Consider the following 72089-nt stretch of genomic DNA (forward strand, 5'->3'; position numbering starts at 1 on the left):
TGGCTCCCTAGAGCATTTCAGGATTGATTGTTTAATATCTAACAATAATGTAAACACAATTCAATCCTTCCTGCACCTCGCCATCAGAGTAATCTTCCCCCATACTTCTTTTTTTTTGCCCTCCTTAAAACTTAGAATGGCTCCCAACTCTGAGCCAAGTCTGGCTTTCCATGATCTGGCCCGCACAAGCTATCTGGGATTATCTGCCCAACTCTGCCATCTGCCTTATTAATGGTGGCGTCCTTACTGTTCCCCAAATGTGTCAAGCTCTTATTTTCTCTGTTTCCAAACCCAATCTTGCCCTTCAAGGACAAGCTCCCCTATGATACCTCCTTGCTTCCCTTCCAGCCCAACCTGCTCTTTCTGGCTCAGAACCACTACTATGTGTATTACGTCTTCTACATTTTTCTTCCTTTTTTCAATGTTTTATTTATTTTTTTATGTCTTGCCTTATCAAGTAAATTGTAGCTCCTGTAGTATAGACAACATGTGGCTAGAGTACAAGATCCTGATTCAAAAAGACCTGGATTTGAATCCTATCTCAGAATTTCCTACCTATGAAACCCTAAGCATGCCACAAACTATCTAAACCTCAATGAACTAATCTCATTAGAATGTAAGCACTTCCTCTGGAGTAAGAATTGTATCATTCATTTTATTTGTATCCCCAGCAACTCATACAGTATCTAGAATACAGTAGGTTCTTAATAAATGCCGATAGATTAGCCTGCAAAATATGGATAATTATATTTAGAGTGCTTACCTCAAAGTTATAGTTAGGATTGAATGAGATAACATATGTAATAATAGCAGCATTTATATAGAGTGTAAAATTTGCCACATACCTCATAAATATTATTTCATTTGATCTTCATAACAGCCCCAGAAGATAAGAGCTATTATTATTATCATTATTATTCCCATTTTACATTTGAGGAAACTGAGGCAGACAGAGGTTAAGTGACTATCTATCTAAGAATAGCTAAGATCACATTTGAACTCAGCAATTCCTGACTCCAGACTCAGTACTCTATTAACAATTAAAATGAAGGTAGATTAAGGCATAAAATTCTGAGCATGATCAGTATATTAATAAAGTGCAAATTTACCAATAAATAGGATCCCAGTTTCCACAGCAAAGTTAAGACCCTGAATGATGGAAACATCTCTTTTATAGTTCTAGGGAGTACGGAAGAAAGAACTTCATAGGCAAGGAGCCAGTTGTTTGGTTAAAAGAGCACTCAACTTCACGAATAGTGAAATCAGTATGATTAAGAACTGAGGTAAGGGGAACAATATGATTGTTTGGAGTTTGGAAATGAGGGGTTAGCACTAAGCCTCTCCTTCCCTTCTATGAGTAAGAAATAATCATTGTTCGAATCCACCTATAAGGTTAGAGAGAATGGATCAGACTTCTTGAATAACAAACCAAACATTCTGAAGGATGGCTTAGGGATAAAGATACTAGACCAGACTTCCTGGTGTCCATCTGCATCCCTTAAAGATGACAGATTTCATTGCTACAAGAATAGAATAGTGATTAGCAGAAAGCCTGAATTTCTAAACTTAACTCATTATAGTCCAGATGAAGTTCTGAACTAAGTTCAGAGACAAAGAATGACAACTTAGGCAGTAACAGAATAGGATTAATTGATTGTAAATAGGATCAATTTTTAAAAAGAGAACAGAATCAATCTAATAATTTTAACTCTATCAACTGGGTCATTTATGAATCATTTATTCTTATTATTTTGCTTTATCAGGCTGCCTACCAAGATGCTACTTCTTTTCAATAGACATCTAGCAAATAGGGGCAGCTAGATAACACAGTATATATAGAGAGCATTAGTCTTGAAGTCAGGAGGACCTGAGTTCAAATGTGATCTCAGACACATAACAAGGCAAGTCACTTAACCCCAATTCCCTAAACAAATAAAGAAAGAAAAGAAAAACAAACATTTAACATATACAGTGGGAAAAGTTCTGTAAGTCTATGCCCTCAAAGAGCTTACGATGGAGTGTAGGTTGAGAAGAGATTGGTACAAATAAGTATGATGCAAGAGGAAAAGCAATAATTCTAGACAACGTACTATAAGAAATTTGAGCAATGTTAAACTTCTTTCAGCTAAAAATATCAGAAATGGGAAGTAGTATCTGATTTGTGCCTTAAATGAAGGAAGGAGCTTTAACAGTTTGAGGAGTGGAACATGTATTCCAAATATGGGGACAATGTGACAAAAATATAGAGAAGGGAAAAAGGGGGGCTTATAAATGAAGTTGAAGAGAGTAATACAACTTGCTGCAAAACAGAGTATGTGAGAGAGAAGAGCATTTAAAAAGGTCAGAAAATGAGGCTATAACAAGTTTGCTCTCACTCAAACACCAATAACAATAACTAGAGCCTCATAGTAGGAGTTCCAAGTAAGTCCCTCAATGCATGGTACAGTAGAGTAGATGCTAAAAAGATCGCTAGAGAGAATGTCTCCATGTGATGTGAAATGTATGTGGTTCCCGGTGGTTTACTCTATTTTTAAAAAAGAAAATATATTTCTTTATTATGAATTAAATTTTAATAGAACTCATATATATATAATATATTATGTATAATATATAATTATATATGTGTATGTATATCTTAGCAGTGTACAAAAATGATTATATATGAAACATTATATGTGAAAGTGGTATATTTAATGTCACTTGCAATAAAAAGCACATGATGAATTCCATGTTACATTCAAAACTATTCTGTTCATTTGAACTTTCTTTTAAACTTCCATTTTCTTCTGTGCATTTAAAATGTTTCAATGTCCTTATTTTTTATTTTGTGTTCAAAAATATATGACTAATTAAGCACCTTAACTCCATCACTTCTTTGTCAGGCAGTAGGTGAGAGTAGGGCCTCTGGAGACATGGTTGGGTCATTGTTCTCCTGGACGTCAGTGTAGTCTCCAGAAGCTCAGCTTCCCATAAGATCACATCAGCCCTAAAACATATCTCCTATGTTTCCACTGTCCCTGGAAACCTTCCTTCTCTTTGACAAAATGGAGGATAAATATCAGAAAGCATTTTCCAGATTCTATTTTTTAAAAGAACATACAACCCAGCTTTCTGATCCTTTCCTACCAGGTTCCACTCTTCTGGGCTTTCTCCTCCCACTCTTTTCAGAGTGTTCCCACATTTGACAGTGATCGCCTTGAGATTAGGAATTACCTTTTGCCTTTTCTTTTATCCTCAATGCTTAGCACAGTGCCTGGCATATGTTAAGTGCTTATTAAATGTTTACTAACTATTGACTAAAATTGTTTCTCTTTGCAATGAGGTACCTGTGCAGATTATTTTGTTTCTTCTCATTGTGCTCTGTCTCAATTCAGATTTCTCAGTGTTATTTGAAATTATCTCTTTTGTCATTTCTTAGGATATAACAAAAAATACCTGCTTTTTCATCCTTTCTGCCACATTGGTGTATTCTTTTTTAATTAACTTCAATTATGCAAAATAGCAAGTTCTACATTATTCTATTTCCTTTCTATAGTACTGTACTTTTTTTTATTCTTTCTTCTCTTCAAATCCACAGAATAAAATTAATCCACTACTAGGACCTCTGTTTTTCTTATTTAATTCCATCAATAACCTGAAGACAATTATTTCTTCCCTTCTACTAAAATGTTAGCACTATGATATCCTATATCTTCCTTATAAATTGCTCAAATATGTTTACATTTTCAGCTTACTTTTAATGTTTGTATTTGAATTTCTAGACTCCTACTCAGCTCTGGTCTTTTTTTCAGAAAATTTTTAAAGTTCTCTATTCCATTCCCCTCCCTTCCAAGACTTTTTTCAATTTCCCAAGTTACATTATTTTTGTTGATAAATCAAAAACTTTTTAACTTTTTGAATATTTTTATTCCTAGATCCCCTCTTCTTTATTAAGGAAGCTGCCAAGTCTTATGGGATTTTGATTCTGATTTCTTAGTATTTGAATTGTTTCTTACTGGATGTTTGCTATAATTTTTTTTACATGGAAGTTTTAGTCTTCAGCTACAGCTTTCCTAGAACTTTCCTATTTGAAGTTTCTTTCAGAAGATAATCAGCATTCTTTATATCTTAATTTTGTTCTGTGATTTTAATAAATCTGGGCAATTTTCATATGGTTCCTTGAAAAAATAGTATAAGAACTATTAAAAAAAATTTTAAGTCATGGTTTTCAGGGAGTCCAAATGACTCAGACAATCACAGCTTGACTTGTTTTTCAGGTCAATTGTTTCTGTTATCCTACATTTTACATTTAAATAATTTTTTTTGTTTTGTTCTAACATTTTTTGCTAGGTTTACTACTTTGTCTTCCTAGTATCTTTTTCTTCTTCCAATCTTTTCTTCAGAATTTTTATATTTTTTTTATCTCTTGCTAGTTTTCTCATAAATATGTAGTTCCTTGTGAAAAAATCAATATTGTTCTTTGAGCTTCTGCTCCATGTTATCATGGAGTTTCTCACCTCTTCTTTTAATCTTCTTCAGATTTGTAATAATTTTTAGTAATGGTAATTGTTTTATATTATTTACAAATTTCTTTAGTTCCTGAATTGGGATTATATGTCAGGTCAGGCCCATGCTGTGCTATTTGGTGGGGTGATGGGCCCTACTTGGTCTTGACTTGGATCACCTGGATACCTATATTTATCTCCTATTCCTGAAGTTACCATCCAGTTACTCCACATCTTTGGGGTTCAGTATGTTGGATCTTTATGATCATGTATGACATCTCAAGGGAAGTCCAAGGATCTCCCTGTCTTTCTTGTTCATCACACATATTGTTAGTGTCTTCTAATATCCCTGCTATAAGTTTCTACCATACTGGGAATTTTCTATTTTGCTGCATCTGAATACATAACCTGGGAGGTCAGAAATCTTTAGCATATCTTTTGATGGGGAGTTGCCCTTTTCCATTATTCTAGATGATTTTGGGGGGCTTCTAGATGCCTTTTGGTGAAGTTTTGGGGTAGAAACTATCACTTACTGTACCTTATCATTGACCTTATTAATCACTATTCACTTTACTGTGATTTTCAATTTTTTTCTGGAATAGGTAAATGGAAGCTCAGTGGTCTTCTTCTATTCAATCAGTGATCTTATCCAGTAGTTCCTCTTTGATACTCTGTTTTTCCCCTGCTCCACAGATGACTAAAGAGGAACACATTTCTACCAGGCACATATAACAGTTCTGTATTACTCTACAATCCTCCAGCATTTGTACAACTATTCTATTTGTTGATTTTCCATTCTGTTAATCCCTGGAAAATCTTGTTTTTAAGTTTGTTGACAGTTAACATCCCTTCTGTTTGAAAATTTGCTTTGGTAACACCTTGGACATTCACTATTGATAGTTTGCTTTGAATTGGCTTAATTCCATTTCACTGGTGTCAAGCCAGCTCTCTCTATTTGTTTTGCATTCCAATGAATTCTTTGAAACTCAAATATTTAACCAATTTCTTCCTTCTCTGTTTAGGAGAGCTTTTGAAAGAGAGAAAGCACAGCAGAAAGTCTATTCTCAACGTAAAAATAAGATAAGAGGAAAAATCTATCAAGAGACTGGTTTGGAAAATAGGAAGAAAATAGTTTCCTAGCTCCTAGTGAATCAGATCTTTCCTATCCTTTTTTGCTTAAAGAGAATTCCCAGACTTTTAGTCACATTTACTCAAATATGGAAACATTCAAAAACCAAATATAAATCAGATATTTGGAACTTTCCGTACCTCTGTTTTCTAATATCCCTCAGTGTGAATGACTGAATGTTAATTATTTATTATTTTGAAATCATATTTCTGTAATTTTATAAATGTCTTATTTTAGGAAAGTCCTTTAACCTCTTAGGGTCTCAATTTCCTCTATTGTAAAATGAATAGTCTAGACTTGGGTAATCACTGATGTTCTTTCTAAATCTAACAGTCTTTGATTCTACCTTATATCATATGTCCACCCTAAAAAGGATAAATTCCCTGAAGACAGATTTTGGGGTTCCCTCTACCTCCAAAACAAGTCTAAACCTCTTGCTGTGACAGGAGATAAGAGTGTGTATGTTGTGCTTTCACAAGAGCTCTTCACAGAGGCCTGTCAACTTGTCATCATTTTTTAATGTTTTGATAACTCTATTTCAATATAATTGTTTTCCTTTGTAGTCCAATTTATTTTAATTTATACATTTAAAAAGATTATTTGGAGAAGAAATGTATAGGCTTTGCTAAATTTCCAAAAGGGCTCATGACACAGGAAAGGTTTCGAAACTGTGTCCTCTTGGAGATATGTTAAACTGGCCTGGAAAAAAATCTCAAGTGGGACTGAACCATATTAAAATGGAATTGCAAAATATTTTATAAAATTACTAAAAATATATCATAACATAAATAATGCTAATTCATAATTTTCTAATTTAAAAATATAACCCTCAAAGATCTATTTCAATTTGAGTTTGATAACATTATTCTAGAGGATTTCTTAATTGTTAATATAATCAGAGAAATAAATAAAAGACAATGCTGTAAGAGAAACTTTCCTGGATTTGAAGTCAGAAAACCTCTTTTCAAAATCTTGGCTTTTCTCTTTGCTGATACTTGATCTTGGATAAACAATTAACTTTTTGGGCCTCAGTTTCTTACTGTAAGGGGCAGTTAGGTGGCTCAGTGTATAGAATTCCAGGCCTAAAATCAGGGTGACCTGAGTTCAGATATGACCTTAGCTATTTACTAGTTTGTATTCTTGGGTATTTGGCTTAATCCTGTTTGTCTCAGTTTCTTCATCTGTAAAATGAGCTAGAGAAGGGAATGTTAAACCATTCCAGTATCAAGAAACCCATAAATGAAATCACAAAGATTCAAACATGACCCAAATGACTGAGCAGCAATTTATATTGTCTATAAATTAAGGAGGTTAGGCCTCTAAAGTTCCTCCCAGCTCTATATTCTAAGGTCCTAGGATAGATGAACTTAGAAAACAAAAAAGTAAATGCTTTTTTTAGTAACCCTAAGAAAGCCATATTATGAGACTGTCTGCAGTCAATTAATGAATCAAATCAATTAAGTACCTATTAGATGCCAGACATTGTATGAGAACTAGGAATACAATGACAAAATGAAACATTCCTTGACCTGAAGGTGCATCCATCTTGATGGAGGAGAGAATGTGAATGATATATATCTATATCTATATTTACATATATATGTATATGTATGTATATATACACATATGTGTGTTGTCCATATATATGTGAATATATGTATAGATATATATAAATGCATATATGCACACATATACATATATCTATATGTATACATCTATATGTTTGTGTATATGTATACAGGTGTGTATGTACGTAGAGAGATAGGTATGTAGATGTAAAGAAAGAGTCTATGGGTAGTTAAATATTATCTGAGTTCTAACAAAGGGAGGTCCCAGTAAGGTCCAGGACCACCAAAGCTAGATGATTCTTTTAGTCTCCAAGAGAGGAATTAGACTAGAATAATTTCTATCTTTCATCTTTCAAATACCTCTAGGCATATGATTCTTAGGGGTTCAGAGTGAAAGTTGCTTTCCTGATTATTCCCAAGGGACAAGATAGTCCCTAATTTGTACTTATTCACTCAGTCCATTCCCACCAAATTCTAATAATATATAAAGCAGCATCAATAGCTAGTAAACGTCTTAATCAAAGAATGCAGAAAACAAGAACCAGAGAAGTTAAACAGATGGGAATAGAATAAAGAATACCTAAGAGTAAATGAGCTCCACACCTAAGAAAGAGAAAAGACCTTAATAGGAATGATCTCACCAATGGGAATCCATTCTCCTCTTTCTTCATAGTTGGAAGACTCAGAAATTAAGAGATGAATTTGGAACTAGAACAGAACTTAGTCTGCCAAAAGTTCCTACTTCAGCTCTCATAACCCTTCTCTATGCAGATCCTCTCTTGAAGTATCTGCAAACAATTCAATTATATAGGTACATAGTACTATGCTTATCATTCTCCAAGCCAGTTAGAAGTCATGTATCTTGCTGCATATATAGCACAATCAGTCAATCAATAAATATTTATTAAGTTACTGCCAAGGCAGTAAAGCAGAAGAGTGAAGAGGGATAGGAATAAATCTAGAAAGATAGTGAGGAAAATTAGGAAGGATGAAAATACAAAACAGGCAATTATAGCTTCAAATGTGAATGGGATGAATTTACCCATAAAATAGAAATTGATAGCAAATTAAAAATTTGAATTCAACTGTAGACAGGAAATGATGAGCTGGCTCATTTAGAAAAATATGGAAAGACTTGAACTTATGAAGGAAGATGCTCTCTACCTTCAGAGAAATGGATGACAAGTGGAAATAAACTGACAACAGTCATATATGTGTCCATGTATATGTATATATATGTATATTTATATCTATGTTTAATTGTAGCCTTCTTTGGGGAGGGAGGAAGAAAGAAGGAGAAAAAATAAAGTAAAAAGTACATTGCAAAGAACAAAAATTCTAGAAGGAAGCAAAGAAAATCAGGGCAACTTTAAAAACAATGTGTAGTATTTATATATAGATTTTCTTGAAATGAAAATTTATTGTTTTATGTTGAATCCTCCTTTATGTTCTGTGTACATGGCATTTTTTTCTTTTCTCATTTTGTATTTAAGCTTAAAATAAAATTTAAAAATACAACAACAATAATAATAATTTTTTAAAGTTCCTCCTAAGAACTACACACGGTTCTATGCATTGGGGGTACAAAAAGAGGCTAAGATAGCCTCTGCTCTCAAGGAACTCCCAGCCTAATGGGGGAGATAATAGCAAACTATATATAACCTATATATAGATAATTAAGAGAGGAAAAATTCTAAAATTAGGAGGGACTGGGAAAGTCTTCCTATAGAGAATGGGATTTTGATTGGGATCTAAAAGATGCCAGTAGGCAAAGATGAGGAGGGAGAACATTCTAGGTAAGAGGGACAGCCAAGGAAAATGCCCATTGTTGCTAGATCAGGATGCCAATGGATCAAAGGGTATGTGGTGGTCAGTAAGGTGTAAAAGGACTGGAAAGGTAGGAAGGAACTAGGTTGTAAAGTGCTTTGATTACCAGAGGGTTTTGTATTTAATCCTCAAAGCAATAGGGAATAATGGGAGGTTATTAAATAGAGGAGTGATGTGTTAGATTTGTGCTTTAAATGGCAGAGTGGGTGCTGGATTGCACTGAGGCAGGCAGATTCACCAGACCCAGAGGAAAGAAGGGATCATATTCAAGGTTGCAAAGGTAAAGTTGACAGACCTTGTTAACAAATTAGATATGAAAGGTAAGAGATAGCAGGAGTCAAGGATAACACCTAGGTTGTGAGCATGTGGGACTAAAAGAATGGTGGTGTCCTCTATGATAATTGGGAAGATATGATACATGTGAATGATTTAGGTGGAAAAATATCAAGTTCTATTTTAGACATGTTGAGTTTTATATGTTCACTGGCTATCCAGTGCAAGATGTCTTAAATGCAGTTGGAGATGTGAATTTGGAGGTCAGCAAAGAAGATGAGACAGAATAGGTAAATTAGAGAGACATTAGCATAGAGATGGAAATAATCCATGTATACATGCAGATAGTACAGGGCTATCTTTCAGAAAGACAGCCTTCCTTCCCCAAAGACTCTGCTAAAAAGCTATTAGAAATAATTCAGAATTTTAGCAAAGTCGCAGGATACAAAATAAATCCACATAAATCCTCAGGATTTTTATACATTACCAACACAATCCAACAGCAAGAGATACAAAGAGAAATTCCATTCAAAATAACAGTCGATAGTATCAAATATTTGGGAATATATCTACCAAAGGAGAGTCAGGAATTATATGAGCAAAATTACAAAACACTTGCCACAAAAATAAAGTCAGATTTAAATAATTGGAAAGACATTCAATGTTCTTGGATAGGCCGAGCGAATATAATAAAGATGACAATACTCCCCAAACTAATCTATTTATTTAGTGCTATACCAATCAGACTCCCAAGAAACTATTTTAATGACCTAGAAAAAATAACAACAAAATTCATATGGAAGAATAAAAGGTCGAGAATTGCAAGGGAACTAATGAAAAAAAAGTCAGAGGAAGGTGGTCTAAGTGTACCTGATTTAAAGCTATATTATAAAGCAACAGTCACCAAAACCATTTGGTATTGGCTAAGAAATAGACTAGTCGATCAGTGGCATAGGTTAGGTTCACAGGGCAAGATAGTGAATAAAAATAGCAATCTAATCTTTGACAAACCCAAAGATCCCAAATTTTGGGATAAGAATTCATTATTTGACAAAAACTGCTGGGAAAACTGGAAATTAGTATGGCAGAAACTAGGCATGGACCCACATTTAACACCACATACTAAGATTAGATCAAAATGGGTCCAAGATTTAGGCATAAAGAACGAAATCATAAATAAATTGGAGGAACATGGGATGGTTTACCTCTCAGACTTGTGGAGGAGGAAGGAGTTTGTGTCCAAGGGAGAACTAGAGACCATTATTGATCACAAAATAGAACATTTTGATTACACCAAATTAAAAAGTTTCTGCACAAACAAAACTAATGCAAACAAGATTAGAAGGGAAGTAACAAATTGGGAAAAAATTTTTACAGTTAAAGGTTCTGATAAAGGCCTCATCTCCAAAATATACAGAGAATTGACTTTAATCTATAAGAAATCAAGCCATTCTCCAATTGATAAATGGTCAAAGGATATGAACAGACAATTTTCAGATGATGAAATTAAAACTATTTCCACTCATATGAAAGAGTGTTCCAAATCACTATTGATCAGAGAAATGCAAATTAAGACAACTCTGAGGTATCATTACACACCTGTCAGATTGGCTAAGATGACAGGAACAAATAACGATGAATGTTGGAGGGGCTGTGGGAAAACTGGGACACTGATGCATTGTTGGTGGAGTTGTGAAAGAATCCAACCATTCTGGAGAGCAATCTGGAATTATGCCCAAAAAGTTATCAAAATGTGCATACCCTTTGACCCAGCCATACTACTACTGGGCTTATACCCCAAGGAACTACTAAAGAAGGGAAAGGGTCCTGTATGTGCCAAAATGTTTGTGGCAGCCCTTTTCATAGTGGCTAGAAGCTGGAAGATGAATGGATGTCCATCAATTGGAGAATGGTTGGGTAAACTATGGTATATGAATGTTATGGAATATTATTGTTCTATAAGAAATGACCAACAGGAGAAATATAGAGAGGCTTGGAGAGACTTACATCAACTGATGCTGAGTGAAACGAGCAGAACCAGAAGATCATTATACACTTCAACAATGATACTGTACGAGGATGTATGCTGATGGAAGTGGATTTCTTCAACATAGAGAAGAGCTAATCCAATTCCAATTGATTAATGATGGAAAGAACCAGCTACATCCAGAAAAGGAACAATGGGAAATGAATGTAAACTGTTATTTTTACCTTCTGAATCCAATTCTTCCTGTGCAACAAAAAATTCGGTTCTACACACATATATTGTATCTAAATTATACTGTAATATATTTAACATATATAAGACTGCTTGCCATCTGGGGGAGGGGTTTGGGGGAGGAAGGGAAAAAATCTGAATAGAAGTAAGTGCAAGGGATAATGTAAAAAATTACCCATGCATATGTACTGTCAAAAAATGTTATAATTATAAAATAAAATAAAAATAAATATTAAAAAAAAAAAAAAAAAAAAAAAAAAAAGACAGCCTTCCTTGCTTAGGTGGGGATGTATGTGTCATATACATAACAAAGAGCTTGTTTGGAGGGAATTTACTTGCAGTTAAGAGAAATCAGAAAAATCATCATGTAGAAGATAGAACTGGAGCTATCTGGAAGGCAGTCAAGAGGCAGAACTGGGGAGGGAATGCATTCCAGGGAGAGATAGTGCTAAGACATGGGGATGGGAGATGGAGCACTGTGTGGATAGAAAAGCCAATGGGGCAGTATAATTGGACTCCATAGTTTGAGGAGAGATGTAATATGTAAGAAGACTGAAAAGGTAGGTACAGCCTAGTTACAAAGAGATTAAATGCAAACAAAAGGAATTTATAATTGATTCCAGAGGTTATAGGGAACCATTGAGATTTATTGGATGGGGAGGTATGTGTGTGACATGGTCAGATTTGCATTTTAAGAAAATCACTTTCAGATCATTATTTGGCATCATTGAAGTTTGCTTGAAATAGGCAGACCAAAATCTGACTTCAGACACTTAACACTTCCCAGCTGTTGGTCTAGGAAAGCGGTGTTGAGGATATAAACTAGGATGATAGCTAGTGAACAGAGAGAAGGGAAGATGTTGTTATTGAAATCAAGACTTGTCAACTAATTGGATAGATGAGTTAATGAAAAAAGTATAAGGATAACAGTGCAGGCTGTGAACCTGAGTAACCTGAATGACAGTACTCTTGGCAGTGATATTTCAGAAAATTTCAGAAAAGTTTGGTAGGAAAGATGAGTTTGAGATGCTTTTGCAAAGTCTACTTCAAAAAACTGAATAAACTGTAATTTGGGAATGACACACAGGAAAAAGAGTAGGGATATACTTAGAATAATCAGCATTAAAAGTAATCATTAAAAACATAGCAACTAGTCAATCAATTGATAGTACTGATATGGTCACCAAGTGAGAGAATGTAGAGAGAAAAGAGAAGGGGGTCTGACAGAGCTTTAGGGAACACCCACAATTAGCAGGCATGAATTAAGTGATGAATGAGGACAGGAGACAAAGAAGGAGAATGCTATATAGGCAAAAGAAAAACCAAGAGGGAGCATTGTCACAAAAATCCAAAATGGAGAGAGCATCCAGGAAGGGATGAAGGTCAACAATGTCAGATGCAGTAGAGAAGCCAAGAGGCTTGAGAAGTAGCCATTAGATTTGGCAATTAAGAGATCATTGGTACCTGAAGAGAGAAGTGCAAGTTGAATTTAAGGGGGCTTAGAAGGCTGGAAGCTTAAGAAGAAAAGACACTGAATACAGAAGTGTTTTTAATGGAGTTAAGTGAGAAATCAAGCAATGATAAAGGATATTAGCCCACAGAGATTGTGGATTCTAGTGAAGATATTTTAAGGATAAAGGGACCTGTATATATTGTAAGCAGCAGAGAATGAGTAGATAGAATAAAATTGAAAATTTGGGAAAGAGAAGGGATAATAGTGGGGGCTACCTCTTCATCAAAAACAGGGGAGTAAAGGAAGAAATGATGTGGGATAATGTCAAGACATAATGAGATATGGAAGGAAGAGATGCAGGGAGAACAATAAGAAGAGAAAAAAGAGAGTTCTTAGCATATGGCCTCAATTTTTTCAGTCTAGTATGAGATAGTGCTCTCAACTAATAGGATAGATGAAAGGAGTATCCTGGAAGGCCTGCTGTTGTTCATCCATCTTTCTCAAAGGAAACTAATGACATCAGGAGGGCAAAGTCTTGACTTGCAAGTGAATTGGATTTAAGGGAGGCAGAACTGTGCAAAATCATCAGCCATGACTGGCCAGTGGCAAGACATAGGTCAGAATGACTGGTGAGGTTCCCTTTCCCACCCCCAGAAAACCTAAAGAGAGAAGGAAAGATTTGGAATAGTCACAGTGATGAATGGGATAGTGAAAGGAATGTGAATAGGGCCAGGGATGGTAGAAGGTGGGAGTAACTCAGGTTTAGGGAGTAACCTTGGACAGTTACAGGAGAAGGGAGCATGAGATTCAAGAATAGAGGGTAGTATTATATTTAACTGGTTCCCTTAAGCCATCGGGATTGGGAATAGATAAGAGAATAACTAGGTGATGGTCTAGCAAAGTACTAAGGGAGTAGAAGGATCATGGGTAAGGACAAAGAATAGGTTTGAGGCTAGTAAGGCAAAGAAAGTTATGGAATGATAGGATATTGTTATCAAATAAAGAGATTTCATACTTAATGATGGAAGTAAAATTTGTGAGTGGTGTCAAAAATCAATGGAGTAATCATCCCTTTTTGTCACTAAGATGAAGTGGAGGAGTTCTGGAGAACTGGGTGGGAATTGAAGAGACTGAGGAATGTGGAGTTTAGGGTATACTGAAGTTCCCTAACATAGGAACTGATAGGTGCCCAGGTAGAGAGGAGACTGCAAGCAGGCCACTGAACTCATTTTTTAAAAAAGAGGAAAAGGAGAATGCTATTAAGTCAGTAGACTTTGGATTGGCTGATAAATTTGGAAAGAGCAAACCTCAAAGAACTAGATAGATAGAGGTGATGGCATTCAGGGTAGAGATTGATAGAGTCAATGGGAATCAAGGAGTATTTTTTTTGATCAAGAATCATTCTGACTCTACCTTTGGGACCAGTGAGTCAGGGGTATAAGATAGGATGAAACCAATAGTGAAAAGTAAGCCCAGGGAGTCTTTGTCCTCAGAAGGAAACTATGAACCAAAAGATCAAAGTGATATGAAAGAAAGAGATCTAAAGTGAATGAGAGAGAGGAAAAAGAGTTTGGTAACTTTGGAGGATTGAGTCCAACCAGAATATCAATAAAAGGAAGAAGCTCCAGTTAAATAGAAGTCCTGCAGGAGATAAAGGCAAGCATTTTCCAAGCCTCTGGAACAGTATTTCTAAATTGTTCCTCATATTATACTTAAAGAGGCATTTATGTTGACAGAAGTCAGGTAAAATATTTTTTGGGAATGGAACAGTACCATTTCCTGGGAGTTCCTTATTGTTGAGTGGCTTTCCTTTAGTGTGTCTGCTTGTATTCCCTTCTGTTTTATGTGGCCCTGGAGAATTCCTGTTCATTAGAATGTTGTGCAAGCTGCCTGAAGTTTTAGACAAGAAAACTGAAGGATTGGAGCAGTATCACAAGATTAATTGCAGATGTATCTTTAACTTTACTTTGGAATCCTTCCCTAGTGCTTCTATCAGAGATTGTGATGGGGCACTGTCCTTGTTCATATGCACAAACTGTCCTTGAGAAGGAGGATACTGACAGAGGAGGCCATTTAATTTTAAAAGGGTTGTTCCAGGGGCAGCTAGGTGATGGAGTAGATAGAGCCCCTGTCATAGAGTCAGGAGAAACTGAGTTCAAATGTAGCCTCAGACACTTACTAGCTGTGTACCCCTGAGCAAGACACAATCACATTTACCTCATCATCATTATTATCATCATAAATAATGCTGTCCCAATAGGACAGGACAGGAGTGGAAACTCATGGTTCTTGTACTACCAAAAATCACCAAGTACCTCTGGATTACTGTCATGGATAATTCCTGGTTATTATGACAACAGGATCTCTAGAACACCCCTGTGTTCCTTTCAACCTTACAATTGATGATACTTCCCAGAGCACTTCCTGGAAACTATCATGGACCCCCAGAGTAAGAACAGATCCCTCTTTGACCTTTTTAGGTCATCTGGTTTCATAGTAAGCAATCCCACATGTCCAACTGAGTATGCCATATTACATTAGTTGTCATGATTAACTAACTCCTCAAGACTTGATTTGCAGGCAGCTTTCTACTGGTAATACGGGCAGCTGGCCCAGGTATTTACATGGGGATGTTTTACTTATTTATAAGTTTTATTAAAATGCTCTGCACAGTGATCAACATATGAAGTGTGAAGTTAAATATTTTAATCTAAACATGAAGCTAGACTTGAATAAAATTTTAAGCTTGAGAGCCTCCCTTACAGTCCCCATAAGTATGTACTTGGAAATTTATTTTGCTCTTTTGAAAGCTATAAGATTCACTGGAGAATATGAAAGAAAATGGTTAGAATTTATAATAATAAAGCATAACTGGAAAGAACACAGGAGTCATTATAAATGCACTCAACTGCCTTTTTGGGGGGAAAGGAAGGCAATCAGGGTTAAGTGACTTGCCCAGGGTCACACAACTAATAAATGTCTGAGGCTGGATTTGAGTTCCTCTTCCTAACTGCAGGGCCAGTGCAGCCCTTGATACCATTGAATTGTACTTTATTTACCCAGTGACAAAATTTTAATATGGAATGTTTCCCAGGGGGAGGAAAGCATTTGATTTGTATTGATTTGATTTTCCAAAATGAGTAAGTACTATAAGGAATTCTGAGAAACAGAGGAAGTTTTGTATGAACTAATACAGAATGAAATAAACAGGCAAAAGGGAAAGAAAAAACATTTTATTTATAAATATATACACACACATGGAAAGAGAAAAAATGAGAGGAAAGAAAGCAGAGAGAGAGACAGAGACAAAGATTTACAGAGAGAGAGAGAGAGAGAGAGAGAGAGAGAGAGAGAGAGAGAGAGAGAGAGAGTCAAAACCTGAAAAAAAAATGTCATAAGCGCTATTGTTCTCAAAGAAGAGATGTCAAAACATATCTCTCTTGGCAGAGAGATAAGAGACAGTACACTGTCAGATCTAGTCACTGATTACTTTTATTTGTATAAATAGTTTTGTTTTTTATTATGAGGAACAACTCAAGTCAGGTTTAGGTATCAGGGAGGAGTTATTCTAGATGTACAAACAAAAAATACCAATAAAATTTGTTTTTAAAAATTTTAATGATCCATAAATATTTTCATGGATATATTGCCAACAGAAGTCAAACATAGAGGTGGATGGGGGGATGGGGAAACAAAGAAGCAAAACATCGAGTTCCTTTCTATATTGAACATTTTCTTATTCTAACGATTCTGGACCATAAAAGATATCTGACTATGTCAGAATCATTTCTTGAGCAGTTGGCAACTTATAAACATCTCTCTGGAATCTTGGAAAATAACACAATTGTATCTATTTTGCAAATTGCTGAGTAGAAAAATCCCTTGTAATTATGACAGATATTTAAGACTTTTGTTTCAATTTAGCCAAGTCATAACCAGCATATGTGGTGTTTGTGTCTGTAACAGAGAAAGAGACAGAAAGAGATAGAGATGGAAAGTTGGAAAGGGAGAGAGAGCAGAGAGAGACAGAGAGAGAAAGAGAAAGAGACAAAGAAAGAGGGAGAGAGAGAGAAGCAGGGAGGGGAAGCATGGGGTGAGAAAGTGGTAAGGAGAAGGAATAACAGAGAGAAATTTTTCTCCTCTTTCTACTTAGGGACAGAAATAGAAACCATTTGATCTGGGAAGCCTCACTGTATTTCTCTTAAGTCATTTGCCTATTGCTAAGTGATTTGCATGCTGATGGTGCCACAAGGTCCCTGAACTGCATTCCCAGAAGTTTCTCTTCCCTTCCCCACCCCTATTTTTACCTCTGTGAATACTGCAATAATTAAGTGAGCTGAGAAAGACAAGAACAAAAGGCAAGATAGAATCTCAAAGTCAAAGCCAATCTCAAAGTCATCCTTCTGCACTGATCTCCTTAAAGATGATCTAGAATTGTCTAACCACTGCCACATGTAAAAGGTCAGCCATTTTTTCTTCCCTCTGAAAAAGAAACCCATTCTTGGGCTTATGAATGTTTCTCCATCTGCACTTTAAATCTCTTCAAGCATGTCGTTATTAAGATACCAAGTTGACTAACTTAATTACAACCTTTATTATAGTATTGAATACTTTAAATGCACTATTTATCACACCTGAGGAGAGAAGCAGCTCTCTCTTAATGTACTGTTCTCAGTAGGCCCTCTATTGATTATCTTCTCTACTGAATTAATTCCTGGTAATAATCTAGTAAGCAGTCATTAAGCCCAGCTGTTCTGGATTGACTTTTGGTGTCTAAAACTGTCAGACCTTTTACCCTTGTCCGTAGACCTTGTTGGTCCAAAGTCTCAAAGTCCTAGACATGAATTGCCTTTGAGACTACAGTGGCTGTGCTGATGTCTAGGAAACTCTAGCAAAGCTTTCCATTTGGTCTGGAGTCTCAGGCAGAAAGGGAAAGAAAAGCTATTCTTTGCTGGTCTCCTGTTGTTAATCCAGGACTGAATGGATTATGTATCTCAGAGCCCAAGTGCCTTCAAAGAGAAGGCAAGGCAAATGGTTAGGTTGGCCAACTAGGGGAAGCAGCATGATGTGAAGAATCCTGCTCTGGGATATAATTGTGGTGCAGGCTTCCATCTCTCACCTATTTATTGTTCTAGGAGAGATCCGGATTTGATAGCTCCTACAGTATACTCCATAATCCTATGAAGCAAGAAGGATTGTCTTTGGAAGACTCATTCATTACACAACCTAGACTACCAAGAATTGGTTCATTTACCAAGTGGGTCCAGACCCCAATGCCTTCATTAGAACAGGTTATAGGTTGAGGCATGGGAGGATCTAGAGTGTGTGTATGGTGGAGATGTGCTATACAAATTCTTCTTCCCTTTTTCCTCTACTTCTTCTCATCCTCCCCCCCCCCTTTACTACTATTGCTATTATTACTGTTGGTGCTACTGTTATTAGTGTTATTTTTACTACCACTACCAACACTACTATTACTTTCTTTTTTATTAAAGCTTTTTATTTTCAAAACATATGCATAGTTTTCAACATTCACCATTGCAAAGGGTGTTCCAAGGAGGGAGGGAGGGAGGGAAAGAGGGAGGGAGGGAGGAAGGAAGGAAGGAAGGAAGGAAGGAAGGAAGGAAGGAAGGAAGGAAGGAAGGAAGGAAGGAAGGAAGGAAGGAAGGAAGGAAGGGAGGGAGGGAGGGAGAGAAGGAGGAAGGAGATTACCTACTGAGCTATAACAATTACTATTACTATGCCTAACTGTTTAATTATTAGTACTGCTATTACTAATACTATAATTATTCATTGATGTTGTTACTGCTACTATTTGTACTACAAAACTGTAGCTGCTGCATCTACTGCTACAACTACCACTGCCAATACTTCTACTTCTATTATTAGCCTTTGCTACTACTGCTAATGTAATGCTGGAGAAACTGAGGCAAGATAGAGATTAGAGAGTTTTTAATATTTTATTAATTGGAGAATTTAATTGACTGGACAGGACTCGTCTCAAAGTATCCAGTGACGAATGGGAGAATATCAAACCCTTTTATAGCTTTCAAACAAAGAAAAGAAGAGCAGAGAGGGAAAAGTTCTTACAGAACCTTTTGGTTCTGTCAGGATGGAGAGAGCAATAAAAGCCTTACAGAAAACCAGAATCAGGATGTTTGAATAAACAGAAGTAAGGATGTCAATGGAAGTATCCGGGATGGTCTTATCTCTTGGAATATTTTAGAGGGGCAGTATCACAAATTCTTTGAAGGAAGGAGGAGCTAGGAGCCAGGATGTCTGATCTGCTCCTCATCTCCCATTGACAATTTATAACCTTAGAGCAAATGTTCCTCAGTCTTAATGAACCAGAGGGGTTTTACAACTAAGGAGATTGAGGCAGAACAGTTAAGGAAACTGAGATAGAACAATTCAGGGAAACTCAGGACAATAAAGGAAAACTAGTGCAGGGAAACTGAGGTAGAACACCTCAAGGAGACTGTGGCATAACACTATTACTACTACTACTACTATTTCTACTACTATAACTACTATTGATGAGGTCAGAGTAGCAATTCCTAGTTCAAAATAAAACATGACAAATTCACAGTTGCCATTCAGTTTGCCAAAAGAGACATTTATTTAAAAGAGGTTAAAGACAAAATTAAGAGGTAAAATAGGTGCCAGGAGTGACAAATATGAAATAGAGCTGGGAGAGCAATAGGGTTACCAAGGCTGCACCATTGATTGGCAGGTTAAATCCATAGAGGAGTTTAGCAGACTAGTCAGTTAGCTATAGTAAGGAGAAAGACCCCATTAAAAGGGAGACACTATGAAGAAGAAAGAGAGAGGACCTCATAACCAGCTTAGTCCTGAAAAGGATTTAGCAAAGATCTTAATTACAGGCACATCTTTTATGGGAGAAATACAAACTTGGGGGTTTCTCAGGGAAAGAGAGAAAGTACCAGAAAAGAATTTGGTAGCTTAGAAGGAGGGATCAAGAAGAAACCAGATGGAATGCACCTGGCAGACCAGGTGCCAGAATTGTTTAAATACATGTTCATCAATATCTCAAAGATTGTTTGAAGATGCCCAGAGGTTGGAGGAATAGACAATGGAGGCTGATAAGGAATTCTATCCTTACAATCACTCTATACAAACAGGATAATCTGGGACTTAATTATGCCTGATAATAGCCAGATGGACTTCTTCCGGACTAGGGAAGAGAGTAAACTCAAAATCCACATTACTACTCCTCCTCCTCCTCCTGCTCCTCCTCCTCCTCCTCCTCCTCCTCCTCCTCCTCCTCCTCCTCCTCCTCCTCCTCCTCCTCCTCCTCCTCCTCCTCCTCCTCTTCCTATTATTACTAACTGATGCAGATGCTGTACAACTGCTAGAACCATTAACTCCTCTTTCTATTACTCTCTGCTGCTGTTAGTACTACTACTAATAGATCTGCAAGATTCCTTCTACAACTACCACCTATGTGAAGGGGTACTCTATGGGAAAGAGAAAGCCACTTTGTACCTCTGATTGTAACCTAGCTATTTTGAGAATGTGCAAAAAATTTCCAAACTCCTTAGAACCATCTATAGGCTTCCCTAGTGATAAACTTTTATGCCTTAATAGCTTCTATTTACAGAGTGCTTTAAGGTTTATGAGGTACTTTCTTCTTGCTATTCCTCACACATGACATTGCTCACCTATTTCTATTTCTCTCCCAGGTTGTCCTACTGCCTAGAATACCCTCCTTCCTTATCTCTATCTCTTAAAATACCTACTAAACCCTTGTTCTTAACCTGTCACTGACAATTTTCTTGTTTGTATGTACACAGTTATTAGCTTCTCTGAAGATGGATGAAAACATGTTCCTGATCAATCCCAACTTGGAGTTAATTAATTTAGCTAGAGTTACTGGGGTAGAAGAATTCAAAGAAGAAAAGGAGCCAGTGAAGAGATAAAAGTTCTTAATGAAGGGAAGGTAAATCAGGAGAAATATACCAACTACAAAATTCCCTATGGAGAGTGAAAATGTTGAAATATCAGAATAATAAGCAACTAATTATGCTTCTTGGTTCTAACCACCCTCCTGGCTTATCAGCCACTGAGTAAGTCACTAACTCTAATAGAAGAGAGGAAGGAATAAAGAAAGAAGATCAGAAAAGGAAGAAAGATGGAAGGGAATATGGAATGTCACCAATTTTTTATTGTTCTCCCATTTTGGATAGTTTTATTATCAAGAGGAATACAAAGTCGAAATCCAGAATTATCCTGAACTTTTTCCTTTCCCTATCTCCCCTTAGGAGAGGAATCTCCCTCATAAGAGAGGAATAGACTTCTAGAATGTCATCTTTCTACTTGTGTGAGACTCAGCAAGTACAGAAATTCACAGGTGACAAGTCCATTCTTGTCTTTTGCAATTTTTCTTCCAGAGTCAGTTTGCAAGCATGAAGGATGTAGTCTCTTTTTTGGCTGTACCTCAGGCTTTTGTACAACTACTGTCTCTTCTAATTCAATCTCATCAGTATATCCAGAAACCAATAGGGCAGGAACATAAAATGGAGCTTTGATTGAAATTTTCCACTTTAAATTTCTCTTTTCCTGTTCTGGACCCTACATATCAGTGACTTTCTTTAATATTTTTCCCTAACCCCACAACAAGTAGTTGATGATGCAGACTGAAAGCCACAGTGGCTATGCATGAAATTCTGGATTAAGACCTTTGTAGAATCAGAGAATCTTTGGGAGACAACCAAGTTATTATAGCATGCCATTCAGAGACCACTTTGGACAAAATTGTGAGCCAATTGAAGTTTGGCTTATTTCCTCTTGATTCATCTAACTTTAATTCAATTCAAAAAGTAAGAAGCCATTATGTGATGTGAAATCATATAGAAATGGGGACCCCTAAATTGTATATAAAGATTCCTATGAGCTGCATAGGAATTGATTTTAAAATAATAATACTGTTTATGTTTTGTTGAGTTTTTATTGATTTTGTTAAATATTTATAAATTTAATTTGGTTCAGCCACATTTGGGAGCATTGTGGATCTCGTGGCTATATGTTTGACATTTATTAAAGATCAGAAATTCTGGGTTCAAGTTTTTCTTCTGATCATACTGGATGAATGACCATTAGCAAATTATTTAATCTCTCAGTGTTCCATAGCAACTTTCTAAGATGCTGAGTCACAGAAAAGTTGCTTCTCTGCCATGATGGAAGGAATTACTACAATGAGAGTTCTATACACTTACCAATCAATTCCTCTTGTACTTCCCAAGGTCAAAAGTATTATACCACACACACACACACACACACACACACACACACACACACACACACACACCACACCACACAAATAGGCCTTGCCCTTAACAAATTTATATTCTACATGGAGTTATATTTTGTCTTGATTGCCCTTACCCTAACTCTCAGTTCTTTAACCTTTTTCCCAAAGGAGCACTCCTTCTGAGATCTAAGAAACTCAAGGTTCTGGAGGCCATTGGCCCTTCCCAACTTTGTTCACTTCCACCTCCCCATGTCTGCCCTTCTCTCCTGTGCCCCATGGAAAATAAACCTGAAATTGGAGCCATTATATTAGCAGTTGATAAGCAGGTAGTGATCCAGGCAGTTCTTAGCAACAGCCTAGGGACTTTTAAAGTCATTATGGCAATGCTGCTAGGGCTGGTAAATTTGCATTTTATCAAGAACACATTCAGTGTTTGGGGTAAAACTTTACTACCAGTGCTATTGCCATTCTTTCCAATAACTGAAATTTATATAATACCTCAAAGTTGGCAAAATGCTGTACCTACACAATCTTAATTGATCCTCAAAGCTAAATATTCATGTATAAGTCTTCAGTAATTACAGTAACTCTCACATCCTTTTCTGATATAGACCCACTGTGTTTGGCAAGATGATTTGAACTTAGATCGTTGAGAAATTTCACTTGAACCTGGTAAATTCAAAGTGATGAAGTCAGTACACTAGAAAAGGTGAGGGTGAGAATGATGAAAAAGTGGATGGATAGTTCTAGTAGATAGTGATGTAACATATTTATTAAAATATTTGCCTCCCTATTTCCTACACTTTCCCTTTTTATATATTATTGTACATAATTATATAATGTGTTTATATGTTATATTATCATATTATTATTATAAAATTTTTTCCATGGTATATTTTCTACATTTTTTTTCCTTTTGAGATGTTTCCTCACAGTTTCTCTTAAAAATGCTTATTTATCTCTTTTTAAAAATAACAAACAAGCAACTGTCAGAACCTCTTCTAAAAGAACTCAATTAACATTTATTAAATGACTATTATGTGCCAGGCATTGACATGCTGTCCTTTTTAGAACATACTAAGAGTTAAAGAGCAAACAGTTTGGGCCACAAGCTGGGGGAGAGAAAGAGGAGAGAAAGTACTCCGTCCCTTCTACCCAAATCTCTCTCTCCCACTCCCTCTCCTCATCTCTAGTCTACTCCTACTTGAGGAATGAGGGAAGACAGAATGAGAAGGAGCACTGAGCATCCTCTATATACCTCCAAACTTCTGGAGAAAATGTTGCCAATGAGATGGAACTGCAGCTATTTCTTGGCTCTTTTTTTTTTTCTTTGTAGTTGTTTGGTTATTTTAGACATGCCCGACTCTTTCTGACCCCATTTGGAATTTTCTTGGCAAAGGTACTGGAATAGTTTGTCATTTTCTTCTCCAGCTCATTTTACAGATGAGAAAATTGAGGAAAACAGGGTTAAGTGACTTGGCCAGAGTCACACAGCTGGTATCTGAGGCTGGATTTCAGATTTCAGACTTGACATCCTATCTACTGGGCTATTTAGTTGCCCCTGATGGCAATTTACCTAGAATCTTGATGATTTACACACACACACACACACACACACACACACACACACAGAGGAATGGAAATATAAGGTAGAGGACAAGTATATTAAAAGCTAATAAATGCTAATATCTTATATATAATGTTTAGGGAAAATTCTCACCCAACACATGTAAAATAGGAAAATAAAATTTATGATAATGAGCAGAAAACTGTGTACCTCATTTTTACTATTTTTCCCTCCTTATATGATATGCAGGAATTCTTTCTTATAATGATTCCAAACGCTATGCTGGGTACAGAGTGAAGTCAGGTAGAAAGACAGCACTCGGTATTTACAATCAAAGAATTTGAATTCAAATTCTAGCTTTGTCCCTATTCATATGTCCTTGGCAAGGCACTTAACTTCCTTCCTCATCTATAAGATTTAAGGTTTGAACTAAATAATCCTTAAGATCTTTCCTAACTCAAGGGAAGGGGACCTATATATGCCAAAATGTTTGTGGCAGCCCTTTTTGTAGTAGCTAGAAACTGGAAAATGAATGGATGCCCATCAATTGGAGAATGGTTGAATAAATTATGGTATATAAATGTTATGGAATATTATTGTTCTGTAAGAAATGACCAGCAGGAGGAATACAGAGAGGTTTGGAGAGACTTAAATGAACTGATGTTGAGTGAAATGAATAGAACCAGAAGATCGCTGTACACTTCAACAATGCTGTATGAAGATGTATTCTGATTGAAGTGGATATTTTCAAGATCTAATCCAGTTCCAGTTGATCAGTGATGGACAGAAACAGCTACACCCAGAGAAGGAACACTGGGAATTGAGTGTAAACTGTTTGCACTATTGTCTTTCTACCCAGGTTACTTTTACTTTCAGAATCCAATTCTTAGCGTGCAACAAGAAATTTGGTTTTACACACATATATTGTATCTAGGATATAATGTAAAACATTTAACATGTATGGGATTACCTGACATCTAGGGGAGGGATTGGAGGAAGAGAGGGGAAAATTTGGAAAAGAAGTGAATACAAGGGATAATGTTGTAAAAAAATTACCCATGCATATGTACTGTCAAAAAAATTATAATTATAAAATTAATAAAAAAAGATCTCTTCTAACTCTAAATCTTTGATTCTATAGTTCTAAAGTTTTATCTTTAGTTTTTTTTAATTCTCTGCCTCTTTTTCCCCCTTTTCTCCTACTTCCAGCCCTATGAGTCTGAAATTATAATCTCTTTCATGTCCTGGACACATATAAATTACATGTTGAAAAACTATGTAGTTTATTTGAAAAATTAAGTATGTTAGAGGCATCTTCTTTTAACTGCTTGATTTGACTCCCTCTTCTTGCATCTCTCCCAAAGGCTCCCAAAGAGCCTCAGACTCTTGGGATAGTTTATTCTCCTGGCAGAGGATATCATTGCTTTGGTGATGTCAAAGGATGAGGTTTTCTAAGTAAGTAATGTAGGCATCGGAACCTATGTTCCATGAGTTCAGTTTTCAGAGATCATGAGGAAGGGGAAACCAGGAGATCTAATTCGGTTGGAAGGAGTTGACATCTTCTAGGTAAATTTCTATATCTAGGAAGCTCCAGTAGATACTAATGCTGATATATGAATTAACCCTGGTAGGAGGGGAATTGCAAAAGATTCTGATGTCCATTTATATTCTGGTGTGTCCCCTTATGCTTATGTCTGGATTAAATGCTTTGCTATTTGATTTACTTCCAGTATGATCTGTAAATAGAAAGTTCCCTTGCCATAGGTTAGGACTTAGGTTATATTTGCATAATTAAAATTGTTCAAAATGTCCCGAGTAACCTGAGATAGGCAGGGAGTCCATAATTGCAGAGGACACTGAGTCACATATGTAAAAGAGGGGTTGGACTTAGTGACCTGTGAGCTTCCTTTTCAGCTTTAAATCCTATAATCCCATAAACTGCCACTTTTCTAAGTCACTTTATACATTTTTAATGCCTTCTCTTTCTCCTTGTCCTATGATTGCCTCTATCTGATTTGTCTATCAGGATCCAGGAAAAGTAACATTATGAAATACCTGATGTTTGTCTTCACAGACCCTCCCTTTTGTGCTCTCTTCCCCTATGTCACCTTTTCCTCCCTCATTTCATTCTACATGGAATCCTAATGCTGGCTCTTCTCTCTATCAAAACCTGCTTTCAGGAAGGATATAATATCAGTCAATTATACCAATTTAAATTGCAGAATTAAATAACTGTATAACCTCTACCAGGGTAACAGAGATTTTTAGCTTTCTCTCTAATTGTAGAATGAAAGATGTCCTCTATTAAGGTCATTTCAAGCATCACTGAGTGAAGGAAGGATGTTTTTCCAGAGCCCCGATATTATTCTACTATAGGCCTCCTCTATACCTAAATTTCTTCATTTATAAAATGAGAAAGTTGCTTTGGATGATCCCAAGAGTCCCTTCCAATTCTAACATAGTATGTGCATTCACATAAGGCTAGCCCTGATGGTAGTCATTAAAATCCCAATATTGGACAGCAGTAAAAAAAAAAAAAGAAAGAAAGAAAGAAAGAAATTACCTAGTCAGCTTGATCCAGCCATCCCTGAGCAAGCATTCTGTTTTGTAGAGATTACTTATGTACCTGTTTAGATGTTTTCTGTCTTTTGTGTCTTCATATATTTTTCATTTGTGTTTCTAGCATCTAACTCATTAAGTTGCAGCTTTTCCTTCTCGAAAAAGACACTGAATTTTCTCCCTTCTTTGTAAATCTCCACAGTGGCGCCCTAGTACATTGCCTATAGTACTGATTGTCAGTGATAAAATGGGCTATGGAGAATCTACAAAGAAAATGCATTAAGATGCATTTTTGAGGGTGAGGGTGCCTCATTCTTTGGCACTGCTATTTGGCACAGAATGCAGATAGATGGCACAGTGGACAGAGCAACTAGGCCTAGAGTAGGGAAGACTAATTCAAACACAGCCTCAGACACTTATTAGCAATGTGGTCCTGGACAAGTCATTCCCTTCTGTTTGCCTCAGTTTCCTTATCTGTAAAATGAGGATAATAATAGCAGATACTTCCCCCCTTCCAGAGGTGTTGTGAAGATCAAATAAGATAATATGTTTAAAGCACTTGGCATAGTGCCTGCCACATAGTAGCATCTATATAAATACTCATTCCCTTGTTTACATAGCAAACATTTATTAATACTTTTTCATTCAGGGTAGAATATAATTCAATTACATCTCCCACTTTAGCAATTTTATGACATTACTTCAGGGTAGGAGAAGAACTCCCCTAAAGATCATGCTCTATCATTCAAGGGTCTCCCCTCTTTGTTTATTTTGTGTATCTATCTCCCTGGAAGCCCCTTCACTATAGCACCACAGGGAACACCACCTAGAGTGCAAAACTACCTTATGACAAGTAGTTCTCTAATTTCTGGGTCCATAGTTCTCACTTGGTTCTCCACTAGTAATCATACAGGGTTCATTCTTTTTTTTTTTTTCTTTTCTTTTCTGACTTAGAACCAGGACAAATTTCCAAAACCATTTTACTTTGAATCTCCATTTTTTTTTAATGTTTTTTGAATTTTATTTTTTAGTAGAGTCCTATAATATTCATTATTCCTCCCCCAGATCTTAAATTGCCTCACCTTAATCCCTTGCATGGCTCCTATATCTGGGCCTTCCAGGCTCCCCATCAGGAAGTCATGTCCACATTTCTAAGACTTATCATTATCTACCCAGCATGAAATTAGCATAAACATGAGGATGCCTGCTACTCAACTCCACTAGTGCTTTCCCCAACCAGAAAAGGGTTATTTTCCAATCATATGATGGAGATATGGAAGATATATATATTTATGATTTTTTTGCCTGTTTCCCACTCTCCCCATCAGGCAAAAATACAACTTCCAATCAAACTGATGTTTTTAGCTATGTCTCCCTGTAGCAATTGACTTGCTCAGGTTGGTCTTATGTATATAAGCTCATTTAAATATAAGCCAACAGTTACAGGGACTCTAATTCTGATATACTTTCAGTTTCAAACATATGTTTTTGTTTACAGCATTTATCAGTTACTGATGAAAAGCAAAGTGAGCAGAACCAGGAGAACATTGTACACAGTAACAACAACATTGTGTGATGATCAGCTATGAATCACTTAGCTCTTCTCAGAAACAAGGTTCTAAGACAATTCCAAAAACCTCATGACAGAAAATGCTGGCCATTTCCAGAGAAAGAACTGATGGAGTCTAAATGCAGATCTAAGCTTATTATTTTCACTTTCTTTATTTTTCACAGTTCTTTCTTTTAGTTTTTTTCTCTTTCACAACATAACTAATATGGAGATATTTTGCACATGATCACATAAATGTAAACTATATCAAATGTCTTATTGAATTAGAAAGGGAGGGAGAAATTTTTGAATTAAAAATTTTATTTAAAAAAGGAATGTTAAAAATTATCTTTACATGTAATTGGAAAAATAAAATGCTCTTATATATGTGTGAATATTTGTGTATACATAGATATGTATGCATAAATGTGTTTGCATACAATATTGCATGTATGTTATATTATATGCATAAATATATATTTATCCATTATCAGAGTTTTGTGTAGGCATTCCAGCACCTAAGCTAAATTCAGATGAATTGAGTTGAGGTGAAGAAAATAGGAAAGATGAAAAAAATATACCATGCTATATCTAAGAAATTCTTTTTAGGTATATGCTAGTAAATGTTTAATAACTAATTCTCCAAAAAAAATATGCCTGATATGCTTTTAAGTTGAATCTGTATTATTAGTTATTAATATACATTATTAATGATCATCAACAAATTAATAAATCAAGTCCTAATTTGTAGCTTTTATAATTTCAGGTATAAATATTCACACTAAAAATTTAACAAGTGATTCTCTCAAACCAATTATATTTGGCTCCAGATTTGTATCTGTACACTCCTCTCTAAATTTTGCAATTTACAGTTGTAGGATACCAAGTCAAAAACTTCACTCTACCATTTCTTAATCTCTCTTCCTCAACCACCTAAACATTACTCCTCCTGATTCTTTATTTTCTTCTGCCCTTCTTGTATTATGCCTTCTAAAATCTCTATTCTAACATTAACAAACTGCCCTTTGTCTTAAATCTCTTTGTCTCATATGCTTTCCATATTCTTGCACTGATGGAACCTGGCTCACCACTAGAAATGTTGCCCTCCTCTAGAACTGAGAATTCTTTTATGCCCCTTCACATACTGTACTAGGAGGAGGGTAAATATACTTCCTTTTCTTCACTGCTACTTCCAGATCCTCCATTACTATCACTTTTCAGTTTCTTATTTGAAGTTCACTCTCATCTGACCAACTCTAGATAATAATATAACAAAGAAAACCAACAGTTAGATAGTGTTTTAATGTTTACAAAGCAGTTTTACACATATAACTTATGGCCCCTGGGTCCTAAAAAAGCTCTGTGCTCACAGGACTGGGACTAATTCTGGATTTTAACCCATGAGAGCCATTTTCCCCTTTTTAATTCATTGTTTCCATCTTCCATATTCCAAAATAATCTCAAAATATAATAACATAGCATATAGTTACTAGAAATACTCTCTCTTTCTAGAAATACTCCTTCCCTGACCTCTGATCTCAGTGACTCTGATTTCCCATCTTCTCTTTCCTCTCCTTTCACCTCCTTGGGTGGTAAAGTGATGGACCCAATATTGCCAAGAAGCTGCCATCCTCTTCATGGTCTATATAAAGTAAACTATGAGACCAACTGTTGCATTCTCTCAAAAGGCATAGAAATGATGGTATGTGGAAGATAGTTGGAGGGAAGAAATGTGGTTCTCTTCTTGGGCAAAAATGGGTTTCCATCTTTTTTCATCATTTGGTTGATACCTGAGTTGATACCTGAGTAAAAGTCTCAGATTTTCTGCCTTAGGTACAACTCTGACAATTAGTAAAGTGATATACTTCCAGTAGTTAAAGATAACAAGTTAGACCAATTTAAACCTTATAGTTCTAAATGATCCAGCTATCTTTTTTTTTCTTATCTAAATGTCTCAATCCTTATCTCTTTTACTTTCCCCTTTTCTCTTCCCTACACTCTTATTCATTCCTTTTTCTCCTATCCTATCATCTTCCCCCTTTCTTCCATTGTATTCATATAGATGAAACTCTACAATTATCCCTGTTTACCTGTATCATTTTATAGTAGGGCTATAATTATTGGTATAACATAACGGAATGCTTCTATGGATTATGGCTAAAACAGCCATAAGTGAAAGATTTGGGCTAAATGACTAGCTGAAAACATTTTGGCTCAGGGAATAGTAGGTAGAAATATAACTAGCTTCGGATTTTGTATGGATTACTGGAATAAGAAGAGAGCAAATGTCCATTACAAAATGTCCTGTCACAAACCTTGCCATTTCCTAACTTCTATGATGAGGGGTAATCATTCTCTGGGATGAGAGTATCATGGGATGTTAGCCATGAACTCTTTTGTTCTTATAATATATATGTGTGTACATGACTGGCTAGTCCTGATTGATTGCATCATCAGGCAAAGCTTTCTTCCCCAGTCTAGAAGATATAGAGAAGACATGTCTGTGCAGAATTTCCACCCTTTCATTTGGGCAATGCAACTATTGAGTGATTTCATAGTGAGGATTTCATCATTATAAGTGTGTACTTATGAATTACAGAGCTCAGTGGAGACCTGTTCCTTTTTCAACAGCTCTAACTATTGACCTTTCTTTGGCCCCATATCTACTCTCTGCAAATGAAACAGCGTTATTTTGCACAGCTGGGTACTTCCATTCTTCAGGCATCTAATTCTTTTGGCAAGATAACTATAAATCACAAAGAAAACCCAAGATGATTCATTGTTCCCTAATAATGATGGATTTTTTCCTCCTCATCTAAGTATCTTGACCATCTTCTGTCAGTGCTGAAAGGCAATCTTGAAGCATGAAATTCACTACTTCAAAGAACTTTTTTGTGCTCTCAAGAAAAATGCAAAAGTGGCTTTTACTGAGCCTGTTAGAGTAGCAACAGATATCATTCCCAAGAAGAGAATGAATTGGAAGAAAACAAAAGGAGAGATTTCTCCTCTGTTCTAGAGGGAAATAAGTATTCTTCTTGAAGGTAGGTCCTATTTTTGCCTATATCTTTTCCCACATCTCCTGCCCTTCAATTAGTTGACTGAGTATATATATATATATATATATATATATATATATATATATATATATATATAGTTTTGCAAGACATATAAACACAATTGATACAGATATAAATAAATATAATTTTCATCTTTCCAAACCACCTTGCTCTGTAAACACTCCTTTTTTACTCAGATAGACAAAGATCTAACAGGTTTAAAAATCAAAATTCATGTACAAAAATACAGGGTTTATTTTATTTATTTGTTTTAGTGTTACCTTTTGCTTTTTACATCAGTCATTTTGGAAATTACCTTTTTTCCCCCAGGGAAGCTTCACTTGTAACAAAACAACAAACAAAAAAACACCAATTAAATTAAACCAGCCAGCACAGTGAGTACAATCATAGTGCTCAGTATATTCCAAGTTCATAGCTGTTGACCTCTGCAAGAAAGAGAGGAAGGAGCCCTTCTTCCTTTCTTCTCTAGATCCAAAGATTTATCATTATACTTACATAAGTTTGAATTTCTAAGTGTATTTTTTCATAATATTATTGTAGTCATTATGTATATTATTTTCCTAGATCTTCCCTTAGGATTTTTTTTTTTTTAAGTCCTATAACAATAAATTTCCTTCATCAGGGATTTCCTTCTATCTCTCCTATTCCTAGCTTTTGAGTATTAATGCATAGTCATTAGTTAGTTTCATCTGCTCTAAAAATCCCTAAGGAGAAATTCTATCTTGAAGATAACCAGGATCTAAATCAGTCACTAGATTGCCAAGATTGAAATGTTCAGAATAATAGGATTTTATCTGTTAGTTATTCATATTAGAGGAAATTTTATAAATAAATACCATGTTCTTATTCTCATTGCTATTCTGAGTTGTCCACCAGTCATCTCCTTTAGGGAAAAAAATAGAAGAATTAATGTGGTACTGAACAGTGATCTGCTTAATGATTTCAAGATTTTTATTTAGAGAGGATTTCAATAAACTACTTTAAAAGGAGTAGCGCTCAAAAAAAAATGTGTGAAGGGCTTCTATAATTGCTAAAAGGTTGTTCTCTAGGGCTGGAAATCAGCAAAGAGGGGTGAAAGATTTTAAGTACTGTTCAGGAAAAACTAAATAGAAAATCAATCAGAAAAATAAAAAATTCATAAATCCAACTGCTTATAATTGACTAAAAATATTGTATGGAATTTAAAATGCTTGGCTGTGGATGTCTCTCTTCCTTGTAATTATGAATCTTGTAATAGAAATAACGCTTTCAAAAAAAAAAAAAAAGGACTTTTTTCTTTCATCAAAGTCCCACCAATGTTCAGTGACTGACAATTAATGTAGAACAGATGGAATCTAGATTTGGAATGACCAGAGAACTAGGGATTTCTTTGTCTGAATAGAATAGTCTTGCCTGGTATATAGGACCACACAGGAAACAAAGTTAAAATCAGAAAATTGTTTTTGCAATCAGAGACTCTTCGTTCAGATCAGATTAATAAATTGCCACTTATTGCCTTTGAAATTTCTGGCAAATCACTTAACCTCATTGGGCATCAATTCTGAGGTCACTTCCTGATCTTAATAGTTAGCTCCAATCGTTACATCACTAGGAAACCATTAATTGTGGTAGGATTAGATCAATGCTAAATTAGATTTAACCATTGTCTCCTCAATTCCACTTAGTACTTTGTTTCAAGTTCTGACCTATAACATCTCCTTGTAGGATCAGATCTATCATTCTGAACTATGCTAAATTAGATAATTATTGTCTATCAATTCCACTGTCTTAGCACCTTGTAAGACTCATAAAAGTCTCTATACTTGAATATAAAGTAACACCAAAATCTCTCTTCTTCCATTCTTTTCCTATTCCAGAGTTCAAATCAAGGCATTGTGTTTGGAGGGTCACCAGGAAGAATGGCCATCCATAAACCAAACAAAACCCAGTTGAAACACTTTTGAGTTAGTCCAATCACCCTACTTTATGGATGAAGAAACTAAGATCTAGAGGAATTAAGGGATTTCACCAAGCCAAAGAGGTAGAGGGGGGATTCAATCTATGTTTTTATGGTCCAAATTCATCATTCATTCCATTCCACCATTATTGAAGTGGTAAAGGCTTTAGAAGTTTTTATAAAAAATTACAAGTTTCTGGGAATACCATATATAAAACCTAGTCTATTTCTGATCTTGATTTGCTTATAAAACTAGTTGGAGAGATAGAACATATGATCATTTATGTCAAGAGATAATACTCCAAGGTTATCTAAATCTAAAGATAAGAGCTAGTCCTTTCTCCACTTTCTTTCCCATTTCATGGTCCCTATATCCTCCCAGATTCTCAAAGATTCCTTGCTCCTTCTGTCTATTCTGTCATGAAGGAAAGTAATTTGATAACCTCATCGCACTAGAGTGATGATTGTTTAATGCATTACCTTTCTCAGGGGTCTTTGCCTTCTGAAGAAGTCACAGGAAGGAGGTCCTTTTAAATTCAAAATGCTAGGTGAAGCACTCTAACATTACCTAGAGAGATGTACTTTCAGGGAGGGATTTTTCTGAGCACCCTTCAAATTAGGCTGTGTAAACAGCCACCTATAGCATCTATTTGTAAAGCTGTTACTACACAGAAATGTTCTAACAATGTCAAACATCCTGGGCATTTGAATTCTTTTGGGTAGATGAATGTGAGGAGGTGGGGGAATTCTGATAATGGATGAGGGAAGAATAAGAAGCAATTTTCAATATAATAATACATTAAGACTAGTTACTTAGGAAAACATTGGAATAGCTCTCTATTAATATTCCATGATCTTTCTGAAGAAGGGAAGCACTGGGGCCCACTTATCCTAGCATACGTCATCATCCCCTGACAGAGAAATCTTTCAGTGCTATTCTTATTAAAGTGTAAATACCAACAATACCACCCTGAGGCCCAATGAACTCCACAAAATAAATGGCCATGATTCTGACCTTATTCCATTGTGCACAGGAGAATTTCCAAATACTTTCCATCAGTTCTGTAAACTAGGCCTCTTTTCCTAAGCATGATGAATGAATATTTTTCAGAGATATTCTGGAACTTTTAGCACTATATTTGTTCACAAAACATACTATTGCTATATATAATTCAAAAATATTTATTTCAAAACAAAAATTGAACAGACTTAGATGAACTGGGCTATTCTTTGTTTTTCTGTGAGGTTGGATTTGGGTTAGTTATTCAAAAAGGAAAGCAAATCAATTAGGTTAATGAGAATATTATTATTTGAGATCTACAACTGATAATAAATGTTACCTTACATTATTTCTATATATCTTCTCTAACCATGTAGACAGTAAGTTCCTTAAAGGTGGAGAATGGATAATCCATTATATTCATAGCTAAGCTCTAGTAGGTATTCAGTAATTGGAGGGAGAAGTTATGGGTAGAAGAAGAAAGAATAAGGTGAGGAAACGTGGTACTTCTCTATCACCTTGAACTCTCTACACTCATTTATGGTTCTAACTTTCAGTATTGTATTTGGCAAAATCAAAATAAATGAAGACTGGGGCAGATGAGGAGGAGCTTCTTATAATCATGGAATAGTATATATGGTTATATTAAGGTCATAGGTTTGAAACAGATGAAACTTTAGAGTTCCCCTTCCTCCCCCTCGACAAATGAGGAAGTTAATGACTCAGACAGATTGAGTTGACTGGTCTAGAGTTGTCATGGTTAACAAATGACAAAACTAGGATTTGAAGTCAGATCTTGAAGTCAGATCCCTTCCCCTCATCTAGTTCTTTTTTATATTCTACCAAAAAGATGGAAAGAATTGAATTTAAAACAAAGAAACAAATATAAATTTCTGTTTAAATCTTGTTGCTGATACTCTCTGACTAAAGTTAAGCCATTTAACTTCTACACTCTTTCTTGGGAGGAAAAGAGTCAACTGGGAGGTGGAACTCTGATCCAAGCTGATGATTTTTCTCATCTGAAAAGTGGTGATTAAAATGCCTGTAATACCTCCATCAAAAGGCTATTGTGAACAGAGATGCCAAACACTTTGCAAAAGGCCATGTGAATTTAGGCTATTGCTATTAGCTTCTACCTCCACCTTGAGAGAGGGGCCAGCAGAGCTAATGATCAGGTAGGGTCCACTAATTTTCCATACACCATTTCTCCCTCCCACACCTTTTTAGAATTAGCCATTTGGCCAGAATCACAGGGAAAATTATGGACATAGGCCATTGTGTTCTACAAGAGATAAGAAAGAGGGATTTCCCTGGACTAGCCTCAGAAAGTTGAAGGGAATGTTAGTCCTTTGAGCAAAGCTGGGTTTTTATTTCCCAATAATTCCAGAGCAAATAGCCTAATATATTTAGCAATTCCACATGGGTCAACTTCTCTATAGATATATCACAAGATTCCCCAGAATGGATGAAAAAGGAACGTACTCTTTGAACAGAATGGTATTTGCGTTAGAATTCTCTTCTTCTGAAAATATGTGAAAGACAACATTGTTTGGCATCTCCGTGGCTCTAAGAACACTGAGCTTTGTTTTCTCAATTGTCTGTTTTACAAGAAATAAAACCTAGTTCTTTTTTACAGGACAGAAGTGGCCCCTCTGTTTCTCTTCTCCTTTCAGTTACTTTGAACACTGACAAAAACACTCTGTCTGAAGGTCAAGAACTGTCCCGAGTTCCTCAAAGGAATTTAATCATGAGCTGGCACTAAATTAGAGGGACCTATCTATGTGGGCTGAGGCTCAGTGCTCTCCATGAGAATTTCTACTGTCAAGTGGCCATCTGGAAGGAGCACCATCTTTGCCTGTTAACTTGGTTAAAAAGATAATGATCCTTGGAAAAGACAATGCTTCCAGTATCTTGTGAATATTGGTTAGTATTAAGCATAATAGAATTTTATGTTTTTGTATCTTTTATTTTTAATAGACAGCTAAGCAACTTTATAAGATTTAGAGCTAGCAATGACTTTAAAGGTCACCATGTAAGCCTTCTTAATTTATAGATGAGGAAAATGAAATATGAAAAGGTTTATTTGGCATGGGTCACACAATCACAAGTGTCTAAATTAAGATTTTTTTTACCCAGATGTTCTTGAGTGCAGTGGCTATATTAAATATGTGGGTTGATTGAGCAAGTCCTTATGAGTTGGTTACTACCCCTTTGGTAAGGTTGCCATCACTCCCTCAGACTTACATAAGTCTTACTTTTATATAGCACTTTACAATTATAAGAGAGGTCAATGGATATGAATAGACAGATTTTGGAACAAGAAATCAAAGTTTTATATAGCCATATGGAAAAGTACTTTAAACCATTATTGATTAGAGATATGAAGATTAAAACAACTTTGAGATATCATCTCATGCCTATCAGATTGGCTAAAATGATTGAAGAGAAAAGTGATAGCTCTTGGAAAGGATGTGGAAAAAGTGTTGGGGGAAGTATCAACTGGAGAGCATTTTAGAGAGGAATCTGAAATTATGCCCAAGAGTTATTAAATTGCCTATAGCTTTTGACCCAACAATACCACCATTTGTTCTGTTTCCTAAGATGATTAGGGAAAAATGAAAAGAATCTATGTGTTCTAAAAATATAATGGCAAAGATCTAGAAATTTGAGGGGATGCTGTCAGTTAAGAATGGCTAAGCAAGTTGTAGTATATAATTGGATGAAATACCACACTATGTTGTAAGAAATAATGAGCTCAATAATCTTAGAAATACATAGGAAGATGGAGCCAAGATGGCGGAATAAGGAACTGTCCCAACCTTTCCCTCAAACAGTTCTGAATTCCTTTAAATAGAGATTCTAAATAAATTATAGAGCTTCAGAACACCCAAAAAGACAAAGTAGAACATTTTCCAACTGAAGAAAACTTAGAAAGAAAGCAGAAAAGGTCTGTGGAACAGGGTGGAAACTCAGCATGCACTCCCAGTATCCCAGCGTTGGCTACCAGTACAGTCTAAGCCCCAGGTCAGTGAGATAGGACCTCTGAATCTGAATCAGCATTGGTGCTGATGGCTTCTGGGCCTCTCTGCCCCAATGTCACCAAAGGTCAGCGAGCTGGACTGTGGCAATGGGCTGGGAGTCCAGCATGTAGCTCCAATGCAGGACTGGGCCCCAGCCTCAGCTCTGGCCCCAATCAGCAAAGCAGGACTCTGTTACTTTAGCAGACAAGATCCTTCAGCTACACTGGGACAGGATCCTAACAATTCCAGGACAGAAAAGAGTGCTTATGATAAGGTCCCTAGAAGGATTGCAGAAAACAGCTGCACAAAATCCCTGAAGCTTGGAACAATATTCCCTCCATACTGGAAACAGCCTTACTTAATAAAGAATTAAAAACTGAGTAATAGGCTAGGGAAATAACAGACAACAAAAACGTTTCTGGCCATAGAAAGTTACTATGGTGACAAGGAAGATCAAAATACATATTCAGAAGATAACAAAGTCAAAATTCCTACATCCAAAGCTTCTAAGAAAAATAAGAATTGGCCTCAAGGCATGGAAGAGCTCAGAAGGAATTTTGAAAATCAAGTAAGAAAGAGGAAAAATTAGGTAAAGAAATACAGAAAGCCAATGAGGAAAAATATGTGGAAAGATTTGCATGAAATAATAAAGAGCAAAATGAGCAAAACCAAGAGAACTTTGTATATAGTAATAGCAATATTGTTCAAAGAGTATCTATTTTTTATTTGAATATTAAATAAATATTCAAATAAACTACAAATGACCTATGAAGAAAGATGCTATCTACCTCTAGAGAAAGAGTTGATAAATAGAAGTATTCAAAGCATAGATAGATATGCACATTATGTATGTATATATAAATACAAAATATGTTGATATATACATATATACACACATATATGTAGAACTACCTATAATTTGTGTGTGTGTGAGAGAGAAAAAGAGAGAAAAAGAGAGAGAGAGAGAGAGAGAGAGAGAGAGAGAGAGAGAGAGAGAGAGAGAGAGAGAGAGAAGTGGTGGTTTCTATATTTAATGGTGAAAAGAGAGAGAGAGAGACAGTTTGGAACTTAAAATGTTACAAAAATAAATCAAATTTAAAAAGCAATTATAAGAGAAGTAATCTGGATTAGTGGATAGAGGGTTAGTCAGAGTCAGGAAATATTGATTCAAATTTGCCTCAAAAACACTGGCTATGTGAACTGGAAAAGTGCTTAACCTCTCAGTGTTCAAAGCAGCATTGCAAGACTGTGTTTCAGATGAATGGCTGGTTAATACTGACAAAGGGAGTTACCACACATATAGTTCTCCACATTTTCCTCATATGCCCGAAAAGAAAGAGAGTGGTGAAGGGATGGATTTGTCTCTTTTGTGTACTCAGTCAGTTTCAGCTAAGAAACTCAAGTCATTAGTTTATCTGGTTCCACAGTAGGTCAATAAGATGATTGTATTGGATTTGGTGACCTCTAAAGTCATGGTCACAATTAGCACCTAAATCATCATAGAGAAAAGTAGCTTCATCTCAAGATTTCACCTGGTTTCTGACCTTGATCAGGATTAGGAATATCTACACAATCTACTCATGCTGCATAAGGGTGATAGAAAAAGTGGGACTAAGAATTTAAATAATTTGTCTGAGCTCACAAAACTAATGTTAGAACCAGTATTTCAATCAATCAATAAACTTTGATCAAGTGCTTATTGTGTACCAGCTATTGTGCTAAATTCTAAAGATATAGAAAGAATCAAAACAGTTCCTGACCTCAAGGAACTTACAATTTGATTCCCTAATCAGTGTTTACTATAGATCAGACTGAGGAAAAGTAGGTTTATAACAAAGACCAGTTTCTTCATTTATTATAGTAGATATACCTGACCTGGGAAGTAGAGTTGTTTTTGTCTGCATAGAGAATTTCCATGTTATGGACAGGTCCACTAAGGAAATGAAATGAAGGGCAGAAATAGCTGGGTGAATAAAGCAACAGAGAAAAAAGGAATTGTATGTTCATAATATATTTTTGTCAAGTTGCAGTGTTTTGATGAATCACTCTACTCTAGGGATGTTGCTATTCAAATAACCAGGATTGGTCATCTAGAATGAGAACACCTCTCCCTTTGGAGTTACCAGTGGCATATGAGGACAAATTCTGACTCTCTACCTTTTGTTTTTATAATTTCTATATCCAGTCACGCCTGCTGGTTGCAATTCAGCATAATGGATAGCCTGCCAGACAAAGAGTTAAGACAATCTTTTTTTTTTTTTTTTTTTTATTCCTTCTTCAAGTACCTAATATTAGTAAAGTTCTGGGCAATTCTCTTAATTTCTCTGGGCCTCAGTTTCCTCATCTGGAAAAATAATACCAACCTCATAAGATCTTTGTGAGCCAAATGCATTATGAATTTTTAAATGCTATACCAGCTACCATTGCTATGTAGATCTAACTGACAACAATCGAATATTTGACTATATATTTAGCTCCATTTGGCCTTGGGGGAATTAACACATAAATTATCACAAGGGAAGGACCTGGTCTTCCTTCTGAAGTCCAGTCCTGAAGCACCAACTATCTAGTATGCATTTCTAATTGGATGTCTCATAAGCATCTTAAATTCAACAAATCCCAAAAAAGAGCTCATAATCTTTGCCAAAAAAAAAGACACATACTTCTTTCTGACATCTCTAATTCTGTCAGGACATCACCAACCTCATCCAAGTTCTCACCCTTTGAGTCATTCTTGTCTCTTTGCTTTGCCTTAGGCCATCTATCTATTTAATTGTCAAATAATGCAGATTCTACCCTCACAAAAGTCTTGCTTCTGTCACCTTTTCTTTACTCATACTAATCAACACTCTAGTTCAGGACTGCATCAACTCTCATCTGGACTACTGCAAAATCCTCATTTACATTCTTTCTTTTTCAAGTTATCCTTCACACAGCTGCCAAATAGCTATTTCTTTTTTTTTTTTTTTCAATTTTTCTTTTCTTTTCAATGTATGGTATAAACAAACATTTTCATAACATAACATAATAAATAAATGATTGCATATGAAACTGCAAATCTATTATGTGCAATTTGTCATTCTTTTTAAATATAAAATAATCATGTACATTTCTTTAAAAAAAATGTTTTCCCCTTATTTTTCTTCCTTCCTCTCACTCTAGAGATGGCTACCATTAGACACAAATGTGTGTGTGTATATATAAACCATTAGTTGTGTGAGCTCAGACAAATTATTTACAAATATGTAAAACTATTCTATACATACTTCTTTTTATCAATTCTTTCTCTGGATATAGACAACACCTTCCTTCATATATCCTTTGTAGTTAATTTGGGTATCTGTAATAGTAAAAATTACTTATTTGCTCAAAGTCATTCTTTAAAATAATATTACTGTTACTGTATACAACATTCTCTTTGTTCTGCTCATTTCGCTCTTCATTATGTCATCCAAGTCTTTTCATGTTTTCCTAAAACATAGAATTTTTAAATTCTATTTTTTAATTTTAATTAAATAATTTAAATCACAAACTGACCATGTTACTCCTGTGTTTAATGACAATTATTAATAGTAATACTAATAATTAGCATTTATATAAAGTTTTAGAGTTTACATAAAACATGTTACAAAAATCATCTTATTTGATCCTCAACATCACTGGGAATAGGTGCTATTATTATCCCATTTTACAGGAACTGAGAATAGTGGAGCAACTACAGGGCACAGTGGATAGAGCAGCAGCCCTGGACTTAGGAGAAACCTGAATTCAAATCCAGCCTCAGACACTTAATACTTAATAACAGTGTGACTTTGAATAAGTCACTTCCTCATAAAAAAAAAAAAAAAGAAAGAAAGAAAGAAAAGAAAAAGAAACTGAGATAGAGAGAATTAATCTCTCAACAAACCTGTCAGAGTTACTAAATATCTGAGGTAGGATTTGAATTCTAGCCTTCATTCCAGATTCAGAACTCTGTCTACCATGCTACCTATCTCCTCTTGACTCTAGAATAGAACTATTCTGTTTAGGATACAAATCCCATCACAATCTAGTTAGTACATAAATAAATTCCTTTACGACCTAATTTCAATATATCTTTAGAACTTGTATAATACTTTCCTTCACATACTCTGCAGTCTTGTCATATTTTCCTTCTTGGTTTTTCTCATCTCAGCTATTTCATGATCCATTCCCATATTTTTGTCTGGGTTGGCTCTTACCAATCCTGGAAAGTATGCCTGATCTCCCTCTATGTCTAACTGCTGGCTGTAAAAGGTCTTTCCTGATACTTTAGGAATCCTTGCTAAATAAATAAATAAATAAAATTAACTGGTATGTATTTTGTGTAGAGTTCTATATACATATGTTGTTTTGGTTAGAATGTTTATTTCTAGAGGGCTAGGACTGATTCTCTCATGATTTCGTGAATCTACTTCCTAGCATATTGTCTAATTAAAACCTAAGGATTAGTAAATGACAATTGATTGATTGATTCATTGACCTATTAGGTTATATTTTTGACATTGACTTGTCAATCCTACTAGTGGACTTTTTTTTTTTTTTTTTTTTTTTTTTTACCAGAGCCAAGTTAAATTAGTTTAAATAGTTTCTGAAGAGTAACTTGTTCTACTAATGCAGATTTTCACTTTCTCTCCTACAGACTGAAAGAACTACCTGAAGCATTGAGTGGATTAATGACCTATTCAGGATGTGTGAAAGACAAGAATTGAACATCGAGCTACCTAACTCTAAGGCCAAGATCTTATGCTACCTTTCTAGAGATATATGGTCAGACAGAAGTAGAAGTTCTATATATACCAAAATATTCATAGACACATTCTTATTTGGTAGCAAGGAACTAGAAACTCAGGAGAATGGTCATCAATTGGGGAATAACTCAGGGAAAAATAAAACAAAACTATGGTATCTGATTGAATGGAATATTAACATGCACTAAAAAGTGATGAATTCAGAGAAATTTAGAGATCAATGTAGACTGAAAAAGAGGTAAATAAGAGGAAACAAGAGTCCAATATACCAGTCGACTATAACTGTGCATATGAAAAGGTCAATAAAAGGAAGACAGCTTTGAATAGAGGAAAACTAAAGAATAAATAATAAAGTATAACTCTTCCGCTGTCAAGAAGGTAGGAGATTGCTAGGAGAGCTAGGAGAAAATGTATTCATGCAGAGTTGGAGATAGCTGGTCATCCCAATGAGATGCTTTTGTTGAATTATTTTCTTAGTCACAAGGGAAGATTCAGTGGTGAGCAGAAATAAAAACTATCAAGTAAAAACAAAGGTATCAATATAAAGATTTTTGCATTTATATTTTTGTTTATTTATATAGATATTTAATATACATTATATATTATATTACATGTAATAATATGTGTTTTATATATCAGGATATATTATATATTATTATATATCTAATATATTAAGTATATGTTTACATATATAATAATATTATATACTCTATAATAGATACAAATATAATATAGTATGATATATGTAATAGTATGTATAATAATTATTATAATGTGCCTAGTATATGTTCAATCTATATATATTAAACAATATGTGTGAGGTGCTATGCTAAGTTCTGGGGATACAAACAGAGGTAAAAGATAGATCTTACAAGGAGCTTACAAACTAATGAGACAAAATGCAAAATAAACACATAAAAAACTAAACAAAAAACCCATAAAGAAAAACACATAAAAGTAAATGTAAACAACAAAAAAAAAAAACAACACAAAAAAGCCCCACATATATACAAGATAAACTATATGCGGGATAAATAGGAAATAATTACAGAGGAAATGTATTGTAATTAAGGGGGGTTGAGATGGAATTTTAGTTGAAACTTGACTAAAAAATCATGAAAAAAATTATAATCTATGTATTTAAAGTTTGGAGATCAGGCCAGCCTTCAGTGAAGGTTCTTTTGGGATGGATTAGTAGAAGATAATATTGGATAAATTGGATAAGACTAGTGCATACAGGGTGGGTCCTGTAATCAGGTAGACTCATCTTCCTAAATTCAAATCTGGCCCTAGATTCTTACTAGCTAGATAACCCAAGTTACTTAACCCTATTTGCCTCAGTTTGTTTATTTGTAAAATAAGCTGGAATAGAAAATGACAAATTACTCCAGTATCTTCCCTAAAAAAAACCCCAAATGAAGTCACAGAGAGTTGGACATGAGTGAAATGACTGAACAACAAATATTGGATAGAGAAAAATCGATTGCTAAGAATGTTGAAATCCATTCTGATGAGTTTGGGCTTTATCTTTCAGGCATATAGAGCTACTAAAATTTTCTTGCAAGGGAGCAACATAAAGCAATAGTACTTTAGCGAAATCAATCAGGCTGCATAGGGCATAGGGAAAGAAAATGCCAGACTGAAGGATACAAATTAGGAGAAAATTACAGTAGGTGATAAGGATGATGACAATGGTAGCTGATGATTGATAAGAAGATTGAAGAGGGGAGGAGTCAATAGTAATTTCATACTTAAGGACCTGGGACAATGGTTGAACCTCTTATCGAAATGAAAGGTTGGAAAGGGGAAATTGGTTAGGGTGGAAGATAATGAGCTCTGTATTAAACCTATTGTCTTTGAGGTGAAATGAAGACATTCAAAGAGGAAAGTCTAGCAAATTGCTGTCTGATTCCCATACTTTCCTATTAGATTTATAGTTTCAATACTCTAAATAACATTAATACATTTTCAATGAATTGTCACCTGATTGCTTATAAACAGTAATACAATCTCATCCTGTTAGCCAAACAGGAAGTCGTCTTTTTTTAGGTCTTTTCCTTAACCTCAGTTTTTAAGTATGTATCCTAGGCATCTTGAATTGGCATTTCTTACACTTTAATTAGGTATTCTGGGTCATCTTGAAAGCTAAAAACAAGGAACTAGCTTTGGTATTGAGCCAGGAAGAGCAATAGAATCCTGACTCACAAATTTAATGGGTATGTGATCCTGAGTAAATCCCTTCAACTCTCTCTTTCTTCACTTTCCCTTCTATAAAAGGAAAGGGTTGGACTTGATGGTCTTTGGAATCCCTTGTAGCCCTAAAATTGTGATACTAAGTGTTGCTGTTGGATAAATAGATGATATACATACATATGCATACATATATACATACATATATACATACATACATAAATGCTCATGCATACATATGACTACAAGACTGTTGTGGTCACTTGAAGGAGCTATACAGCCCATTGTATAATAATATAACTGAGTCATGTTTAATAAAATCAGGTTATCCTGACTTTAACTATTTCCCACTAGGGTTGGAGTATTTCTCCAAATGTAAAACTGGGTATGGATACTTTAAGTGAGCAACTGCTGAAACTAATATTATAAAGCAACTCTTACCCCACCATGTTAGTAATTAAGACCTTCCCTCTTTGCATGATTTAAATCTGTGAGTCCTACTCTTTTGTAAGGATCCATTTACTTTTTGCATTCCCTGGAAAGAGCTCCCCTATGGATTTGTGTCAATCTGCATGTCTTTGTAAAAGGGTAAAAGGAATCAGAAGTGTTTCTAAAATGAGATGAATTGCTGAATAGCATAGATATATATCACTGGTTGAAAGTTAGCTTCTCTTTTGACTTATGCTGTCATATCCTGCCAAAAGCTGGATGCATGACTGATTAAGCAAGTACCAGAATAGGGGAAGGTAATTCAGGATTTGAATCGAGAAATATAAACCAAGAAATATGTCCAGATTGGTAGCAAGGATTCAGTAAGGCAGTATTGAGTGGATAAGGCACTGAAGTTGTAATTAAGAAGATCTGTGTTCAAATTCTGCCTTAGTCACTTTTTAGTTGTAGGACCCTATGAAACCACTTAATTTTTCTGTGCATTTCTTCTCATCTATAAAATAAAAGCATTGACTTCAGTAACCTCTAAGGTCCTTTCCAGCTCAAAAATCTCTGGTCCTATAACTAAACAAAATTCTAGATCCTAAATGAATTTTAAATAAGAAAGCCAATTGCCAAAACATAAAATAGAGAATCAATTGGCAAAATGCAGCAATGACCCCAAAGCTCACGATTTAGTAAGATGGGGGGGGGGGGCCCACAGAGCTAAGATAGCAGAGAGCATTCAGGACTTTCTATGACTTCCTCTGATCTTCTCTCAAAAAAAAAAAAAAAAAAAACCCAGCAGATTAAGCCTCTCTAAACTAGTCTTCTGAGTCAAATAATCCACAAATATTTGGAGTACAATACATTCCCAGAAGAAGGTACCTTGGAAAAACATCAGAACAGGACTGTTCCAAATAGGCTGGGGGATAGTCTGACAAACCCAGACCGCAGCACAGAGACAATAGGGCAAGGAGCTAGAATGGGGAGTCAACATTTCAGCTTCCATGAACTTGGGAATTTTCTGTAAGTCTCTTAGGCTACTCTATTCTAGTTGCAAGCAGATGGTTTGGCAGATTTGCTACAAAAGGCAAATTGCAAACCACAGAGCCCTGGAAGACCACCGGACCTAGTCTACATTACTCAGCCTTGGAAATCAATCAGCAGAACTTTTTCAGGGCAAATTAAAGCAGCTGTTTCTCCTTTGCATTGAGCAGACCTCAAGGCTTAAAAAAAAAAGAATTAAAAACCCAAAAGAACTCTCACATAGACAGCTTTTATGGAAAGGGAAGAACAGACCTCAAATCCTGAGGTTCCTAAAGGCAAAGCAACTCCAGAAGAAGCCTCAAAGGGAGACATAAGCTATTTGCCATTTCACAAGGCTTTCTTGCAAGATTGCATAAAGGATCTTAAAAGAGAGTTAGAAGAAAAATGGGGAAATGAAATGAGATCATTGCAAGAAGGAATGGGAAAAGCATATAATGCCCTAAAAGAAATATGAAAAAGGCACCAATTCACTGAAAAACAAAATTTGTGAAATAGAAAAATAATGCAATGAACAAAAAAATTCAATTGGCCTGGGGGGGGGGTAGGTGGCAGCTAGGTGGCACAGTGGATAGAGCACCATCCCTGAAGTCAGGAGGACTCGAGTTCAAATCTATATGACGTTGGGCAAGTCACTTAACTCCAATTGCCTCAGTAAAAAAATAATTATAGAAATAAAAATTAAAAATCGGCCAAAAGGAGCTAAAAAAGGTAACTGAAGAAAATGATACACTAAAAAATAGAATTGAACAAATGGAAGTGAATGGCTCAATACGACTTCAAGAATCAGTCAAACAAATGAAAAAATGAAAAAAATAGAAGAAAATATGAAATCTCTCTTAGGAAAAACAACTGACATGGAAAATAGATCTAGGAGAGACAATCTAAAGATTATTAGACTTCCTGAAAGCCATTACCATTTAGTAAGATCTATTGATCTGCTCAAATTTTGATATCCTTTTATGACAACTGCATGCCTTGACCCTCCTTGCACCCACATGCTGATTAAGTTGGAATCAGGCTTACTGTGTAATGATGGGACTCAGCTGAGACTATCAGATACCTGTGATTTTCATGGCTCCAGGATACAACCCCCATAATCACCACTAAAAGAAATTTCTTCCTTTTCTCTTAGGGAGAAACAGAATATATCACAACATATGGGGCAGGATATCATTTCAACCAATTGATTGGATGGAAATCAACTCTTACTATAGATAGAAATAATCCATGGCCCAGCTGCAACTTAACTCATGTGGTAGATATGATTACTGAGCCAGGAATCAAATCCACCTCCCCAGGGACCCCATTCCATGCTTAAACAGTTTTCATGGTCTCTTCCTAATATGTTTATCAACTCAGCTTGACCCACCTATCTCTATTCTCACCCAGTCTACATTGCCTCCTATTCTGCCAAGAGGCACCTATAGCTTGGTCCAGTGGATAGAGCATAGATAGAGTCTGGGGATCAGGAACACGTGATTTCAAATTTTATTTTGGAGACTTACTTGACCCTGGGCATACCACTTAATCACTGTTTACCTCAGTTTCCTCACATATAAAATAGGGAAAATAATAGTGCTTACTTCACAGGGTTATTGTATCAAATGAAATGATATTGCTGAAAGCACTTAGGTGCGATGTGGATGCTTATTCTCTTCTACCTTGCTGCAGGTCTTGCCTAACCTTTTCCCACCTATTTACTGATTGTTCCATTCCTGCTCTCCACTGCCTCTGGCTTTCTAAAATGTGCTGGGGAAACCTCAGATGCATATGTGCAGGAGCAAATACATGAGCTTTCTTGTATTTGGACTATTTCTGTCTTCCAAAGATAGTGAAGAGTTTGATTAAAATGCTCATTGTGTTTTTGTAATTGGTGATTCCTCTTCTCTCCCTAAAATACAATTTCACTGTCATCTGAGAAGCTTTTCTCTAAGCCCACAGCCCCCCTACAGAGCTGATGCAAATTTGACACCTTCTTTACATCTTTGTGTTCAGATCAGCTCAACAGGAGCCTGAAGCAAGATGAGAAATGGGTCCAAAATTCTCATCATGATGCAGGTTTAGTATCAAAAATGCACAATCAACCAACTGGAACAGGAAATAATTAATCAGGACATTACAGAACAGTTAAGTATAATTAATGCATACAAAGGGAGGGAAACATGTGGCTTTGGCTGCTAGAGCAGTTATCTTTTCTTTACAAATTCAATATATGATAAACAAACATCAGAATAATCTTTTAAATGCTTTTTTCCCCTTTCAAATGATTCATGAATTATTTTCTTCTTCCTCGTTCCTAAATATTATTAAACTGGCATATTAATACCTCCAAACTGATTATCACTTCCCCACCCCTGAGACTATCTCCCTAATATGAATAAATGGACAATTAAGTAGTTATGTAGGGGAAAGTGGGCCTGTTTCCATATCTGCCAGTAGTGGACATCTCAGGACATGCTAGTAATAGAATGCCACTGAATAAAATCCATATTATTGATCACATATTAATAATAAAATAAATACTATTCAGCAATCTTTCATTCCCACATTTATCAACCTGATATCAAACTGATCTACTTGCCTTTTCCCATGCTGGATATTCCATCTCCTGCCTCCATATTAAAAATGTCCTCTATTTTTGCTTTTAAATAGTAGTTAAATCCCTTGGCTTCTCCATGAAGAGTTTCCTGATGTCCTTGCCCTCTCTTCCCCCTCCCAGCAGCTAGCTCTTTCCCTCCTCCCAAATTACCTTATTTTTTTAAATAGACTCATCGTGTTTCCTCCTAGAATATAAGCTACTTGAGGGGAGTTATTATGTCACTTTTGCTTTTGAATCTCCAGAGCCTAGTAGGAGGTCCTTGGTATATAGTAGATGCTTAATAAATGCTGACTGACTAGTTGTCTCCCATATTTATGATGCTTCCCCTCCCTTCTTCCACCCTGCAGGATTCCTAACTTTCTTCAAGGCACAGCTCAGATACCATGATGCCTTTCCTGATCCAGATCCATATTTCAATTGTTATTGCTTTCTGTCCTCCTCCCCCAAATTATATATGTTGTAAAGACTGTATGGGCAGCTAGGTAGCACATATCCTGGAATCAGGAGTACCTGAGTTCAAATCTGGATTCAGACACTTTCTAGTTATTTGATCCTGGACAAATCCCTTAACTCCATTTACCTCAGTTTCCTCATCTGTAAAATGAGCTGAATAAGGAAACGGTCTCCAAATGGGGCTGAACAAGAATGAAATATACTGTATGTGCTATTTCTCCTTAGGAAAATATATACTCTTTGAGGAAAAGGACTATTATCTTCTTTGCTTCTCCAATATCTAGCAGAGATTCTGGCATATAGTAGATACTTAATAAACACTTATGGAATTGAATCTAGAAAGAAGTTCGGTCATTCCCAAGCTGCTTAAAACCCATTAAGTTGTGAAAACACCATGTGACTTAAGTGCAGAGTACTGTGAGTTTTCTGTTTCTCTCATCTCTATTTCATTTTCCATGAGCTTTAGAAGAAAAGAAGCCTATGAATTTAGGTATCATCATCAATAGCAGCTTTGGTATTGCTGTGCAACACAATTTTTCTGTCAGGGTATAGAAATTCATAAATGAAAAAGGGCAATAGGGAGTGGCTTTATGCAAGACTAGAGAATCCATCATGTAGGAGTCATGAAAGACTGGGGAGGGAGGCCTTTCTCCTTTGTGGATCCAGTGAACATGCTGTAATACCCTGTATTGCCAGGGAAGAAGGTCTGTTTGGAAGGATCATACATGAGCATTATTTAGGACTAAAAATTCTACAGAACAACCATTAAAAGAACAATATTTCTAGATATTTGTCATAATTGAAGGATCTGTTCTCAAAAGGGATAGATAAGGGAGCTGATTTGATTGATCTAGGGAATTCCCAGATGAGGAAACTTCCCCTGTCAATATAAGTTAGCACCTTCTCAGCAACTCTGTCTTTTTTAGTTGTATCCACTATTTAGGATTTTCTTAGCAAAGATAGTAGAGTGATTTGCCATTTCCTTCTCCAGATCATTTTACAGAAGAGGAAACCGAGGTAAACAGGTGCTCAAGGTCACCATGCTAGTCTCTGAGGACAGATTTGAACTCAGAAAGATGAGTCTTCCTGTCTCCAGGTTCAATATTCTATTCACTGTGCTGTCTGCCCCCACCAGAGTCATGAAGAATTATCCAAAACACTGAGAGAAATGGCTTGCCAGAGTCCCAGGTGCTCAGTGCCAGGCTGGACTATCTAGCTTCGAGGCCAGCTGTATGTGCACTTTGCCTAGCTGCCTTTCTAGACTATAATAAATAATATTATTTCTCAGACTAATCTGATAATTATTAGAACAATATGGCTATCAGGGTTGTCTTTGGAGGAAGAAGAAATCCTTCTGGTTTCCAAACTACTGTTTTATGAACAAATGACAAAAGAAAAGGCAACCATAGTACCTTAGAGGGCTAAGGGCCAGGCCCAGTAACCAAGATGGAAATCTGACTTGTTTCCAAGCCCCTGTGTGGCCATATTTGTTTCAGCAATGTGTGTTTATCACTGCTAAATATGTTTTTGGAATGTCTGCTTATTGATATAGTGATATCAATACACCTCTCAGTTTTATTAGGGTTACCAAACACATGCATATCTGATAATCTGACCAGAATTTTATTTCCTTTTCTGCTTTGTATATCTGTAAAGTGATTGATCACAACAGCTGAAGCCTCAGTAGGGGAAATAGTCTGCTCTGCCTTTAATCTGTTTGTATACTTTATATTTCAGATTGCATTTTCATTTCCTGGCATGTCAGAATGCAGGCACATGGTGGAATGAATTTGTCCCTCCACACCACTAAGAAGTGTGTCTATTTCACCTACAAGAGGATACCAGAGGAAAAGATACTTCTGCATATACCCTTTTATAATAAAATAGAAAATCAGCCATCTGTCATTCTCATGCCCTCAGGGATTCAAACAAGAAGACAAGAATAAAAATTTTATAGGGATTCAGGGTTAAAGTATTCATTTTCCTTTGATTCCTCTCTCCCAAGAAGCAGTGGATAAAGTGCTAGTCTTGGACTAAGGAAAACCTGAATTTGAATTTATTTCAGATACTTAATAGCTGTGTGAAACAAATCAGGTCACAATTTCTATATGCCTCAACTGCCTCAACTGTAAAATGGGTGATAAAGAATTCCATGGATCTAAGTTGATATTAGGTATCACCATGAATTGCAAATTTTAGTATTGCTATTCAAGACAATTCTTCTGGAGATAGAAATTCATAAAAAGTAAAAGGGCAATTTTGAGCAGTTCTGCATGGTCAGAGAATCCATCATCCTGAAGTGATAGGAGTTGGGAGGAAAGAGACATGCTGCTCCCCTTGTGGCTCCAAAGCACATGTTGTAGTGATTTATATTGCCAGAAGACATCTCCATCTTTCTTCCAATGGCACTGTAAGGATCAAATAGTTATAAAGTATATAGCACAGTGCTTGAACATAGTAGGTACTTAATAAATGTTTATTTCTTTCCTCTTCCTTCCCAACCATGTTGTTTGATCCTCTCTAGGCAGTGAAAAAAAAATTTATTGATAATTTTTGTCTTTTACACCACAGCGGCTGCCAAATAATCATGCCCCATGGCATCCTCCCTTAAAACAAAGTAAAAGTCAAAGCCAATTGACAGCAAGCACAATGAGAGACTGTGCTGAGAGTATATGCAATATCCCACTCTTGGAGTCTACCAGCTCTCTGAGATGGGGAAGCATTTCATTACTGTTCTTCTCAAAATGATCAACCAACAAGCATTTATTAAGCTTTTATTTGCCAACCATTGTACCAGATGCTGAGGATAGTTGAAAAAGAAACAATTCGTGCCCTCACAAAACTGACATTCTTTTTAGATGGTTCATTGATTTCTGTGTCTTCATGCCCTTATAATAGATAATTGCCCATCACATTATGGGGTTTATGAATTGCAGTTCTAGGGACTGTAAACCTAAATCCCATCTGCCATTGAGAAGTACAGTTGAGGACATGGTGATTTGTTGGGCAATGGAAAACAAAACAAAACAAAAAAACCCAAACACATAAGATCTAAAGACAAAGGACCTATGTTAATCTCAACTACTACTTGTAACCTGTGTGATTCTGCAGATCATAATCAAGGGGTGTGCTGGTAAATATTTTACAACTAGCTCTCTGGGGAAAAAAATGTATCCAGAACATAATTTAAAGTTTAATCTTAATTAATTACATGTTCTCCATCATGTTCTTGTCTAGACAATCAACAAAACAAATTGATTCTTGATTTACCGGCATTTGCTGATTTCTGAGGTATAAATTTTCATGCTAAAAATTTAATAATCAATTTTGATGCCAATTTGAGCTGAACCCAACACATCCTTGCCACAATATCTCTGGGCCTCAGTTTCCTCCAGACAAAAAGAGGGGAATGAAATGGATAGCCTCCAAGGTTCTTTCCAGCGCTAAATGTATGATCCTATCAAATGAGCTCCTGGAGCTGTCAGCTTCTCCAGATTGAATTCTATCCCTGGCAACATGATCAGTCTGTTTTGTTATTGTTACCCTAGGGATAATGGAGAAATATTTGCCATTGATTTTGACTAAGGAGCCCTAGCGATCGTTTATTCCTAGATTAGTGATACAGAAAAGCAACAAAAAGTTGCCATGCTGAATTACTACTCAGGGCACAGGCTAGGAATTCATGCATACCTGAAAATAGTCTGGGTTTGATTGACATTAGCTCTCACCCCATCCACCAGGGCAAGAGCAAGCATATATTCTAGGAAGCTAAGGGACCCATCCTAGCAAAGGCACAAGAGAGCCATGTTCTGAAGGACTTTGAGTATCAAATAAAGGATTTTATATTTGATCTTGGCAGAATTAAGGAAAGACTGGAAATTTTTGCCTGGGAGTGCTATTATTTTTATAATTATTAATATATTTCCTATGTTATTATATGTTAAATACATACCTATAATACATGTATACACATATAAATACATATACACATGCTTAAATGCATATATGCATGTTTGTATGTTGTTTACTTGGATTGTAAGGATACAGTTGTCAAACATAAGGCATAACCATATGATACAAAATTACACTAACAATTGCAGTCATTGGAGTCCATTCCTCTTTATTCCTCCACAGGGAGGTTCATTCCCATCTCACAGAAGTCAGTCCAAAGTGAGGATCTCACCTGATCAGAAAGGTAAAAACTGATCAGAGGAGAGAACCCCACTAGTGCCTTTATCCCTAAATTCTGGATGGAGGCTGCTTGAGTAACAGTTATGACAAGGTCGATATGAAGAGGCTTGTCTATTTCACCACCTTATTGATCTGCTCATATAGTTAAATTCTTACTATGTCCAGCCGCATTAATGGTACTTATCTATGAGGAGCAATCAAATCTTAGTGGGAGTTTGAACTAGGGACCAGCCAAAGTCCACCAGAACACAGCCATTCCAATGAATGATAGTAATGTGTTTGCCCAAGTGACTAAATATCAGAGCTTTCAGCTCTGGCGGTTGGTGACAAATTAGCATGAATAGACCCTTTGTCAAGAGTTCAGAATGATAGCTTTGGCATTGGGAGTTCAGATCAGAGGACAGACAGGTAAGGCACAAGGACAGTATGAAATGAGCTTAAAGCTCCCCAGAGAGTGAAACAATTGTTTTTTGAAGTATTCTTAAAGAGAAGTTTCTCTAGATGGAACTTAGGTTGAGTGACAGGAAAGATAGAGGAATAGGTCATTGAATAAGAAATATTAAATGATTTATCCAAAGTTAGACAGGAAATGATTGTCAGAATTTGAACTCAGATCTTATATCTCTAAAGTCAGTGATTTTTCTCTCATGTGGTTTGTCCTTTCTCCCCTTCCCCACCCCTTCTGTTTGATAGATTGATCATGATTGATATGCTTAGAGGATAGAAGGGAAGTCCTGCCAAAAATGAGCTCTTCTGATGAATATATTCATGATTCCAAAGATGTCATTGTAATACTGAAATACAGGGAACATAGTGGTAGAATGTAGGATGATCATGGCCCATGAGCATTACACCATAATTAGGAGTTATAAAAGGCCTTAGGGATTTCAGTTATAGTATTTAACCCAAGGAAATATTTTATAGGTGTCTATATACTGCATGCTCTATCATATTCTTATTTACCTGAATTCCCAGTATGACATGTTCTGGATTTTAATAAATCAAAGTAATTGGAAATTGGGTTATTATCATACAGATGCACCCAAATAAAATATCAAAGTGGAAGGAAAATGAAAGATGATATCATATAAAGATATGCTTCCAATGTAAAATGAGGGCCAAATTAAGAATTTAGAGATAATCTAATATAATTTCTAATTTAATTGTTTTCAAATAAGAAAAAAAAAATCTCTCCCTATTCCTTATAACTTTCATTGGGGACAGGGAATGAAAGAATTAAAAACAAAACACTTCTAACAAATATGCATAATCCAAAAAAAAAATTCCCATATTGGTCATGGACAAAAATGCATATTCATCCCCTATCAAGAAATGGGTAGTAAGTTTCATTATAAATTCTTTGGAAATTTGTTTTGTCATTGTCTTAATCCAAGTTCTTAATTCTTCCAAAGTCTTTTGTAGATTTTTCTCTTTTGTTCTGATTTTTCTTTCAGAAGATGACTAATATGGAAATATGTTTAAAATGATTTTACATTTGTAACTTGTATCTGATTGCTTACTATCTTGGGAAAGGGAAAGTGAGAAGGAGGAGAGGGAGGGAGAAAATTTTGGAACTCAAAGTTTTACAAAAATGAATATTGAAAACTTTATGATTCAGGGCAGTTCTAATGATCTTGTGATGAAGAGAATAATCTATACCCAGAGAGAGGAGTATGGGAACTGAGAGTGGATCACAACTTAGCATTTTCACTCTTTTTGTTGTTGTTTGCTTGCATTTCAAGGGTCAACGTTGAAAAATTATCCATGCATGTATTTTGAAAATAAAAAGTTTTAATAAAAAATTTAAAAATAAATAAATAAAACTATCTTTACATATAATTGGAAAAAATAAAATTCTATAAAGTGAAAAAAAAATTTTAAATCCCAGTCTTTTTTTTTTCACAATGTTATCATTGTATAAATGATTCTCCCAGTTCTAATTCACTTCCCTCTGTATCAGTCTATACATATTTCTCCTCATCTCCAAGATAAGGGAACTATAATTTTACTGTATCTTCTTCTTCTTCTTGTTGGTCTTTTGTTTTCAAAGAGAACTATGACACCATGGATGATGTCTTGCCTTGTTTTATTTATAAATTGGGTTTAAGTGAGGCAGAGTTTTGCCAAGTTGTGTACCTCACTCGAGTTGTTCTGATTTATATCTTGCCACTGGATCCAGATGATTTGGGAGGAGCGAGTGAGGCTGATGACTTTACATATCCCTGCCCCACTTAAAATCACCTTCCTGATGTCATTGGTCTCCTTTGAGAATGAAAGATCAACACCAACAACAACTGGCTTAGAATCTGAGTTGGGGGGCAGCTAGATGGCGTAGTGGACAGAGCACTGGCCCTGAAGTCAGGAGGACCTGAGTTCAAATCCAACCTCAGACACTTCATACTTCCTAGCTGTGTGACCCTGGGCAAGTCACTTAACCCCAATTGCCTTTGCCAAAAAAAAAAAAAAAAGAATCTGAGTTGGATGGAAGCTCAGAGTTCTTCCATTCCAACCTACATGTGAATTATTTTGCCATTTACCCAATAAATGTCCATTTAAATATCTGCTCAAGTATATCCAGTTAATGAGAGCTTATTATTGCTTGATGCAAACTCCAATTATTAGGTAGTTTTTCCTTCAATCAAGCCTGTCTCTTTGTAGTTTCCACCTATTACTCCAAAATCTTTTCTGTAGCCAAACAGAACAAATTTAATCTTTCTTCCACATTTATCCCTTCATATTCTTGAAGAGAATCATTATGTTCCTGCAATCTTTTCTTATCCAAGCTAAACATCTTCAGTTCCTTCAAGTCCTCATGATAAAGCATGACCTCAATGTTTTGTTTGGTTGGCTTATTTTTATAAAAATTTTGGATTGCTTTCCTTGGGGGTACTCTCCAGCTTGTTCTTTAAAATGTATAATTAATAATAATAATATTTATATGCTATTTTAAGGTTTACAAAGCACATTACAAATATTATTACATTTTATCCTAATAAAACTCTGAAAAGTAGATACTACCATTATCCCCAAGTTTACAGTTAATGAAACAGATGACGAGGCAATCACACAGCTAGCAAGTGAGTCTGAGTTTGAACTCAGTTTTTCCTCATTTAAATGCTCTACCCACTGAGCGACTTAATAGCCATATGTCACCCAAAACTGAACATCATTTCCTATATGTGACCTGGCCCAGGAAGAATACAGTAGAATTATTACCACAGCTCCAGTACCTAGTTTATATCACTCCATTCCTCATTTCATTCAAGGTAGCAATTAGCAGAACTAACTCTAAATGTTGCCTCTTACACCAAACTATCTCTTGTGGCAGTATTCTGATTCAATAATCTAATGAATTTGACTATGTCAGGACAAAGCAGTTCAGTTTCATTCCTAATACACACACAGACTAGGCACCCAAACTGGAGAATTGATCAATAATAAGTGCTCCGCTCCAATACAGCTTAGTATCAGTTATCTAAATTGAAAAAGCTTAGTTTGTTTCCAATTTTCTATACAAGGGTATTCTTTGTAGTGGTAATAGAGGGCATACATAGGAGACACCAGAACATGCACCAGAACAATAAAGAACAGTAGGACAGAAAAATGGCTTAGTGAGTAGCCCACCCAGCTGGGAGGTTAATTGAGAAGCTCACCTCCACTCATTCTCTAAGGAAGTCTATGTTTTCTCTGTCATTGGATCATATTAAGAAGCAAATCTGCCATTTCAAAGTCCTACAAAATTGATTTGGAAAAATTAATGGGATTTTTTGTGTGTGAGAGCAGAGCTAGGATCTCTACTAGCCTGGATGGATATTCTATATCAAGGTCCCATGACCACTGACTGTCAAGATTCCATAATTTTTAACAGAGATTTAGAAAGGACTCAGAAGATGTTATCAAGGATGTAACTATTAACCTTATGACACCATCATCATTGCCTAAATTCTCTGATATATACTTTACCTTCCATTTTTATTGTACACATTTTGTCTGTACATCATTGTTTACATGTTGTCTAGGCCATTAGAATGTCAGATCTTTGAGGGAAAGAACCACATTTTTGCCCCTCTTTGCATCATTAGCACTTAGCATAATATCTGACACATAATAAGTGCTTAAAAATGCTTATATTGATTGAGTGCTTCACCTTGAGATCATCAGTCTTATCTCTTTGGGGATATATTCAACTCAAGAGAATAGCATCATGTGTACCCAGAACAGCCATTCAGGAACCAGTCTCCCCAAATCTGCATTGCTCTGTGACATAGAGATATTGCTTGGCTGTCTTACTCTTCCCCCTGCCAACATAGCCAGTTCTGCAAAGTGAGGATTGGGGAAAAAAAAAAAAAAAACACCAGCCAAGAAGTGTAGGGGTGGTTCTTTTATAGGCTGGCAACAGGAATCCTCCAAAGGGAAAAGAAAGTGATGTTTTAATAGGTGACTGGCAACAGCTTCTGCCTTTAAGCACCAATAGATCACTTCTGTGCTTTCCTGACTGTGAGAACACTTTGGAGCTATGACCACAGGTTCCAATTCCCCCAAGTCATTTGGAGTTCCTAGTATCACCTCCTCTTTCTGCAGTACCCAAATGTCAGCTAGGACTATTGAAGAGAATTGGGGAGGAGTGGCTACCTAGGATATGCTATGTTTGGGTTCCAACAGAGTGAATTTTGAAATTCACCTACCAGAGTAGAGGGAGGATGTAATCAAGCTGGCATTTGGTAGGAAAAGATAAGAAATTACATAGATAAAGCTAGGGATGGAATGAAGACTTGGCTGACTAGTTACTCCAGGGACCACAATGGAAAGGAAGAGAAGAGGATGATAGGGTTTGAGAAGAAATATCCTGGGTTGGAGAAAGTAGTAGAGTGTAGAGAGTAATCAATGCCAGAAAAAACTCAGCAGAAATTTCACTGAAGTAAGAAAGCCAAAAGGACAAAGAGGATTTCACAGGTAGAAATTAGGCCCAAGTGATAAGATAAATGAGCCTGGTTGACAGAAAAGTAGTCAAGGGGCCATGAACACTGGAATGTGGGCAACCTCAGAAATAGCATCAAAAATGTCTTCTTGGTGGGTAAATTTTGCCAAGTTTCATCTTTTAAGAGGTAGCTCAGGACTTTCTAAACAGACCCAGTAGGGTCATCTTTAAAGAAACCTTGTCATTTAAAGGAAGCTGGAGCCTCATGATGTTTAAAAAGTTCAACAGATATAGCTTCTGGGTAACTTATTATTTCATTAATAATGCTAGCATATTTGTTAATAAATGAAGTCAATGATATTCTCAAATGGCAAAGCACCTTCTGGTAGTGGGCTCACAGTTTATATAATCTTGGAAGAGTAAGTGTTCCTGAGGGTAGCAATCAACTTTGGTTAACAATTAATGAACACATGAATATTATAATGGAAGATGGGATATATTACAGTGGAGGATTTGGGGTATATGATTTGGATCATCTAAATCTTAAAGAGACTTCTTAATTTCCATTTCACCTGTCTGACAAAAGGGAGAAGTCAGCTCTTCCCAGACCTGTCTGAAGAGACACAATGAGCAGGACTCTTCCCATTAGTCCTAAACTTAGAATTTCTTTTACTCTCTGATTAGATCTTTGCCTGGTAAAGTCTGAGCAAAATTTCCCATACTGGTTGTTTCTGGATAAGGAAGTAGAAAAGGGGAAAAAATCTTAAAGCCACAATTTGTAGTGAGCTGTTGTCTCCAGAAGCTGCTGGATCGCTCTCTGGGAAGAGATCTGCTGTTTCTACTCAAATCTCTCTCTGGCAGATTCTTCTTCCTGTAATGAACCGTTGTCTCCAGGCAGTTGCTGTTAACTCTTGTCCAAAGAAGTGACTTCCCTTCCTGCAGAGAGCCCCGTCAAGCCTGATGCAATTCCGAGTCTTTCTTCTTGAATCCTGGCTCTGAATCTCCTCCAGCTCTTATCCTTCTCCAGGCCGATCTCCTCTCTGCGCCCAGCGCTGTCTCTTTTTATCCTCCCAGAGAATGGGCGTGGGATAATGCAAGGGCTTCTGGGAAGAACCACCCCAGCCAATGAGCTTGCCCCCTCTATCAAGTCAACCTGAGTTCTCACCTTGTAATTGTCCAGAAAACCTTAGTTCTCACTTAGTAATCCTAACATCTCCCCCTTTCTTTTGATTTAGAACATAGGACAGTCATGACCTTGAAACATAAATCCATCAATATGGGAAGTATTACAGATAATTACATAAATGACCTTGAAACATAAATCCATCAATATGGGAAGTATTACAGATAATTACATGAATTACATAAGCATATAGTAACATAGTAACATAACGCATGCTAGAAGTATATAACATAATCAAATAATCATAAATTGAAAATTTATAAATGTCCATAAGTCCATTGTCCATTATTCTCATCTTGTGTGAGGAAGTCCAATGATTCCTGCTGGTTTTTAAAGTTCTTTAACAGTCTTCTTATTATCCATGCTCTTTCAGTGTCAGATGTTTCTTAGATCTTCTCCTTTATTTTGAGGCCTTTCTCTTTTTCTGTCTCTCTCTGATGGACAAGGCGAATATGACTCGTTGACACCCATCTGATTCCTTCTCCTGCTGAAGAAATACAAGCAAACCCTCTCCCCCAGGCAGTTAACCTATCTAATTACCTTCTATTTACCACTTTCTAAATCTCTTCTCATCATCTGGCAATTACATTGGAATTGTTTGCACTGGACACAGCCCTGTTGGTTTAAAAGGCCTGTATTCTCCCCAAGTGTAATCCATTTTTGCAATCTGATTGCCTTTTGACTCACTTATCAGGTAATCCCTTTCTGCCATGTGATTGCTTTTCTGCTGATTGATTAAATCAAAGTCCTGGCCTTCTAAAGGTTCTTTGGGTGTAACATCAGCTGCCATCATGCCCCAAGTCTTTTTTGCCTGGGGTCCTGGACCTGGGCCCCTCATCCCATTTCCCTGAATTAGTCTACACTCTGATGCCCAATGGAGTCCTCTGTTGCATTTTGGACATGGGGTTTTAGGTCTTCTCTCACCCTGTCTTCTCACTGTATCTCCATACCTACACTGAGCTCTTAGATGTCCAATTTTTCCACATTGAAAACATCGCCGAGTTTCTCTAGAAGGCCCTTGCCATGAGGGACCCTGTCTTTCCACATTCATCATTGTCCGGGTGTAAAAAGCATTTGTTCCCACTGTAGCACAGCGTCTTATGATCTCCTCTAAAGGAGCATCTTTGTCTAATCCCCATATAATTCTTTTGCAAATCTCATTGGCATTTTCCTTAGCCAGATGTCTGGTCATTATTTCTGTAGCTGAATTTTCTCCAATAGTTCTTTTGACAGCAGTTTGCAAACGTCCCACAAAATCTGCAAAAGGTTCATTGGGACCTTGCTGTATTTTAGTGAAAGCCTCTCCACGATCTTTCTGTCCAGGAAGGACACCCCAAGCTTTTATTGCAGCCTTAGCAATTTGTTCATATATTGTCATGGTATAATTAATCTGTTCCGAATTCTCTCCATACTGACCTTCACCAGCTAAGTGCTCAAAAGTGAATTGTGTGTTAACTCCTATTTCCAAATTGCATCTGACTTGAATTTTACATAATTCATGAAATTCCGCAAGCCATAATAAATTTTCTCCAGGTTCCAGACATGTCCTTGCTATGGATTTCCAATCATTCGGGGTTAGGACTTCATAAGACAAACCATCTAGTAACATTTTGACATAAGCTGATGTAGCCCCATAAAGGGTACAACCTTTTTTCAAATCCTTAATTTTATTCAAATCTAAAGGTGCATATCTTCTCCTTTTTTTACCTACAGAGTCAGTATTTTCAATCACAGGATATGCATGTATAAAATCACTTATATCCTGTCCTTCTCTCTTAGCTTTAACCAATGCTTTTTCTAATCTTGTCATAGGCTTAGGCTTCTTCACAGGCAATTCTGTTTGTGTTTCTGCCTCTTCCTCTCCTCCTTCTTGCTCCACCCATGAAGGGTTAATTGAGGGAGGAGATGGAAGGTGCTCCTGTTGCTGTTGCTCAGAATTGTACTTAACTTCATTGTTATCTGATTCATCCTTTTCACCTAGTTTAGTTGACACCTCCCCATTTTGCTCCTTCATCTCTTCCTTTAGAATAACATTTTTTAAAGCCATTTGGATTAAATTGTAGGTATGAATTGTATCTTTGGAAATTGAGTTTGGCCTGGAATTGTAGTGTTCACCTAATTGCTTTCCTACTAATTCCCATTCATCTGGATCCAATTCTTCTTCCAGAGAAAAAGAAGGACATATGACCTTCACAGTTCTTAAAAGTTCAGTAATCTCCTCTAAAATTATAATCAAGCCTTGGCTTTTCATAACCTTGATGATGCTCTCTAAACATTTTCCTTGAACAGAAGGTGTTTGCCCCATTTCACTATAAGAGATTCCTGGTTTAGTCCTTAACAAGTTCCTTATTTATCTATTAGCACACTCACTTAATCTTTAACAAAGTTTCCTCTTTACTCACGGTTCTGGGTCAGAGAGACTGAGATCTGGATGGGAGGCTTTTCCACTGGAATCAGGACCGTGTCTGTCCCTGTTCGGGCGCCAAATTGCAAAGGTCTGGTCTAGCTCCTCTTGTCAGGATAAGCAAAAGTCCTTGCCCCACGTGTGGACGCCAATTGTAGTGAGCTGTTGTCTCCAGAAGCTGCTGGATCGCTCTCTGGGAAGAGATCTGCTGTTTCTACTCAAATCTCTCTCTGGCAGATTCTTCTTCCTGTAATGAACCGTTGTCTCCAGGCAGTTGCTGTTAACTCTTGTCCAAAGAAGTGACTTCCCTTCCTGCAGAGAGCCCCGTCAAGCCTGATGCAATTCCGAGTCTTTCTTCTTGAATCCTGGCTCTGAATCTCCTCCAGCTCTTATCCTTCTCCAGGCCGATCTCCTCTCTGCGCCCAGCGCTGTCTCTTTTTATCCTCCCAGAGAATGGGCGTGGGATAATGCAAGGGCTTCTGGGAAGAACCACCCCAGCCAATGAGCTTGCCCCCTCTATCAAGTCAACCTGAGTTCTCACCTTGTAATTGTCCAGAAAACCTCAGTTCTCACTTAGTAATCCTAACAACAATTAGCTATTAATACAAGAGAAAATAGTTATTTCTCCCAGCCTATTTAGGTATCTTTATCTCTTTTGTCCCAGGAGTCCATAGTATCATATGAGGGAAATATATGGGACAGAGTTCTAAATTTGGAATTAGGAGGACCTGCCTTCAAAACTTAATCCCCCTCTAGAATGGACTAACTTTGTCACCATGGACAAGTCACTTGACCTCTCTGAGTCTTAGTTTCCTTATCTGTAAAGTGGGCATTAAAAATAGCATATACTTCACAGTGCTGTTGTGAGGATGAGATGGTATATGTAAAATGCTTTGCATAATGTAAATGTCAGCTCTCATGATAAAATGACATCTACCAAATTTAGAGTTTTTCTGTCAAACTCATGTGTGGAATGAGATCATTGGTAACAGGACATTCTCTTATTTGATTCCCTAAGACTGTGACCACAATTTGGGGCTATTTTTAAAAAACCGGGTTACATTTTGGTGCACAATAGCAGTGCTTTATGTATACTTCTTTTTTTTTTTTATCTTTAAAATGCATTTTTTTGGGGCAGTGTAAGTAACACTTGCTCCTTTTTTCCCTGTCCTCACTCCTACTACCATGGCTTGCACAAGCTGCTGTGTTGTTGGCAGCTCTGGGCAAGAAAATTGGGCAGAACCCACCTGCACCCTGTCCCTACCCACTGAACTAAAGGCCAGCATTCTGTCCTCTGCCAACCAGACAATGAAACCCATTCCCTCTGAAACAGTTCAGGGTTGGCAGGGGCTCTAATATTAGCTAGTGGGCACACACCCTCTGGCTCTATTCCCTATGCTAATCCATCTGCTAGGTCAGGGGCACCATAAGGAGAAATCGGCTAACTTACTATAAAGGTCATCTGGTTTGGGGAGAGACAGGGCTGGGTGTAAGAATCTGTAGGAAGAAGATTGCTATTATTGAAGTTAAGAAGAAAAAGAAAACTATCCTTCCTCAGTCTCCTACTCTAATCCAGAATTTCTTAGAGAAACCATACACCAGCTTCTTGAATCCTCTAGCAAATTCAAGAAAAAAAGAGGAGAGGAAGAAGAAAATAAAGAGAATATTTAAAGCATTTACTATGGGCCAGGCACTGTGCTAAGCATTGAGGATACAAATACAAAAAAGCAAAGCAGTTCCTGCCTTCATGGTGTTTACATTCAGTTACTTTCTAGCTGTTCTGCTTTCCTTGTAAAACCCTTTTCTCTGACTCTCATTCCCCAAACTCTCATCCCCATCCTGCTCAGCCTACCTAGAATCTAGCAATATACAAATCCTTTCATAGTATTCTCTGGAATTTGCTCTTTCCTTTTACTTCTCTCTTTTTTCCTTTTTTTTGGGGGGGGAGGCAATTAGGTTAGGTGACTTGCCCAAAGTCACACAGCTGTTAAATGTCTAAGGCCAAATTTGAACTCAGATCCTCTTGATAACAGGGTCAATACTCCATCCACTGCATCATCCAGCTGCCCCACATTTTCTTTCTTTATGGTCAAAAAGCACCTCTTCTAGCTAGATCTTTTCAGATCATGCTTTTACTGGTTTCTGATGTTCTTTTATCTCTGGGAATTCTGTCCACTTTAGGTTCTTCCTGCCATGTCTCCTGATGGTATTGTACAGGAAGAATAAAAGAGTTTAAGAATATAGTTTTGCAACTGGAAGGGATCCAAGAAGTTATCTAATCCAATCTCCTTTACTTTTGAAGAAACTAAGGCTCAAGATTATTAAGAGGCTTATTTAAGCTCAACACAAGAAAGATAGCAAAGATGAAATTTGAATCTGTCTTCTGATTTTTCAAATCCAGAAGCTTGAAAACAATCCAATATTTGTTCTGCTGTCACTTCTAGACTCTATATCTATCTATAGAGATTTCACTATATATACATATTTAAAGATATAGATGTATGAGATATATTTTATATATCGTTCTATATCTATGATGCAGTCAAGATAGCAATTCCTAGTTTAAAATAAACGTGACAGATGTGACACAAACCTTTGTAATGTCCATTCTCTTTGCCAAAAGGTAGGTTTATTTAGAAGATGAGATTACAGACAAAATAAGAGGTAAAAAATGTACCAGGACAGCAAATATGAAATAGAATTGGGAGAACAATAAGATCATCAAAGAAAGGAATTTGGAAGAATCCATTAAAGGAATATGCCATGAGATCCAAGTAAGCCATTGGTTGGCAGATTAAATCCATAGAGGAATTTCACAAATTAACTAGTTAGTTATATAGTAGGAAGAAAGATGCCATAAAGATACTCTGAGGGAAAGAGACAGAAAGAGAGAGAGAAAAAAAAATACTTCATAATGGGCTTAGTCCTGAAAAGGACTTAGCAAAGATCTTCATTGGAGGCATATCTTTTGTAGGGGAAATTACAGCCTTCAGGATTTCTCAACAAGGTCAGAAAGGACAAGTCAAGGAGGAGCCAGATAGATGACCTGGCAGATGAGGTCTCAGACCTGATATGCCAATCGATATCTCAAAAGTTGTTTAAGATGCCCAGGGGTTGGGGGATAGACAGTGGAGATTGATAAAGAGTTCCATACTCATAATCAATCTATATAAACAGGATATCTGGGAATTGGTTATGCCTAATAATAGCCAGATGGGCTTCTTCCTGACAGGGGAAGAACATAAGTCCACATTATTTATAACTATCTATTTATAGCTATCTCTCTACATTTGTACTTTCAGATATCTTGACCTCCTTGGTCATTGACATTCTCAGCTTCCATGACCTAGTCACTCAGTTTAAAACACTTGGTTTCTTGTTGGCCCAGGACCCCCACCAACTTCCATCATCTACCTTCTCTACTCATGCTCCCATAATACCAAATGCTACTAGCTATGAACTCCATCAATTAATACTATTCTACTGACTTGGTCCATTACAAATGCGTGTCAGATTGATGTGTTCAGGGTAGCAATTACTAGTTCCAAATGATGTGTTTGGGGTTCAGCACCAAATAATGAGATTGATATAGGCACCAAATGTTGGGATTCAGTCATGTGAAAAATTCACAGTGGTCATTCTCTTTGGCAAAAAGTAGGTTTATTCAGACGAGATTATAGACAAAATGAAGAGCTATAGATAGTAGACACCAGGAATGAAAAATATGAAATAGATCTGGAAGAGCATATTGTAAGCAAAGAAAGAAGTTATAACAATTAACAATGGAAAAGACAAGTTTCTTAGTGGAACTCAAAATTAATCAGGAGAAAGAATACTCTATGAGGTGGGAGTATACAAAGATGGGAGTATACCATTAACTGTTAAGGTAAATCCTGAAAGGGATTTAGCACCACCCTAAAAGTGTTAGTTAGCTATAAGAAGAAGAAAGATCATGAGACATGGGGAGGGATGAGAGGAAAGACACTGTGATGATCTGTTTCTCTAAATCGTAATCCTTCTCTTGGGGCAAGATTTTCTTGGGGGCTTCTGGAGGCAGCCTTGGCTTTAGTTCCTGTCAGAATGTCTCCAGCCAGCTTCAGTCTCTAGCTCCTTCCGAATCAAAGCCACCAGCCAGCACGAAGGTAGACATGGGAATGAATCAGACTCTGCCTCCGAGAGTGTGGGATTGTGGACTTTCCAATATTCAGTCCTAGATGTGAATTTCCCAGAAGTGCATGAGCAGCTTTTCCTTTAGACTTATGAATCTGCTGGACTTGTGAATCCACTGAATCCTCGCTCTGAACCTCCTCGAGCTTCCCTGAAGTTCTCCCCTTGACTCACACCAGACTAACTGACCCCACTCAATGTTGACTCCTTCTATCCTCCCAGAGAATGGGCTTGTGAGTACTCCATGGGCTTGTGGGAACTCCTTAAAGAACCAATGAGCAAACTCCTTTAAAGGTGTGAACCGAGTACATTACCTTGTAATCCTAACAGACACCATGAAGCAGAGTGTCTGTGATGGATTATAACCAAAAGGGATTCAGCAAAGATGGTATGGGCTATAGATAAACTTATGGGGGAAATTCAACTTTGAAGGTTTTATATAATTTGGAATTTTTACGAGCTATAACAAGGTGGGGCTATCCAGGACTTCCACAGAGGGTGGCACTATAAAATTAAACTGATCTCCATCAGTGCCCTTCCCAGTACTTCAGGTTCTCTCTACCGACTCCACTTAGTAACTCAGGACCTCATCAAGATGATTTCACATAAACCCTCACTGTAAGGATGTGGTTCCCGCAAAACAAGAGAAGGGAATTGTAAGGGCCCTTTAAATGGGCAGCCACAGAACAACAGGAGATTTAAGTGGCCAAGAAGTAATCTCTGTGGATATAGGACTGCCCTGTGGGTGGGATCCTGGCCATACTGAGATAACTTTGTAATGGGTGACGACTCTCACTGGTTGTCTGTGTGTGTGACCTCACAGGCCCTTTATAAGCCCACTGCAGGCAGCCAGTCGCTCTCTTTAACCTGGCTCCCTAACCTGGAGTAGCTGATGGATAGCCAAGAGGTAAGGAGTTTGGTAGTGAACACGTGGGTCTTCAGACTAGGTGTTCACTAGGGAGCTAACAAGTCAGGCATTAAGTCAGGGTATTATGTGAGTAGGTAAAATAAAGGCTTTTAAGTTTACACGTGGCTGTTCTTGAGCGTGCTACCGGTTATTAAACTATAGATTCAAGAAATCATGGCCAGAGACCTTTGAAGGCCTCAGAGGAGGCAAGCTGGGTAGAGTTGACACTGCAAAGGTCAGTGGTCAAAGGTACTCTGTTGGGCCTTGGACAGACTGGTAATAGTAACTGCCAGGAGGGCATGTTACACTCACTGTTACACAATAATCACTTCTTACATTTTTCCAGGATTAACTGTCACACTCCCAGCAACAACTAATCCAAACCTTTTCTTCTCTCTTCAAGTCCCCTATGTCATATCCACCAAATTTTCTCAAGAAAACATCACCTCCTATTTCCATGAGAAAATCAAAATCATTCATAATAAATCCCTTAGCTAGTCCAACTGAACATTTCAAATTCATAAACATCTTTACCCTTTTTCTCTTTTGCTTAAGTTAAGATAGCCTTTCTATTTATTTCCTTGATCCCATTTCCTCTCATCTCTTCTAGGAAGCTGACCGATTAGCTATTTCTTTTCCCTCTTTCATCTTTAATCTCTCCCTGTTTACTAGCTCCTGCTGCCTCCAAATAGGTACCGAGTTTCTCTATCTTTAATAAGCTTTTACTTGAGATTACTATTTTTTCATGCTATGTTCATGCATCTTTTATTCTTTTCACTCCCTTATCCCTCCTTTCTGCTAGTTAACATCCTATACAACTTTTGAGAGTCAACTGGTAAGCTGAAGTTATCAAGGTATACAAGTTAGTAAATAGGAAATAGGTAATTAATGTGTCAAATTCAAGTCAGAAAATGGCTAGAAAGCTGGAAAAACAGGTAACAAAATTAGATGGTAATTAGGTATGACAAGTGAATATATTTTGAACCATTAAGCATTACTACGTGCAAGGCACTGCACTGGGTGCTGGGGATAAAAAGAAAAACCAACACTTTGGCTGCTCAAACTTTTTGCACTTGTGACTCCTTTTTACTAAAGAATGTGACCCTGGGTATGTAGGTATGTCATTTGCTGATAATAACTCACAATTTCACGACCCCCACATTTAGTTACAAGACTCTATAAGGGGTCAAGAACCACAGTTTAAGAAGTTGGCTATTAGAGAATGGTTCCTTTATGGAAATTGTGGCAGAATGCCAGCTTTTATCCTCAGAGAAAATCAGATGATATTACTCAATTATACCAGAACTTATCAGTATGGATTTTTAAAAAAGTTTTTAAAATTGTATCAGAGTAATACACTGTTGTAATTTGGGGAGTATTGGACCCCAAAAGTATATTGGCGTTGCAAGTTATCTCAAGAAAATTTGTAAACATAGACCTCCAAATCAAAGATTTTATTATGCTATTAGCAGTGGGCTAAATCCATAAGAATTTTTTTTTTTTTTTTTTGCAAGGAAAGGGTTTTAGCAATTAACAAGGAAAAGACAAATTTCCTAGTAGGAACCAATAAGATGACACCATTAAAGGGAAAAATGTCAAGAGGTGGGATTACACCATTGGGCTGATCTCAAAAGGAATTTAGCATCGGAAAAAGACTTAGCTATAACAAGGAGGAAGACACCAAGAAGTTGGAGTATGTCATTGACTGGCAGACTAAATTCATAGAGACATTAGCAAATTGGAGAGGTACAGTTAAGTCCTTTTATAGGGGAAATATAACCTCAGGGGTTTGACATCATAACTTGGCTTTCTGATTGGATACAGTAAACTTGTTAGGCTATGATGATTTTGTCCAAGCAAGGAACAAAAGGCACTTAAGGCCCAATATAATCCTATCAAGTGCTTTTCCCTGTCTGCCTCAGGGAGTAGCTAGGCTTCCAGATTGTTTACTATGATTCAGGCTTTTTCTGTCAATGCCCATCTAGCCCTCATCTACATGACATGATTTCACAAGCCTCTCCTCCCTAATACACATTTTTGATCTCCAGTCATTTTTCATTTATAACCTCTTTTAGAGTTTTCTTGGCAAAGATACTAGAGTGGTATGCCACCTCTTTCTCCAGCTCATTTTACAGATAAGGAAATTGAAGCAAACAGGGTTAAGTGATTTGCCTCAGGTAACACAGCTAGTAAGTGTCTGAGGCCAGATTTGAACTCAGAAAATACATGTCTTCCTGCCTGCAGTGCCAGCACTAAGTACACTGGGCCATTTAGCTATCCCCAATATATCTATCTATCTATCTATCTATCTATCTATATATGTATATTCACTTTTTAGGTAGCCCTCAAACTAGTACCTTGTAAATTCAGATTCAATATTAAAATTGCTGAACCTAAAAAGACCCCTGTTGGTTTTTCATGAGAACCTGAATTTGGCCTCCTCACACTATAGATCAAAATGACAAGTATAAGAATTCCCCTTTCCATTCGTGTTTTCTGCTGATTTGGTTCATAATGCCTGCAAGGTGTTTTCTAAAATAAGATCAGTCATTATTCTCTGTAATTACTGACCCTAGAAAGTCCTCTTAAGCCCATTTCCATCATTGCATATGAAGAAACATAGTTTTCTTGTATAACAGCTGCCTGAAGATAACTAAGGAAATTACCTAACTGCATTCTTTTTTTTTTTTTTTCTGTCATCACCTGCTTGTTTTGTTAGTTACAATCCTATATAAGGTCTGTGCCGCAGTTATTCTCTACTTTAAATCAGTCTCTACTTGCCTCAGTTTCCCTGGTATTACAAAATGAAATAAGGCATGCATAGTTCACTCAACAATTAATGAAAGAAAGTTTACTTAATCATATCATAGAAATGAAAGTCAACTATCTGTCTTCTCCCCCACCTTAATCTCCATATGGAAACACATCTGGTCAGCAGGAGAGATGAATGGTCTTAGAACATTTGCCATATCTGAAGAGCCCAAATCAACATGTCTTAGTTCAAGATCTTAGTCCAAGATACCTGTGCTTCATATAGTCTTATCTAAGGTAAGAGAGAGAGGACTATAATAGACTATATATGGGATTTGAATTCAAATATATATCATTTGCATGATGAATTGTCCTCATGTTGAAGTAAAATTTAGATATGGTTGTGATAAAAAAAAAAAAAATAGAATGAAGTAAAATAGGCAGGATGAAACAATGGAGATTACCAGAAAAAAAAAAAAAAAAGTGAAAGCTCAGAACTAGATATCTCTGATGGAGGCAGTCTCCCTTTATTCTTGGATAGTGATAATTTGGAATAGAGAATTTAACCTAAGATCTATCCACTAGAAAGTCAGATGTGTTATGATTATTCAAGAGCAAGAAGTTTCTATAGTGCCATTTTGCAAAAATGCAACTTTGAACCTGAGCAAAGTTTTTCTATTAAACTTTTTTTTTTTTGCTGTTGCAATTGGAGTTAAGTGACTTGCCCAGGGTCACACTAAGACCTGGTAAATGTCTGAGGCCAGATTTGAACTCAGATCTTCCTGACTTCAGGGCTGGTGCTCCTAGTAAACATTTTTAAATAGAATTTCTCAAGTTCAAACACAGCTCATTTTTCTCTTCAGTTTGTGGATGATGGAAATTTATGATTCCCATCTCTCACTCTCCACTTCCCTCGTGGTGATCCCAACAACCAATAATTCCATGTTGTTTTATTTGCTTGAGGTTCAAATCTTCAACCTCACAACTAGAGATAAAGGATTCATTTTCCTTAATGGAATGTGGTCTGGCCGTTAAGGCTTGGCCTAGAGACCTACTAGCCCTGTGGATTCTGGTCTGTGGTCTGCTATTTAATCCTAAAACCTTATTTTAGTCAAAAGCTTTAACCTCTTCTACCACAAGTTTTTTTTTTTTTTCTTTTTCATTTTTCAGTACTGCTAAGAAAAAGTGAAGTGTAAGGATTGTACATTTGTCCATTTCCCTGATGCTCATCTTTTTTACTCTCTAAGAAGAGGGAGAAAGGTCTTTGTCCATTTCTCATCTCGTTTTTACTTCCTGAGGATTCTAAAGAAATTAAAATCAGCTGACACCATTGCAAACAGTACTGATTCATTCTTCTTGGGAATGAACACCTACTGTGTACATGGTACTAAGTTCTGGGGATTCAAAGACTAAAATGAAATAGTCCATATCTTCCAAAAAGCATGCATTCTGTAGAGGGGAGATAAACATTATACAAATAAGTATAATACTAGGAAAATTAAGGTAAGCGTAAGGACTCACATTTGGGGAGAAGGCAGTGGAATCAGCAAAGACTTCAGAGGAGGTGATACCTGAGCAGAATGAATTCACCTTGAAGGAAGGAAAGGATCCAGAATAATAGAAGTAAGATAAAATTATCCTCCTCCTCAAACTATTTTATGCTTATTTGCCTAATATTTATTCTATATTTACTTTCATGGGGTATCCCAAAACTCTCTGTGCATTTTCACTTTGTTAATTAAAAAGCTATTTAAACCATTAGAAACTAAAACTGCACTAAGACTAGACACTAAGTATATTTACTTCTTTTCTATTAGAGTGTAGTTTTTGCAAATGGGGATGTTTCATTCATTATATTTGTATCCCTAGTGCCTAATTATAGAGTGTATTCTAGGCAGGGGGAAATGAATTGCGTGAATGAACTGATACTGACTTTGGAAAATGGCAAATTGTCTACTTTATATGGAACATAAAACCCATTAAGAGAAGGAGTAGAAATCATGCTAAAAAATAGGTAACAATCAGATGGCTAGACTAAGGAGTTGATATTTTATTCTACAAGCAATGTGAAGTAGTGAAAGATTTTTAGGAAGCAAATAACATGGTCATACTGATCCCTTAAAAAGATTATTTTGATAGTTGTGTGATGGATGGAGTTGGAGAAAGATTGAAAATAGGGAAATCAATTAAGGGGCTATTACAGAGATCCAGACAAGATATGATGAGGACATCCATTTAGGAAGTGGTTCTACACTGAGTGGGATAGATTCTAGAGAATGACTTTAATCGAAAACTTCTCTTTAAATTATCCTAACACTGCCAACATAAGGTGCATTAACTGCATAAAGAAATGTAGTGCCAAGAATCTGGGAAGATTCTTAATTTAGGGGATTAAACTCTCAGTTAACTCTTCATTAAGATATTAGAACTGACTTTCCTCTGAATTGGCCATACATATTTTTTTCTCCAGTTTATCACTCACAACCCCTTTCCCATACTCTTTCAGGGGCTTTCCATCCTAGAAACTTCCATTTCCCATGTCCCATTCTGGATAAGCACCTCCCTACCTTTGATATTAGTAATAGGAAACAAATCAGACTTGTTTGAACTAGATCCTATTATTCCCTAAAATTCCTGCCTCTCTTTAGCTCCCTAAGCTCCCCGATATACAGAGCAATAAGAGAAATATCAAGAGTTTATTACCAGGATATGCCATTGTTGGATGCACTCCTTCAGCTTTGGCCTGAGGGTCACCATTCCTGGGGCCCCTGCAGTTATGTAGCATCTCTGTCCAGCCTAACCTCTAGCTCTTGTATCATATTCTTATATTAAACAGTTAAACCATGTGGTCTATTCCCTTACATATACTAAATAAAAAAGTCTATTGTTTTCAGTACATCTACATGGAATAGTAGATGAAGAGATGAATCTTGGAGTTAGGAAGACTTGACTTCAAGGACTGACTAACACACATTGCCTATTTGACCTATAACACTGACTATAAATTGTTGAAAAGTTGACAGAGGAAGCTCCTTACCAGCAGCTATCTACAATGATGAAATTCAATGATGAAATGATCTAAATGAATAAATAAATGAAAATTCCAATATTGCTTGGCTCAGCCAATTCTTCAGAGGTCCCTTTTAA

Source organism: Sminthopsis crassicaudata, chromosome 3 (genome assembly GCF_048593235.1).
Source record: "Sminthopsis crassicaudata isolate SCR6 chromosome 3, ASM4859323v1, whole genome shotgun sequence".
Lineage (NCBI taxonomy): Eukaryota > Metazoa > Chordata > Mammalia > Dasyuromorphia > Dasyuridae > Sminthopsis > Sminthopsis crassicaudata.